General features: G+C 41.8%; 3 protein-coding genes across 3 annotated transcripts; all 3 read left to right on the top strand.

Annotated features, from left to right (window-relative positions):
• Window positions 1-2985: 2985 nt before the first annotated feature.
• Window positions 2986-22017, top strand: vps35 (VPS35 retromer complex component). Its single transcript, XM_076732675.1, has 17 exons — window positions 2986-3121; window positions 6487-6585; window positions 8453-8549; window positions 9344-9467; window positions 11542-11724; window positions 12564-12783; window positions 13666-13749; window positions 14256-14365; window positions 15088-15184; window positions 15922-16070; window positions 16555-16762; window positions 17201-17356; window positions 17608-17730; window positions 17825-18004; window positions 18824-19063; window positions 19217-19360; window positions 20425-22017. Exons 1-17 carry the CDS (start codon window positions 3119-3121, stop codon window positions 20602-20604), a joined length of 2397 nt encoding a protein of 798 aa, XP_076588790.1. The 5' UTR covers window positions 2986-3118; the 3' UTR covers window positions 20605-22017.
• Window positions 22018-24507: 2490 nt separating this feature from the next.
• c1h16orf87 (chromosome 1 C16orf87 homolog) lies at window positions 24508-30167 on the top strand. The gene is made up of 5 exons (XM_076732548.1): window positions 24508-24574; window positions 24667-24792; window positions 27487-27586; window positions 28300-28479; window positions 29043-30167. Exons 1-5 carry the CDS (start codon window positions 24554-24556, stop codon window positions 29159-29161), a joined length of 546 nt encoding a protein of 181 aa, XP_076588663.1. The 5' UTR covers window positions 24508-24553; the 3' UTR covers window positions 29162-30167.
• A 9122-nt stretch (window positions 30168-39289) lies between these two features.
• gpt2 (glutamic pyruvate transaminase (alanine aminotransferase) 2) lies at window positions 39290-55013 on the top strand. Its single transcript, XM_076732428.1, has 11 exons — window positions 39290-39812; window positions 40995-41084; window positions 43968-44076; window positions 48338-48471; window positions 48709-48952; window positions 50620-50699; window positions 51402-51538; window positions 52275-52449; window positions 52715-52870; window positions 53370-53482; window positions 53905-55013. The coding sequence occupies exons 1-11, from the start codon at window positions 39513-39515 to the stop codon at window positions 54059-54061; spliced, it is 1695 nt and encodes a 564-aa protein (XP_076588543.1). The 5' UTR covers window positions 39290-39512; the 3' UTR covers window positions 54062-55013.
• The last annotated feature ends 435 nt before the right edge of the window (window positions 55014-55448 follow it).

Below are 55448 nucleotides of genomic sequence, written 5' to 3'. Positions count from 1 at the left end.
TCTTGTGGCAGTAATACTGACCCCACAGTCCAGGCTGTTTAATAAGGTAGTCTCGGGGGTTTGCTGTTGACTTCCTACAGCTTCAATAAAATGTTGGAGGAAGCTTGACAGTTTGTAAAAATGTTTTTCTAACTCTGAAACTACTTTCAAAATAGTTACATCAACTTCTTACCCTGGTAACATTGAGATACACTAGAGTTAATGTAGCAAAAGGATCAACAATTCCCCCTGTCTTCATCTTCTAAACTCTCTTTTTCTGCAGTTTATGATTTGGGAAAATGGTTTGACTCAACTGTGCCCTGAAGTATTATTTCTTTTTTCAGACCTATACAAACACATTATACCAGTTTTGATCAGTGATCAAATATTGCTGACAACAGCGGGTGCAGTCAGGGAAGGATAATCATCCCAATCCCATCAGCTCCTCTCATCAAAAAACAGACAAGTTAATGAGCCACGAGAAGAAGACACTGTCAGTGTGTGCATGTCAGCTACAAAATGTTTACCTTTTTGTAGATTTACATGCTGTGCACGAGAGTGCCACTACTATGTGGACTGCTTGCTTACATGATCTATAAACTGAGAAGTTCCCAGAATAATCCCATTGACAGAATAGAATTGATTTGGATTAGCCAGAGGATGAGTGCTGAAAATGTATTTACATGTCCTGATCTCTTTGACAAAGTTCAGGACACATCCTATAAGTATAGCCTCTTCTCTGACCTGACTGGATGAACATGGAATCTGTATTTAACATATCAAAAAAAAAAAAAGTGTATAAATGCACAAAAGAGCAAAGAGCGTTAAAATCTGAAGTAGTTTGAAATATTTGATCAGTCCTGTAGACAGAAGACAAAAACGAATACTGCAGCACACTTAGCTGCTCATTTATGGTTGACCGATGTGTGGATATAAATGACTGCCATTCTTTACAAACCCTTATGAATCATAATATTTTTTAGACTTAACCATAAGAGTTTGTCTTAAAAGTGATATGAGAAAGGATGTCATTCCCCTTGTTAGCAAAATGACCAAAATGCATCCCCCATTGTTGACCTGCCGTCCCCCCTCTCCATCCTTTAGCAGAAAGAGTGCAGGGGCAGAGAGCTTGGTGTGGAAAAATGGTGTGGTTGATGGTGTCAAAGACAGCAGTACGTTCGAGGAGGATGAGAATGCTGAGATGACCAGAGTCAGTGGAGAGGAGCAGGTCGTTGGTGACTGTGAGCATGGCTGTTTCTACGCTGTAATGTGTGCAGAATCCAGGTGGCATTGGTTCAACCAGATGACTGCAGATGAGATGGGCTTTAAGTTGAGAGACAATGACCTGATGGAGCATGCTGCTTCTGAGCAAGCAGGTAAACAGAGTCAGTTCTCCTCCTGAAATGTTTGACTGACAGACAGAGTACTGCTTGCCAAGATGTCAGCCTAAAGTTTCACATGGTCCCACACGTGCAGTAAAAGGATAGGGTGAGGGGGATCATGTGATGTGAACTCAAAGATTTTCAAGAACAGTAACTGCTGTGACACAATCGTTGGTAGGTGCACTGTATAGCCTACCATCAAAACAAGTGTAGAGAGGCAGTAAAATTGGACCATGTAACAACACCATCAGAAGTGTTTGTATATATGGAAATAGACTTTATGCATCATCATAATCATAGACATGATCACAAGTAGGTTGAAGCTTTCCCTACAAGAAATAAAAGATGCTGTGACATTGATGAGATGTCTGATGAAAGAAATACTTCCACATCTGGGTAGTGATGGTGACACTCCTTTCTCTTCAAAAACACCCAGCAGCTGAGCAAAGAATTAGAGATAGTTTGGAAGGTGGATCTTTCTCATCACCCACAGAGCTCAGGACAGGTAGAAAGAATGAATGACACAATTCAAGAAAAGCTAACAAAATAACAGTTGTTTTCACAGTGTTGCAGGTAAACCAGTATTACTGACTTCCAGGTATCAGCATCTTTGGTGTACATAAGGTGCTGAGTTTCATACAGAGGTTCCTTTGGACATATGATCAAATTAAAGCTTGACCAAAGTAACTGCTCACCTGTGACAGGACTAGATAATTGTGAAGTGACAAGTGTAGCTCCTGCTAAAAGTAAACACTTCAGAGTCCACAGGGTATGACTTTCGCTTAATTGAGATGTTTGCTGCTAAGGAGTAATTTAGAATAAATTCAGCTTAAAGAGAGTGTATTACCTCTAAATTCACACATTTGAAAGTTAGAACATTTGACTTGATTTGGAGCTGAGGGGGGTGTAATGGGATCACAGTAAGTGTGATGCCTATACACATTCTCTTTCTGTAAAAACCTTTGACTCGCAGATGTCAGCTAAATGACACAAGCATTTTGAACTTGGCCTTAGCCAATGTTCAGATTTCTGTTGTGGAAATATATGCAAATTGGTGTATGTTTAATCATATCGTTCCTCTGTGTCATATTTAAACAGAAAATTTCACAAGACTTGTAATATTGAAAAAATGTCTTCATGTCAATAATCAGTCGGGAAGTGTCATAGTGATACCTCTTAATTACATTTTGTACTCTTTGTCTTACCTTAATAACCTTCTGACTACCATGAACTGTGCCGGATTCACGGGCCTCTTCAGAGACGGTTCACATAAGGATACTAGTTTGCAACCTTACGCGGGCTGCTCCAAATGTTTGGCAAAGTTTCTGACTTAACTATCTGACGCCGTTTTGTGTTCGATACTGGACATTTATTTAGTCTCTCTAAAACCAAGTTAAGACTAATTAACGTGTCAGTGCTTGTGTCGAAGTATCGGTGATAAAATATGGCAACACGTCGACAAACGTCAGCACCTTGTTAAATGAAGTGTGATAACTGATGATTTATTTCTTAGCATTTTTTGTAGGCCATTCACATTTAGGACTATCTGTCACATAAATTCTGCGGCTCATATGATCACATGTGACTTTCGGCGCAGCATCAGCGTAGTCCTTGTAGACGTACCCTCCTGGTGGTGAACACTGACCACGCCTGTCCGATGATGTGCGAACTGACTGCAGACCGTGAAGGCAGCATTAATGTGAGTCACATGACAGGTTAGCCTCTCCGACGGATCTGATACACATCTAATAATAATCATGGTAAGCACTTTTCCAAATAAGTAATTGTTCTGTGCATTTGCATCTTTCCTTCGGATACGTGCATGTGTCCAGTCTCTGTAAATAGCAAGTGTCTACTTGGAACTGATCTAAAATCAGACCTGTACGTGAGTGGTGCTATGGCCTAACGCTTCTGAGGCAACGTCAGACAGCGGCTAGCTAGGCTAACAAGCTACCAACTGATTACAGGCGAGTAGTTAGGTGTCTTTCTTCATTTATTTGATTCAGGCTATCTATAAGACACTCGTCATGTCCTGATATTCCACATTATGTGTTGAGCCAGTAGGTACAATTTCTGACATTTCTGCCACAAAACAGGTGACGGTGTGAGAACTAACGCTAGCTGTTGTTAGCATGCTCTTCCGCTTTGCTGTGTCATATTTCACCGAAGCTAAATGTTATGGCCTGAACTCGTCCAGTGTAAACAAGCAGGAAATGTGTCTGCTGTGTTATGCCCAGACTGTCAAATGGTCGGAACATATGTATTTCATACATATTTGTGGATATATTTCGAGCGAACATGCCTGCGCCACACGCCAACAATTAGCTAAGTTCCAAGGGGTTGATAGCGCTCTCCTGGAAGTGTACCTGGGTAGAGAACTTGGGGGACTCAGTGTGGAACAATCAGGGTTCAGGTGTCTCAGTGGAACCAGTGACCCTCTTTACTGGGGGCTTCGGCTGAATGTGTCTGTGGTTGTCGTAACGTTAACTACGACAGCTGCTGAAAAGGGGAAGATAGTATTTAGCTGTGGTCGTGAATGCCTCTTTGTGTCGTTTTGCAATTCAGTATCCAAACAAACCAGATTTGTCTTTGGAGTCTTGTTTGAGGAAACGTGTCACGGATTTACACTCATTCAGTTTGAACGTTGCTTGTTTTTACGGAATATGTTGATCACGTGAAGAGAGCAAGTTGCTCCATGCAGTGTGTGTTTTCCAGAGCTGATCCTCTGTCATGTTGTGTTGCAAATGAAGATTTAATAGCTGTATAATCTGTGTCATATTTAAATTTTCTAAGTAGCCTGCATAGCTTTAAGGCTACCGTCAGGAATATTAGATAGATTTTAGAAACAAGTCTGTTAAGCAGCTGTTTTGTGTTGGAAAACAGTGAAATACTGAAATGGTTGCAGGTGCTTGGACAGTGAGGGCAGACGTTGATCTGGATGCCTTCTGCATGTAAGAGGTGGTCAACTATATGCTGGGGGTTGTTTTATGCTAAGCCTGCAGCACAATAATGTGGTGATAATGGTGCACAGTCTCCTGACTTTTGCCCATTTTCCCACAACAGCATGAGTTTGAATACCGCAACAAAGGTTTTCCCTTTTTCTTAATCTCTAATAGGGCTGAATAGTTCCTCCACGTGACACGTTTCCTCAAAGAATAGGTGTGTTAAGACACTTAATCACAGATAGACATTTATGGAAAGAGCAACTCGGTCTCTTCCTGTTTTCATCCATTCCAATACAACAAGCACTGATCAAAACACCGCTGACCCCTCTTCTCACTCCTCAGTCTGATTCCTTTCTTCACCTCCTCTCCTTGAGTCCTAATTCCTAGGATCATTTTAAAGCAGCATCAGATAAATATGGCGTTTGGCACAGTTGCGTCATTGGCCCATTGTTTTATTCCAGCCTAACACTGTCTGTAGAGACTTGGTCCCAGCATGGTTTGTATATTCCAGCTGTGTGTCACGGTTCTTTTATATGTCATGGGTGCCAAAAGGATGTCCTCAAAGGATCCACCTGTGCATCCTCCCTCATAGCTTCTGCAGCAAGCCTCCTCTCTCCTTGCTACTCTTTCCTTGAGATGCATGTCAGAAATAGAAACATTCTCCAAATGGCTCGCTGAGATAGTTTCCCAGGTTACAGCCAGGAGGGCGGAGGAGAGAAGAGAGAGGAGAGGAGGAGACACAAAACAGAGAAAGGAGAAGTGCTCTGAGTGTCAGTATTTGACCCGTTTCCTCAAACCAAACACCAAAGACAGATTAAGTATGTATTGGCATTGGAATGAAAAACTAAACAAAGAGGCATTCATGAGGACAGTTACGTATCCTCCTCCTGTTCTCAACAGCATTCAGCTAAAAGTCGCCAGCCACCAGGGTCACTCGTTATACCCAAACACCTGACGCCTGTTTTACATGGGGCATGGTCACCAGCAATTTTAAACCCAGTAAGTTTGTATCAGGTGGAATGTGAACCATATTCTATTGCTCCTTGAAGAAGAACCAGATAAGTTGATGTTGTCGAGGTCCTGCCCCCATTCTCTTTTTGTAATTCAGTCCATTGGAGCAAAGTCAGCTTTTAAGAAACTTAAATACATGAACACAATTTTCCATTTCAGAAGTGATAATTGCATTGCATTATAGTGCAATGCTGTTTAATAGGGGTATAACAATACAAAAAACTCAGTACAATAATACCTTGATAAAAAGTCCACAATCCGATGTTTATTGGGATATGAAAGAGAGAGAAATTACTTAAAAAATGCCCTTTATTAATAAATGAGCTCAGCTGTGATGGTGTGACCTGTGTTCAAACCTGCTGGTGAAGTGAGGTCTTAAGTGTGTATAAAACAGTTCGTGTGTGTGGACAGTCTGGCCTCTCTCACCGCTGTACCCATATATCATGCTTTGTCTGTAACAACAGCAACGCCATAATGATTGTTGTTATACTTCATGTCACTCCAAAACAGCAGATTTAAAAGCCTCAGATATGTCAAGTGTGTGATTGGACAAGAGTTTGTCATACAAAACTTTTCATTTCCCATTATCTGGTCATAACATGAGCAGTGACTGTAATGTAGCTCTGAGGTGCTCATGAAGTTCACTCATCTGTGGCTATTCAGATTCATACAGAGCTGCTATCACTGCGTGACTAAAGTGTGGTGTTGATAGAACTCTACACTTTGGCTCCAATGTGTTTATTAACCTCTGAAATCCATCTTTATCAACCACAGAAATGGCCTTTTGTCTAAGGCGTTATATTCACAGATGCCTCTTGTTAGTTCTTCATGGCCCGGACAGGAGCTCCTAATGCTTCTTTTAGGCTCCTTTTGCCTACCTGAAGCTTTTTGTTCACAGTGTGTTGTTGTGATTTGAGCTTTTCCAGGCTGTTCAAGCAAAAACAATGCAATTTTTGACAAGGAGAGATGGTAAATAACCATGTAACATCACAGTCACAGTCCCACAATGGTATCGAGCCATCTTTCTATTACACGATTCAGTTGAACATTACATCCCTACTGTTGAATGACTTGAATGATTGATTTATTCTGCAGAACTATGTGAATATTTGCTAATAGATCAAGCAAAGATTGAAATATGTTGTGTTGCCATTGTCCTGTCTTTACAGCCTACCACACAACAGTCTCCCCAGGATGAACAGGAGAAGCTTCTCGATGAAGCTGTGCAGGCTGTCAAGGTCCAGTCGTTCCAGATGAAGCGATGCTTGGTAGGATGACTTCACTTTGTTCTAAATATCATTATGGTTGTAGTAATAGTTTAAATCACTTGTTCACTGCACTGTTCTCGTGTACTGCACCCCTTGTGATGAGCTGACCAATCTAAATGAGCCCTTTTTCCCCCTGGAAATGAACATGATCCAGTATACGTTTTCAATTCCACATACCGCTTTTCTTTAGCGAAGCGGATTCCTCATCATACATTAAATTGCTCAGGGAGAAAATGTCTTCTTTTAGTTCACATTTAATTTAATTCCCCTTTGAGATAGCTGGTTGCAGACCACTGAATCACTGCCCACATCTCAGTGATCAAATAGTGATTCAAATACCTTGATGAAGTGAAACAAAATTCTGATTCAGTCTGATACCCAGGATGCCTTTGAGAAGCAGCATTTGGTCATATTACTGATGTACTAGCAACTGTTGCTACTCACCACCAGCTCCTGGACCTCTTACCACACCAAATCTCTCCGTCAAAACATTTTTTAGTATTGGGCTCAGACTTTAGGAAGGCCATTCACATACACAGCCTCAATAGCTTGGGGAGTGATAGGCTGCTATTCATTGTGAATGAGACCTGGCATTGCTGCCTGGTGCTGCTTGGTGAGCTAAAAGATTGAAAAGGCGCTCAGAGGCACTACAGGGAAAAGCTGAGAAAGGCTTAACTTTATGCAAATGTTCTTGGATGCAATGAAAGCCACAAGCTGCAATACTCCAATGTCAGGGTTGTCAGACTCCCTAATACCCAAGCCAGACGCTGCTGAATATCCAATCCTAAACCACCATGCTGTCATAATTTGAAAAAATCTATTGACCACCTACCATAAGACTTACTTACATGACCAGGGAGAATTAATATGTATTAGTGAATGAGCAAGATATGAACAATGGATTGCATGGTTCACTGCAATCAAAATTCAGAGACCCAAAAAGAAAAATGCAATGACTGTAGTGTTTCATGATTAAAAAAAACATACAGTCTTTGTTTTTATAAATCTGAATACACAGTGGAAACACAGTGAATGCAGCAGCTTTCACATAGGGCATGTGGCTGACTGGATGGTTTTTGAAAGGATGAGGAACATATGAGGAAAAGTTTATTAAGAATGCTGTTCATCCCTTCAGTAGACGTCCACAGACTTAGATGCCAAAGAGCTTTGAGGCTGTTCTGGAGGCTCATGGTGGAACAGTGCCTTGGTTGGGGCTCCAGGCAAGCTGAGGTTATACTGAACAGTGGAGTGAAAACATGGCTTACTACTGATTGCTCAGAGAGAATTGCGGCTAGAATCGTCTATTGCGCAACATGGAAATCCTGCGCACTGACAGCGAACATCGTGTTTATATTCACTTGACCCAGATTTTAAAAAGGGGCAGACCCCAAAACAATGTCATGGTCAATTGACAAAATGCTGACATTCCTCTGTATGGTTGCCAGTGAAAGGATCTAAAAAAAAGGGGTTTTCTCCATTGTTATGGCTGGTTTGTGCCATGTTGAAGATGATGTCACAGTGATTTCACCGTGCCTTGCTATGATCAGCTGAAGAATACAGCCTGCCTACATTGCCAGCTGCAAGCGAAAATGAAATCAAGAGGAGTACCTGGTATCAAAAGGGTGTTGAGGCGAGTTGAGCTATACGATACAGTGGAAACATGACATAAGATACTTTCTGTGTGTTTTTAGATTTCAGTTGAACTTTCATAGATTAAGGGTTGCCTTACATTTAAACCGGTGTGTAACTTATGCACAGTACATGTGATCTAACTGGTATTAAGTTTTCTAATTGCTTGACATGTTGAAATGTTTTGGTTGTGATTATTTTACATGTTCATAGCTTGATTATGTTGTGTGGTCTGCAGGACAAGAACAAGCTGATGGATGCTCTGAAGCATGCGTCTAACATGCTGGGTGAGCTGAGGACCTCCATGCTTTCTCCAAAGAGCTACTATGAACTCTGTATCCTTTCCAGATGTAGGCTAGATGTTGAGTATTGGATGGAAATGGCACTAAGACACAAACAAGGCTATGTCATGGTATATTGTTTACTTCACATGGCTTTACCATATTGACATTTGTAACTATGGACTGTTAAATGTTGTTATTGACTGTCTAATATCTAATCCTGTCAATAAGAACATCTGACAAAAAAGGAGTTTTTGTTGACAGTGAGCTCACTTTAAGCCAGTTTAGGTGAGATTTATGCACTTGCTGATCATGGAGTAAGAACCATCAGGTATGACAGACACATGACTTTGGATAACTGAATGTTTCTCTGTTAACCTTCCATCCCAACCCCTGTCAACCCATCAGCACCAACCTGGATTCTAGCACCATTTGCCAGTAAAGTGCACAGTGTCAAGCAGTCTTGACTGTCCTTCATAACTCCTGGATTTCCTTTAGAAACTACTGGAAAACTACAACCCTGATTCAAAAAATGTTGGAACACTTTGTAAAAACTGAATAGAAACAGAATACTATCATTTATACACCAGCTGTGTTTACCAACAATGGTTTTACTAAGTGTTCCTGTGCCCATGTACTAACATCCTGTATACAGTCATGTGTTCACAAAGTGGTGAACATCTCTCCATCCTCGCTTGTGAACGACCCTATGCACTAATGTGCCTGAACACATCCTTGGTAGACACTTGATGGAGGACTGAAGCTGCTGCGCTGTTGACAAGCTGCAAGCACTTATCTTAATGGATGAGTCATCGTGGGTTTGCACTGGTCCCTAACACTCTCTTCAGATATGGCCATCTCTGACGAACTCCACTACCTAGAAGTGTATCTGACTGATGAGTTTGCCAAGGGACGCAAGGTGGCAGATCTCTATGAGCTGGTCCAGTATGCAGGCAACATCATCCCCAGACTGTGAGTATCACCTTCACTCAACTTTTATCAAACATGAAGGAGCTTCAAAAAGCATTCAGACCCTTATTTTCCTTTTACTTTCAACTGTCTGCAAGTCATTCATTTAAAAATATTGTTGTAAATCAGCTTTTAAATGCCAACATTACTGTTCTGTAAGTGTTCTAATGGTGACATTTAAGTGCTGACTCAGTGGCAGTTAGTTAACTTTTACCAAGATGGGTTATAGTCACTGTCATTGTTTAGCTTGGTGCTCTAAGCTTTGACTATAGGAGGCTGTTACATTTAAAACAAATTAAATCAGACAAATTAAAATTTAAACAGTGAAACCAGAGAAGGAGAAAAACAATATCCAACAGGTCAGCTTGTCTGATTTCTCCCCAAGCAAAGGATCCTCTAGAAAACACAACAAAGATTCTGAAAGAAAAAAAAAAAATCCATGTACTTTTTTTTCCACTTGGTTGTCATTAGTGATATACACACACAAACATGACTCTTAGAGTACTGGCCTGCTCCTCCAGGTGTGTGTGTGCATGGTGTATTAGGACTATGATCTCCTCCTCAGTACTGTTTAGCCTCGTCTTATCCTCCATCCTCCCCCTGGACCTGTTCTTGGCCTCCCTCAATTTCCTCTTTAGCTCCCTGTGGACTGCCTGGAGCTCCTCTCTTTCTCTTGGCATGGACACTCTCGTCCTCCTGTGGGGATGTCTTTGTTTGTCCATGATTTGTTGAAAACAACTGACCTTTTTGGTTTGTTGTCACAACACTGTATGTTGTACCAGGTGCATTAGCTTGTTGTCCAATCCACTGAGTGGAGAGGAGCTGTATGCCCCCCTTCATGATGGCATTCATGAGCTGCATACCAGACTCTTTTACTCCCTTGTTGCACAATCCACATGCAGTTGTAGCACTTCTCCACAGCGGATCGACTGCAGCTCCCCCCCGGGGTCACTGTAGTAAGCACACAGTGTCCTCCCACTCTGCTTCAACCTCATAAAATCCAGTGTGCTGCTCTCTTCTCTGCCTTCAGGACTCACAGAGACTCCCCATCACTCTATATGTGTGCAGTGAGGAGTGAATTCTCCTACTGTATTTTCTACATAGAGGGGCTGGGCTGGAAAGATAATCACAATCTCTTATACAGGATTTCTAATAGTTAATAGTGATCTATTACAACATGCACCCAGTGCCAGATGTCGTGGAAATGTTAAATATGACTTACAGTTAAGAAGACAACTTCTTTGTGATCCATCTTTTCACATGTTTCTGTCACTCAGCTGCTGTCAGTGACCTGCATTTACGCTGACTTTATTAGATCATCATAAAGTTTAGGATAGATTTGATCAGCAGTGCCTGCTGGTTAACATATGGTGAAAATGAGCTGTGGCCGAATCCACTTCTTTTTCCCTCCATTTTCTGACAATAGAAACAGAAAAACATGGAAATGAGAAAAACTGTATCCTGAATTCTGTTGTATTGAATTCTGTTGTATATGTCACAGAGAGCAGGACTTAATGGAAGTTTAATAGGCAATCTTCTGTTTTTAACTTCCTCTAGAACCACTCATTTAAGTCTTGACACAGCTGCTCACACAGCTCATTAACTGCATTTGTGTTCATTTGTTAGACAAGATCATGATTATAATAAAATATTTTGATATCCACATCCGCGACTTGCATGATTTTTGAGTTGCAGTTAAATCACTGGGCAGTTCCTCCTTTGTGCAGTTATGGACAACACAAACGGAATCATTTTTGAATGAGAACAACTACATTGTGAGTTTGGCTGCATTATAACACAGCAAAGATCATCACAGACAGCAGGAGGGACAGAACGGAGGTTGACAAGCTAATTCTCTTTAGAGTAGCAAGGTCCTGCTGCTGTTGGATTATCATCTGATATAGAGTCAACTTCAAACCTGTCTCACATACTGTATGCCGCCTGCACTCCAGTTAAGTTCAGCATGCTGCCAAGATGTCACACACTGATTTTTGTTTGGGGTTTGTACTTTCAAAGTGTTGGCAAACATGACCTTGTCATCAGACCAAGCCTCTCTGCTTTGCCCCTCTCTCCACAGCTACCTGCTAATCACAGTGGGTGTGGTGTACGTTCGCTCCTTCCCCCAGTCTCGAAAGGACATTCTGAAGGACCTGGTCGAGATGTGTCGTGGCGTCCAGCACCCGCTCAGAGGCCTCTTCCTCAGAAACTACCTGTTGCAGTGCACCCGCAACATACTGCCAGATGATGGAGAGCAGTCAGAGTAAGCCAGTCAAACGTTTTCTCTTTGTGTCTGTCATCCACTGAACGTCCCCATAGCACACCACTCTGCAACATAAACACATTGTTAAGGAATTCTAATGGACCAGGCTGAGATACTACCACCAGGATTCACGTTGTACTGGCATGTTCCATGACACATTTTATAAGTATAAGAATCTAAACAGTCTGTGAATCAGCTTTGGTAGCATTTATTCTTTACTTGGATCCCCATTAGCTACCTGCGGCAGACTTGCAACCAAAACCTTTGGATTTGAAAGAATCCGTTTGGCACGATGGGTCAGTTTGAGTAATAGGTACAGAAGGTCATGGAATTGGTCCTGTAGATCTCCTCAGCCGGCAGCCGTAAAATGGCCTGCAATGTTGTCCTTGTAGTTCAAAGAACATCCACTAAAAGTGTTTGTTTTTGCCACTGACAGGCTCAGATTATTCAAAACGTCTAACAACATAATGAAAGGATCCCTGCAGAAACAGATCTATGTGTTTAAACAGAATCAGCTGTTATATCGCTCTGCTCTGCTCTGTTCTGCCGTCAGCAGAACATAGGAGCTGCTGATCTACCTGCCATGTCTGTTTGTGCTGTTGTTGTGAGACTCTGGTCGAGTGAGGATAGAAATTGAGATCGATACCAAGCTTCTCATTTCACTTTTGTAGAGAAAAGAAATATTCTTTAAAGATACGAAGAAGAAACGTCTTCTGCTACAGTTTGGATTTCCTTGTTTGACAGACGTACATGTCACAGTGTGAAATTGTGTTTTTAACTCAGGCTTTGGATATTTTGGCATGCATCCCTGTTCTAAACTCGTAGCTTTTACTCCACAGGGGATCAGAGGAAATGACCGGTGACATCAACGACTCCATCGACTTTGTCCTTCTCAACTTTGCGGAAATGAACAAGTTATGGGTTCGAATGCAGCATCAGGGTCACAGCCGAGACCGAGAGAAGAGAGAAAAGGAACGACAAGAACTTCGCATTCTGGTGGGCACCAACCTGGTTCGCCTCAGCCAGCTGGAGGGAGTCAATGTGGACAAGTACAAACAGGTGTGTGTTTGTGTCTCTCTGTTGTGTCCAGTTCGATTCATTTTTGTCTGCAGTGATTTCATTTGGGTTAACTGATTTCCTCTAATGGTTAAGTAAAATTAGAATTTAACTTTATCGTGATTTATTTCAGGTTAAGGCTACTTGTAATTCATATTAAAATCAATGTTAGGAGAAAGCCTGAAGTTAAGAAGTATAGCCTACACACGCCTTATGTGTCACAGCATCAGCACACTGTAATGTTTGGGTGTTTCCTTCATCCGTTCTATTGCAAAATCTTTTGTTGCTGACATGAAAAAACTGCTTGAAAAAAACAAGCATGTGATCATCAGGGCAGCAGTAAGTCTGTTGGACTGAGTGTGCTCAGCTTTACTCTGCAGAGAGGCTGCTGAGCTGAATGGGCTGGCAGGAGGTGCATTCCAGTCACCACCTCTGCACAGACCGCTCACTGAGAATCACCGATCTGACGCCAAATCCAACACAATGACTACAAACAAGTGTACAAAGCAAAGCAGCCCAAGAGCCACAATACATAAAAATACCCTGCACATGCAGCTTCAATCAAGTTTTTACATTATTGAGTGAAGCACACACATTTAACATCACAAATGACAGTTTGATTCATTCTTTACCACATCAGAAATACTGATATGTGTTTATTCAAGGCCTCTCCAAATGAGAATTTTTGTTGCTTCCGGTGGAGCTGAGGTGTCTTTTAGGAGAGTGCCTTTGCAGTGCGTCTTGTCTTATTCAAACCTGCATAACCTGTTGAATCATTCACATTATGCTGCATTAGAGTGCATCTTTCTGTTTGTGCTTTTGTTAGCCGTTTGAGTAATTTGGCATCGGTCTGGTGAAAGTTTTCCTCTTTCTTCCTCTCCACAGATCGTTCTTGCTGGAGTGCTGGAGCAGGTTGTGAACTGCAGAGACTCGTTGGCTCAGGAGTATCTAATGGAGTGCATCATTCAGGTAGAAAGCTGGGATGCATCCATTCAGTGTGTTCAGTAGCTACCATATTATCCGTCATTGGCCATTACCTGACCAGTCCACATTAAACACAGTTTCTTTGTCAAAGTTACAATAAAATTGACAATTTGTTGCTGTCACTTATATTCAGTCAGTCACAGCAGCCCGCTGACTCACATCTCAGTGCCACATCAGTCTCTGGCTGTATTTTACATAGAAATAATCCCAAATGATTCCTTGGAAGATTGTATTCAGATTTTACATTTTGGAATAATACGGCACTGGTACCTGATCAATAATCAATACAAAAAGTGTTTGTTTTTTTTAATTTGAGAGATAATATTAAAATATTCACTTGAAGGCACCTTCTCTGTGCCTATAAAATAATATGCTGGCCAGCCCTTGAATCCAGAATAGTGCCAGATGAATGAGGTCCATTGTTTGAATCTTCAACCTTCACGCCTGCTTCACAGACACACTCCTGACCTCAGTGTGTCTTGTCCGTTAAGGTTTTCCCAGATGAGTTCCACCTTCAGACCCTGAACCCTTTCCTACGTTCCTGTGCTGAGCTCCATCAACACGTAAATGTCAAGAACATCATCATTGCCCTCATTGACAGGTACAGTTTGATTCACTGTCAGTTAATACAGCTAATGGAAATATAATCTCAGTTGCTTGGAAATAATGTTTTGGTTTGACATTTTACTGTTTTAGCAATGTCATTATTTGCATATGTGATAAAGCCAGATTAACCAATGTAGGTCAGCAAGTGTTAATGTGAATTGTTGGAGTCCTAAATTTACCCAGAAAATTATTTTCCTTGTAATACAATCCAGTACAATGGCAATGTAATATGCAGTAATTTGCGGAAACATGAACTTGAAACTGCTCCCCTCCCAAAAAAGAAAAAAAAAAAAAAAAACACACACACACACACACACACACACACACACACACACACACATTCATTCCCCCCTGCAACTACTGATACTGTTACTTGCAAGGTCACTATCTTTCATACTCCAAACTGTCCACCTGCCAGCAGTTGACTGCCGTCTCAAGGTAAGTCATAGGTTTTTGGGGTTTCGAAGGGACAGAATGATCTCCCTGTTCGATATTATCACGATGCCAATTTGCAATTTATTGTGATTTCTGTTAGCTTTTTTAACACAAGGTCATGGGAACAAGTTGAATCTTAAACTTGTAGAGATTGTAAATCATAGTCATATTTCGTGTGTGGGTGTGTGTGAGTGAGTGAGTGAGTGAGTGACAGAATAACTGGATCTTCTCTCGTTACATCTTTATGAAATGTCAAGTGACACTTTGTGCTTTGTTTTTCAGACTTGCACTGTTTGCTCATCGAGAAGACGGCCCGGGCATTCCAGCTGAGATCAAACTGTTCGACATCTTCTCTCAGCAAGTGGCCACTGTCATTCAGGTAAGTTACACTGGCTTCACACGGTCTGTAAGTCTGCACACAGTCAGAATGCTGATTAAAGTCCCATCCAGGCTGGATTTATTTCTAAAGAACAGATGCAGTAACTTTAATGCCATGAGCTGATCAGTCATTTTAATCCCATCAAGAGTTCATATAGAATTTTCTGTGATTCAGTTTTTCTGTAAGTCACTGACGACTCTACTGGACCTCGTATGATTGCCATAAAACTTCCTTCTTGTTTAATGTATGAATTGAACGCAGTCATTTAATTTTGAATCAGCTGTACTCACCAAGTATTGCACTGCATTGTAACTTCCTTCTATAAATATATGCAAAGCCAATGTGGATAAAAAGGCAGTAAGAATTCTTTTTCAAACGCCTTTTTAACAAGCATAAACTTACAGAGGCGTCTGGTTAAAGTAAAGTGAAGAGAAACAGACTTCAGACTTGCCTTATTCCACATCACCAAAACACTGCAATAGCATGTTTTTGATCTCCCTGAAATTTCGATCACTGATTAACCTCTTGAATAGTGTTAGTTAGCCAATTTATTGGAGTTGGGGAGCTTTCATGAGATCTCACGTCACAGAAATGTTCTGTGGTGCAGGTCAAAGGTCATCTGAAAATGAGGTTCATCATCCCGTCTGAACAGGCTGTCCCTTCCAAATGTGTGATGTGATGACTTGAAGCCTCAAACACACGTTGCTCGTGTTTTCACTCTATGATTCCTCCTTCAGTCTCGACAGGACATGCCATCAGAGGACGTGGTATCTCTTCAAGTCTCTCTCATCAATTTGGCCATGAAATGCTACCCTGATCGTGTGGACTATGTAGATAAGGTCCTGGAGGGCACCGTGGAGATATTCAACAAGCTCAACTTGGAACAGTAAGTCCTCTGAGTCTTGACACGCTGCAGTGTAAGGAATACAGTGGATTTGGTCTGTGCTGAGCTGTCATGGGAAGCCTGCAGCATTTATCGTTGTGTATCGTTGAGTGAGTCTAAGCGGTTACTGGAGATTTGACCATTATTCAACATTTTTCAGTAATCCCTCCAAGCTGTCAGGCCTAAGAAACGTCAGACAGTAGGGTTGCAGTTTGTAATCTAGCGGTTACTTTAAAACATGAAAGTAACCCTCAGCTTTAAGGACCTGACATTTTCAAAACAACACTAGAAAGGAGGCAAGATACAGATTCAGTCTTCAATGGAAAAGTCAGCTTGTCTTGGGTACCCAAGAGTACAAAGAGATGTATGTGTTCACAGATGTGATCACAGACCGGATAGACCAGGAACAGTGATCGACTTCTAAATTTACTCTTTTCCTCCCTTACTTTCACTTACGTGTCACACTTTAACCCTTTCCCTCCTGTAGCATAGCGACCAGCAGCGCGGTGTCAAAGGAACTTACCCGGCTTTTGAAGATCCCAGTGGATACCTACAACAACATCCTGACGGTGCTGCAGCTCAAGCACTTCCCACCGCTCTTTGAGTACTTTGACTACGAGTCACGCAAGAGCATGAGCTGCTATGTGCTGAGCAACACGCTGGACTACAACACCACCATTGTGGCACAGGAGCAGGTCAGATCCTCAGCTTCCACTGAAGCACGCAGACTTTTTTTAACGAAAATAATGGTGCATGTGCTACCGACTCGATCACCAGACAATGTTGATTTTGAACAATTCTGCAAAATCCTGATTGCTCTCAGTGCTAACACTTTTAAACATTCAGTGTTCATTTACAGTATATGTGCCAAACAATTACAGAACTGCCAAGGTGACTAAGGTTAGGCCAGGAAAACACTTGGTAGAGGTTCGGGAAAGATCATAGTTACAGCTGGGAACAAAAGCAACATTAATTATGGGTTTGTGACAGTCATGTAAGACAGCCATGCACCACCCGCCCAGATGGCTGCTGGTCGTTATTCACCTTTCTTCACTCACTCAGCCAGAAGCAGCAAGAAATTTTGTAACAAAGTAGATCAAGTCAAAACTGCTCCCTCTCTCTGGTTTCTCTAGGTGGACGCCATCTTGAATTTGGTATCCACGCTGATACAGGACCAGCCAGACCAACCAGCTGATGATCCTGACCCTGAAGACTTTGCTGAGGAGCAGAGCCTCGTCGGTCGTTTCATCCATTTGCTCCACTCTGAAGATCCTGATCAGCAGTACCTTGTGGGTCCCGTCCTCAACATTTTGCACATTTATCTCATGTACTCGATATACAACATATTGTCATACTGCTGCTAGACTTTATATTACTGCTCACTTGTTTGGAAAATGTGCTTCATCATTTTTTTTTGTAGTATTTGTCCGTCAAAAATGTCAACAGATTTAAAGCGCTCATGTTTTTCAGGTAGTTGGCCTCAGTGTTGTTGCTGTTATTGCTGTTGTTCGTTGCAGTTAACATTGTGATTTGTGTTCAGATTCTAAACACAGCCCGGAAACACTTTGGTGCAGGGGGAAACCAAAGGATCCGCTACACACTCCCTCCTCTGGTGTTTGCTGCCTACCAGCTGGCATTCAGATACAAGGAAAACTCCTCACTGGTGTGCAGACTTCCTTTTTCAACACTGTTCACATGCTGCATTTGTAGTTTTGTCCAGCCTGTTATTAAATTATGCCAAATTTGTCTTTCAACAGGATGACAAGTGGGAAAAGAAGTGCCAGAAGATCTTTTCCTTCGCTCACCAGACTATCAGTGCACTTATCAAGGCTGAGCTTGCTGAGCTGCCTCTTCGACTCTTCCTGCAGGGGGCACTGGCTGCAGGCGAGATCGGCTTTGAGAACCACGAGACCGTTGCTTATGAGTTCATGTCGCAGGTAGAATCTTTTATAAAGCATTTGCTTCTTTGAATGTCTCAAGCATTCAGGCTTACACCGTGTCTACACAGGCTGTGTAGTGAAAGCAGTACATCTTAGGTCCAGAACAAACTGACGTACAGGTGTGAAAGTGATCTGAGTTAAGGTAATGAACCCTCTGGGAACGTGTCCTTAAGAATGACATCTTGAGGGTCTGTCGTTATTTTTTTTCCTGCTGGCCTCATAGATTCATATCAGGAGTTACATTTTTGTGAACAAGGGGAAAGCTACTGGTGCTGTTGCTCTAGAAGAGCCCCAGAACCACATTACTACTTACAGCGGATGATACCAATATGTGGAACTTCAATATTGTTGTTGTTGTTGTTGATCCATTTATTGTACAAACATAAAAGACAGAGACAGTCAAGCTGGCTAACTGAAGATGTATAAGGGAAACATCTTGAAATATACATTTGTGCTCTTGGTATCTTGGAAATAACATGTCAGCACCAGCTCGTAGTATGGAGGACTCTACATAATGTAAGGCAGTGAATTGCCCTTCCTGCACCTACAGAGAGAGTGACAGTGAGTCAGCTGAGTTTCTCTTACATGAAAAAGAGACATATATTATGAAAAATATTAATTATTATTATTATTAATTTGCTGTTATTACTTATTGTGATTGCAGAGGAGAAAGGGATTTGATTTTCAAATACTGTAAACCTCGAGCTCTCTCCTGTTCACATCCTTTCTTCCATTTGTATTCTTCTCTCCCTTCTTGCCCACCTACCGCACCTTTCCCATTTCTCCTCCTGCTTCTCTCTACATCCCCCTCACCAGGCCTTCTCCCTGTACGAGGACGAGATCAGCGACTCCAAAGCCCAGTTGGCAGCCATCACACTGATCATTGGTACCTTTGAGCGAATGCGATGTTTCAGCGAGGAAAACCACGAGCCGCTGAGGACTCAATGTGCACTGGCTGCCTCCAAGCTGCTGAAAAAGCCCGACCAGTGCCGAGCCGTCAGTATCTGCGCCCATCTCTTTTGGTCAGGTCGCAGCACTGACAAAAATGGTGAAGAGGTGTGTTTCAGTCGTTCTGTTTTGGGGGGTTTTCCGCACTTTTTCAAAACCAGTTCAAATTCCAGTACATGTATTGTTTTTATGAAGCATTTTTGGAGCGCCTGAATCTGTTTCCACAGCTGTCATTGCTAACTACTGATGTTACATCTTTAGATCCGTGATGGTAAGCGGGTGATGGAGTGTCTAAAGAAAGCTCTGAAGATTGCCAACCAGTGCATGGACCCATCGCTGCAAGTCCAGCTTTTCATTGAAATCCTCAACAGATACGTCTGCTTCTATGAGAGGGAAAACGATGCGGTAGGCCACCAAAAATCTCAGATTTCAAACTGCTTAAGACGCTTGTTCCAGCCAGTGCTATGAGTATCTGTCAGACTGGCAGACATTAGACAGGGAAAGCATAGCTGTGGCAGTGACCATAACATGTAGAGATGCATCCCTGTATTCAAATTGAATCAGCTGAGGCTAGATTACACTGAAACTGACAAGTGGAGGATTTAGGGGGATCTGTTGGCAGAAATGGAATATAATATTCATAGTTGTGCTTTTTATAAGTGTAAAACGCTGTGTTTTCATTACCTTAAAATGAGCTCTTCATATCTGCAAAGAGAGGAAGTCTTCAGAGTCTGCCAAGTTTCTATAGTAGCCCAGAACAGACAAACCAAACACTGGCTTTAGAGAGCGTGTTTCACATTTTTATTGAAGAGAATTCAGTTAAGCTAAATCTGCATCCTCACCACCTGATGCCCCTAAATCCTACACACTGGACCTTTAATAGTGCCAGTGTGTTTTTTATGTGCTCACCAACGCATCATGTGTATTCTTGACTGTTTCAAATGCATTTCCTTCCTCATAGACCATAGTAAAGACAGTTTTTATATATATATATATATATATATATATGTCTATATGTTTAAAAATCAAGCATTGTTTACATCCATGTTTGCTAGCTTGCCGTCTTCTTCACTGTCTGTTGTTGGTGCGTTGCAACATTACTGCCACCATCCATCAATCAGCAGAACAGTGTGGCACTGGCAGCATCAACCTGTGCTCGTGTGCATGCATGTGCGTCTTCCATGATACAAACAAATTGAGGACCCACTTGTAAAAACATTGCTCTGTAGCATCTCTAGTGGATGACAACTTTGTGTAGCCTCTCTAAGTCTAAATATGTTCATTTTTAGAGTTAACTTTGTCATTTCAGTCTTCTTATGTGTTGTGTTCATTTGAAACATCATTGTTCTTAAACTTCGAAGCACACAGACAGTTGCTTCCATATGGTGTGAATCCAGTCCATAAAAGCCATGTAAATATCACACTACTAAGAGGAACTTTAACTCTTCATCTCCTCCTCCACCCTGCAGGTGACGGTCCAAGTATTAAACCAGCTGATCCAAAAGATCAGGGAAGATCTTCCCAATCTGGAGGCGAGTGAGGAAACGGAGCAGATCAACAAACACTTCCACAACACACTGGAGCATCTTCGCCTGCAGAGAGAATCCCCCGAGTCTGAGGGCCCCGCCTATGAGGGCCTGGTCCTTTAAAACTATTGCAGGTTGGAAGGATATGAAGCCCACCTATAGATATTTCACAATATTATGAATATAGCCGCACACACAAACACAAACACACACAATCCCATTCTGTAGGCCAGGAATAAAAGTTAATGTCAAGAAGAGCTAAAGGAACTCATTCTTTCATTTTATTATTCATTTTTCTGCATCATGTCCTCCTCATCGTCCCTCACTAGCAGAACTGTTTTCTGCAGCAGGTTGGAGGTGTTCCACACAAGTGTGTGCCAGCAACGCTGCACAGCTCTTAGGCACCATTCCTTTATGAAGTCCGACTTGACCAATTTGTCTTTAACCTGTATCATTTTATCGTCAGGAGTAGACTGTTGTAGGTGTATCCACTGAGCCATCAACCCCTCTCTTGTTCACGTCTTTCCATATTGAGAAGTGAATGTATTAGCTGAGTGTACAAAGGCAGCAGAATCTAGTAGTGGTGTTAAAGCTATTACATGCGAGCTTGTTTCCAGCCCTGAATAATCAATAGCTCTGCTGTTCTTCAGGATGGCCTAGGATGGGACCACCCAAACTGAAGACCAGACAAATGGAAGCACATGCAAACTTTGGCCTCACAGGAAGTTGTTCCCGTTAAAAAGTGCTGAATGTTTTAGAACAGAGCATCTTTTCATCTTGTCCGACGTTGACTGAGGGAACTTTAGTTAATTCAGTTAGAAGTTAATTGTGCAGCATCTTGCATGATCCTCAATCCTTCAGCCATCAGCCAAATTACAAATAACCTCTTAAATCTAGTCATTTGTAGGTGTGAACATTGTCCTATTTCTCAACAGACCCTATTCTCTCATACTTAAGCTGTGCTTCTTTTTAATAACACTGGGTTTGTCTGTCGATGGACTCAGTTTCATGAATTAGTTTCTTTCTGGACTTCTCACTAATGGATTGACCTGTTCAGAACCGCAGCATGTGTTTGCATGCTTCAGTGTGCTTGTACCATAAGGCCTGGTTTTCAGTTTACTCTATATGGATCCCACCAACTATAATGTCTTTTGCTTGGTGACACTGTCCTTTGCGATGAATCTGTTGTGGAGGGGGTACAGCAGTCCTCAGGTTTGTATGCTAGTTGACAAGTTGCCATACTGAGTACGTAGTGATGGGCAGGTTTGCGTGTAAGATTTGGGAATTGTTTGCTGCAGTATCTGACACTGTCTTTCTGAGCTACTATTGTTGATTTGTTGGAGGCAGTATTGACCAATTTCTTTCCCTTTTTCAATCTGTATGTAAACTCACTTGTAAATCAGATAAAGAAAAAAGCAGATTAAATAGCAATTATCATTGTCATTTGCTGAAATAAAATTGAAATTAACAGTACATACTTGCATTTGTTAATTTTACACACGGCATATGAATATAATAAAATCGTATCATTATTAATACATTGAGTGACTGTCATATATTATGGACTAATGTTATTATCTCATCACTCTTCATGAGTTTCCTGAATTATAGGGACATGAAACACATGGAGCATCAGATTTCAAAAGCACAACCACAATGTTGCTGATTTTTTTTTTTTTTTTTTTGGCATTGTGGCCACAGTTGGCATTGCAGAATCATATGACACACACTGGTCCAAAAATATTTTGGTAAATTCTGGTCCAGTTCACTTCATCCGTACATGTTAGAAGAGATATGTGGCATCCCTGGCCTTTTTACTTTTTGCACTCTTGGGCCAGTGCTTGTAAACAGTTCTGCAGTTCATGCTAAAAGACACAGCTCAGACCACAAGGAGCCTATCTGAGGTCAGTACGTCAGAGCTAACACCCATTTAACACCATACACTGTGTATCAAGCTTAAAAATATAGGAATCAACACTTGAAGCTCTCGCTTATGAAAAGTGTGTGTTTCATTGACAGGTTTGTCACCACTAAAAATTAAGGGTACTGTGTTCTAGTTAAGACTTACCACAACCCCAACAAGACTCAAATTACTAATATGTTTTCTGATGTGAAATGCAGAGTGCCTCAGAGCGCCGTCCTCTTTTGTTCTCTGTATTTCACCTCTTGACCAAATTATACAAAGTTACATGATAAATTTCCATTATTACCCTGATGATGATCGACCGTATGTCCCTGTAAGGGCTAACGTTCACGCTTTCTTGTGGAATAAACTCCCTGCTGATGTCAGCCCGACTATGTTGAGGCCTTTAAATATAAGCTAAAATCTCATCTTTTCACCATAACTTTCAATTAGTGTTCATCCTTGACACCTCAGACCTTGTCTCTGTCAACATTATCCTCCTGGTGTGTCAGCTTGTGTCTCGATTAACCAGTTTCTCTCAGACTCTTCTCTGCTGGACCATCAGCTGTCTATGAACCTCTCTCTCTCTGCTGGCTGTCGGTGCCTCATACAGAGGTTTGCATTCAGCTTCTCCCTCTCCTCCTAGTTTACATGCTATTATCTCTCTCTCCCTCTGTGTGTCTGCCCATCTTTCCTCTCTGTGTGAATACTGTGCTGCCTCCTCTTTGTTTTTTGTAGTCTGTCCTCCTTCCAGGTCTCTTCAGTGGAGAGGAGGTCATGTGGCTCAGGTCCTACCTGTCTGGTGACACCCGAAACTGCTCAACGTCCTTCTTGATCCATACTCTTCACTTATGTTTTACAATTTACATGTGTGTTTATTTTTCTGTTCTGCGCACATGATAATCATTGCATGTCTGGCTGTCCTGGGGAAATAAACTTTTGGTGTTTCGGAAGAATTTCTTTTAACACATGCTGCCCTCTGCAGGTGAGGCCGAGTAATACCACGATGAAGCCTCTAGGGGGCAGCATCCGGGGACTGAGAGGCAGGATGAGCTCGTGAGACCGCAGCACCATTCACTGAAAACAAGTTTTAAAACATTTGACATCATCACATTATATTTTATTTATTTAACCACGAATCGTATGACAAAATTAAAATATTGGCGGTATTTATGGAAAGCATATAATCATGATTTATTATTTGAGAAACAGGATTTTCGGATACAGAACTTTCTAGAAATAACACTGTATCATCTAGTAGAGAAACTAAACAGCTGACACCCCACCCGAGCTAGAACAAAGCTTTTGTTCCATAACTGTAATAGATGTAGTTTTTAATGGATGATTGGATCAAAATATGTTACTGCAAAATGAGTTTATTTGTTCGATATTTGGATCCTCCTGAAAACCGATAATAGTGAATATCCAGACCTCTCCGAAAGGGACAGCGTCTGCCTCTGCCTCATCACATGTATCTCTGGAAATATTGATCAGAATGACATCAAAGATTTCAATACCAGTGTTCACCTTTGAAATGTATTCAATTAAACACTCATAATTACAGACGGAAATTGATTGGGAAATTAAAAATCCAAAAGGTGTGTGCATATACTGCACGTCAGTCATTGTTAAAGTAAGGAGACCAATCGAAAAAAAATGTCATTTGTATGTTCCAAAGACTGTCTTCCTGTCATAAAAAAAAGGTGGTTTGACTCTGATCTAATCAAATAACGAAGTCACGTAACTTGTAAACGAAGCACAAAACCGAAAATGAGAGAAATATTGACCTTGAGGTTCCAGAAAATCTTTAAACGCCACTTTTTTGTCACTGCAAAGTACCCAGCAAACAGCAACCTTCATGAAACGTTCGCTGACGACGAAAAAAACTTACAGAATTCACCCCGAAGGTTCTCAGACGGTTATTCTTGAAAAACCTTCAGAGAATTTACAGTAAACATTCCCTGAAGCTGCATTATGCACGGTGTGCTCAAGATTCAAATACTGAAAATATAATTTCATAGTATAGTACAGTGTACAGTTTCATTACTACAGTATAAATATATTTAAATCTATAGCACTATACCATTTTCCCAATGAACCGGAATGCACCACGCCAGCAGAAGGAGTCTCGGTGCGCATGCTCGCAAATTTAGCATTTAGTATACTGGGATGTGTATGTGCTTCATGAAGGTGTGTTGTCATCTCGCTATATCGGTGTGTGTTTCTTGAATACATGTGTTAGTGTTCGTCGGAGCAAATCACTTTCCGTCCATGTATTGCAGACAAAAGTTGTAACGCTAGCTACCGCAGAGCTATCGGTGCGCCGCTGGAGGAAACGGACTATGTCGGCAAATAAAACAAAGAAAGTCAAAATGGCTACTAAATCTTGTCCTGAATGCGACCAACAGGTGAGAAAACACATTTTAATCCAATGTTGAACGTTATTAGTCGTTGCCCTGCTCATGTACTCGTCGAAACGTTGACACCAGCCACGGCTCGTTCCCGGGCGGCTCTGGAGACGGAAGCGGGCTTCAGAGGCAGCTTAAGTGGACACGTGGAAACAGCAGAGCCGCCTCTCAAGTTAGCTGCTGGTCCTCTGAGAGCACAGCGTTCATGTTCCCTGAACTATCCCGATATTTACATACATTCACGGCTATTTCAGCAGTTATCGTTTAGTCTCAACCTTGTCTTCAACACAAGTAATGTACATATCTTATTTTTGTAAATCTAACACATAGCTTTATTAGTGTTTTTAAGAATAGACACGACCGAGAAACGTAAGCTGTGAACTAGTTTAAACAAGTGGCGTTTACGTCCCGAATGTAATCTGGGACATTTATTATTCTACAGTTAGTTAACGTTCCCATGAGTAAAGTCATTACATTTCAGACTTGGTGGATGGGATTTACTTCCCCTTGGCTTACACTGGAATGTCGGGGCTGTGGTGGTGTTTATTCTAAGATGAATTCCAGCTCATACTCACAAACACCAGAAAATATTCTTCAGTGTCACTGATCAGCTGTTTTTGGCTCTGCTGTTAATGCTGCAGTGCTTTCTCATTCACCGATTGTCCCCATCATAGTCTGTTTGCAGGTCTTGACGAGTACAACTTCAGATGTGAAAATAGTTCTATAAAGCCTTTGTGTTTCCAGAGGTAAATTGAGGTGAACTTCCTCAGGTGATGTCACTTGAGGAAACACTGGTTGGGGCTGAAGCCAACAAGTTTGAAAATGACAACAGCCCGGTTTGTGAGCTGGCAGATCTGTGCAGCTCACTCCTTGTCTCTACATTAGCTACTGCCAGTGTACTCTGTCATTCTGATCATTTCTGCTCTGACAGCCACGCTCCAGCATGCACACACTTCATGATTGACCAGCTGTGTGATGGCAGAAGGGAGCCAGGGTCTGGTTAATTCTGACACATGTGAGCAGCAGCTGCAGCTCTTTGAACACCTTGCAGGAGAGACTGTCTGAAAATGTGCTCGCTCATCCTCATATTTGTACGATATAGCGTCCCCCTCACTGAATGCAGGGAATTAAAAGGACAATGTCTCTGCTTCTGCTGCATTGACTTTGAGCTTTGCTTTAGTGCAGTAAATTTATGGGAGAGCAAATCCATGGGTAATATTTATGTTTGACTCCCCCTGCAACATTTCTTAAAGGCAAATTTTATGTTGTCACTGTGACAAGTTTTTCAAAGTGCACAGTATTAATGGGCATGAGACGTTAACATTAGTGAGTGACGGTGGCACGTGGCTCCGAACAGAAGTCCAGTGTGTAAGTTTGATGTGGCCTTGAATTAAAGACCTGACAGGAAGTACCAGTGTGCACATCCACTGTTAGCAAAAGCTGCTTCTTTTTTAAGTAATGCTCACGTTGGTCAGGGTGGAACTGGATGCCTCCTGAAGCAGCTACAAAAGACTGGAATAAATGGAAATAACCTTTGGTCAAATAAAGAGAAAAAGAGAAAAGAGAACTTGTTCTACTTCTATTTTAATTATCTCTTCAGCCCCCTGCTCTCTTTCATTACTTCCTACCTGCGAATGCTTCTTGTTTTTCGAGGACTGTTTTGTCAGACTGATTGTTATTTGGTTACTTGAACTGTGCCCTCTCCCTCATGCCTCTCACTGCATGAAGAGCTTTCTCTTACTCTGCTCTTGGTTGGACTGTCGGTGTGTGTCCATCAGCTTGCAGCAGGTTTTAGGTTGTTTTCTCTTTCATTCCTTCATGGTGAATATCAGGTTATGGGTACCATGGGAACCCCACAGATGAGTGCCTTCATTGTTTGACTGAAACTGAACTTTTCTTTTGAGATGAAAGCCATTGAACTCAGTCTCCCAGACCCCTTCACATTTCCCACAGTCCTTCAGGTGTTCGCGTCTATGTGTGCACTCCGCCTATGGACACCGCCTGCAGCTACCATTGGTCAAGTGTGATTCCCTTTTGTCTTAATCTACTTCTAACACAACTTGCCTGACTACCCCATGATTACCCCCTACAACTCTACTCTCATGAGAGTATCAGAAGACAAGCAAAATAGTGCACTTACTAGAAAAACAGCCATAGTCACCTACTCCCAAATATTACAAATACAATATAAATGAGATTTTCTATATTTGAAATTATCCACACATTTTAAGTGCAAGGAATCGAACAGTGAATTCACTGCATTACTGTGAATATGAACTGTATATAAATCTTGCTTTGTCTGATGGCTAACACTTTTCTATTTCTATCCTTTTTCTAAAGATCTGATGTCAGGCTAACAGAGTGTGAGTTACTCTGCTGAGCTTTCCAAAAACTGAATGCAGGATGCTTTCCGAGATAGCTTTTCAGTCTAAACACAGGAGTTTCTCTAAGACATGATCACACAGTGTGAGAGTCACCTGGACTACAGTGAAACGAGCCCTTTCTTTGAATATCACATGACTCCAGCTCCATTTGTGTGAGAGATATTTGAGAGAACACATTAATGCTCCAAGAGGAAGAATCCTTCTCTGAGCTGATGCTTCAAAGTTAACCTTTTCACCCTCCCCTCCCCCAAGTGGCAAAGCTTGAACAGTAATCAGATCTTCTGTATGTTTCCTGTTTGTTTCTCTCTAGATTCCTGTTGCGTGCAAGTCCTGCCCATGTGGTTATGTGTTCATTAGCAGAAAACTCCTAAATGCCAAATTAAATGAGCGGTCTTCTCCAGCCATAGCAGGTAAGGTTCAGCTTGCATAAAGCGAATGAATTCTGCCTGAAGCTGTGGGCCGACCTTGTGCTGAATGCTTGAATGATTCTTCTAAATGTGTGTCGAGCAAAGTAATATCAACCCTGACCTGGTGAACAGTATTTCTCTAATATTATTTAACTGTTATTTATTATGGAACACTCATTCCTGTTTTATTATTAGTCTGTGACTGATTGTGTATGTATGTTTATCTATTTAAAATTCCCTGTTGAATTTTTCTGTTTCCTCCTCACGTTAAAAACATCTTCATGTTCATGTGGTGTTGATTTTGTGAATGTAGTTAATGTTCATTCTCTCTTTAAAAGTCACCCTGTGTCTATTTGAGCACGTCAGTGTCGTATATCACAGTTAAACCCTCTGTGCACAAGGACTATCTGTTGTGATCGTCAGCCCAAACACTTTATTTTCAGTCCACACAGGAACTGTCGTAGCAGTTGCTTGGAGCAGGTGGCAGTTTGATTTTATGTTACTTGAACTTTTTATTTGTCTAAGTCAACTTACAAGAAGCTGCAAAGACGTATCCATGTCATCCCCACTGGTCACCAGTTCTGTTGCTCTGGCACTCGAAGATGACTTCATTCATTTATTTGATTCACTGAACAAATCAGAGACATCGGCCTGGAACCAATCTAACACACAAATGATGGCACTATGTTTTTCATGATCCACATTTTCTTCTTCAGACAAGCTGGACTTTAAGCGGAGGAGGACAGAGCGCATCCGCAGAGAGAGGATTGACTCTTCTTTAACCAGTGACATGGAAAACAGGAGAAGATCCCGAGCCAACAGCCAATCAGATCCCATCCGGAGGGGACGTGGCAGACCAAAAACAGTGGGGCTGAAGAAACAGGAAGAGGAAAAAGGTAAGGGAAGTAACTATTTACAGTTTCATGTTACAGGTCTCTTTTCATGTCTGGCCTGAATTGAATGAAACAACAAAACAGTAATCGTTGTGTGTGTGTTTCTTTGACGCAGAAGACACCAGTCCATTGATTCAAATGTAGTAGTTTGTCTCTGTCTTGTTCATTTGACTCTCATGTCAGTGAACATCTGATTATGAAAATTAAAGCAATTAATATTTTACTAAATGGTGCAGTTCTGTTGGAGTAGTAGTAATATGGAGACTTGAATTTGATCACAGACGCAAATTTCTGATATTGTTTCAGGATCATTTATAAGCCAATCAAGTTTTCTTTTGGATCTTACTCTTATCTCAAGAGCTATTTCAGCCAAATAAAGATCAGTGCAGTGAGAGAAATAAAGAACATTTGAAGGTCTTAAATTAGTATGTAGAAGTATGAGAGGATGGTCAAAATCTCGTATTGATGTCAAGAAGAAAGAGGCTGGACAAAGAAGAGATCCTATTCTGAATTTTCCTTTCCTCTGGGTCTTTTCTATGTGTGATTGTGTTTTACTGTGTTCACAGAGAAACAAGAGAAGGAAGTGGATATTTATGCAAGTCTTTCTGATGAGAAGGCCTTTGTGTTTTCTGTGGCCTTGGCTGAGATCAACCGCAAGATCCTGGGGCAAAGACTCATCTTATAGATCAAAGCCTGAATAACAAGCACAAGCATCATGAAAAACTTGAATCAGACAGCGAGACGATGACCAAAGAGGGCAGAACTGGCTGGAGCTGAACTTTGACCTGGATGATGGGGCGAGATTCTGAGAACTGCTGAAGCTTCAGGCTGACGTCGAGGGCGCTCACTGAAGCAAATGACAGCTCTTCAGCAGCTTGAATTAGGCACCCACCACTCAGATGCAAACACGTGTTTCTGGACTAAAAGTCTGGGTATGCTTTGAGTGTTGTAAGGACGTACATTGTTATTGATAGAACCAGGGAACAGAGGTATTGATGACATTTCCCACCTGTTCTTCAGATACATGCTTCTGTGTATAAATCCACACCCACCCGCACTATGCCATGAGAGACTAAAGAAATACTCCTTTGAGATACATCAACTGAGTTATGAAGGGCAGATCTTCAGTTGACTTTAGCTTCATGTTAATGGAAGGGACCACTGAAGATGATGCCTTTGTCATTGAGACCAGGGCCTATCAAAAACGAATAGTCTATAATGGAATAAAATGTTATTTTTTTGTTTTGATCACCAGTTTTAAACGATCTAGTAATGCTGAGCACGCAGAGCATCCTTGTTCAAGCTTTCCTAGAGTCACACAGGAAGCAGACAAAGATTTTTCTGGCATTGTGAGGTACGGCTGATGTAGCAAATAAGTGTTCTTTTAAATCATATTTTAACAATCTGTCCATTTTATTCAGTCAGCAATTGTTGGTTAATTGATGTTCTGTTTGACGGGCTTAGCAGAATCCAATGTATCATTGTATATTGTGATAATACATATATATATATTATTACAGCATTTATTCATCTTTATTATTTTACATAGAAATTTTATGTAAAGACACTATCCAGCCAAAATATGGCAGACTGTGAGGAGTGAAACGTTCTTCTAGATGTGAAAAATGATCACATACCACTTGTCAGAGGGTTTCTGTTACCTCACAATAATAAAAACCAGTTCAGTAAGGCTCTGTTATTGAACACTTTACACCAACTGTTAATACTCTCCAGGTTGAAAGAAGTTCTCATCAACCAAACCTTTCCTTGTTATGGTTTGTAGAACATGACGCTGATCAAACATGTGATCCAATCAGCTCTTTAAAAGAACACTGCAAGCGTTGTAGCTGCTGATGTACTGTATTCAGCCTACATGTGGCTCATCTCAAACAAACTTATTAAAGTGGACCTGAAGGGACCTGACAGGTTTGTACTTTACATATTTCTTAAGAGATAACCAATGACTGCTCTAAATTTAGCTCCGAAAATTTTGTTGTGCAAAGCCGTTTTAAATGTTCTTGAGCTACATTACAATGAAATCTGCATTCAGGCTAACTTTAAGGCTTAACTTCAACTCCTTACAATCAAAGACAAACATCACATACTGTGCAACTCTGTGGGTGAAATCCAGCTCAGGACAGGCAGAGGATGAAAAAGTAATGGAACAGGCCCATCTTCAATGAAAGCAAGCTTTGGATGCATTTTGGATTTTCAAATCTCTCAGTTAAGAAGGAGCCTGACATGACTCATAAAATGATTTAAAAATACAAATAAACATCAAATATTTTGGGAACGCTGCAATCGTGAGGACCAGTACAGTGTTACCCAGACAGGAAAAGAAGTGGAATGCAGATGTCCAGTACCAGCAAACCCACCACATCAATGTACAAGGCCTCCAGCCAACTCTGCACGTGAACAAAGCCCACAGCATACAGCTAATCCTTTCAGAGGAGCTGTAATAAACAGTTTAGTCCAGGTATACAACGCTTGGCGAGCTGGGAGAATGAATAAAGACATAGCTGCGTGTCTCATAGTTTCATCAACTAATGACAAAAGAAGACTTTGTCCTCGGTGGTGTGAAGCCTCTGCAGCAGGAAATATGTTAACATGTAAGCCCTACATATTTCACACAGGTCAGAAGTCTGACTTTAATCCTGTCGTTTTAACCCTCCTGTTGTTGTCACGGCCAAATCTGACCGATTGACAATTTCTCTCTCTAAATTATATGGTTAATTTCAGCTGTTTGTCATAAGATTCCTTGACTTTGTGCACACATGGCATCTGAACACGCAAAATGAATTTTGGGAATTTTTATTTTTTATTTTTTATTTTTTTTACACTGTTGGTCTTCCCGGTCAGAAATGACCAGTCATGAAAAATGAATGGGTAATATTAGAATTAGTGTATAAAATAGAGGTGTGTGTGTGTGTGTGTGTGTATCTCTAAATTCATTTCTGTGGCAGCACGATGGCTGAGGCTGCAGATTATTTCTTCGACCATGACACTGATGAGGAGGGGAGGGGGCAGGAAAATGACATTGAAGATGCTTTTGAAGAAGAGGTGTCAGAGATGAGGATGACACAGAATATGATCCAGACGAAGAGACCACTGATGGGGAACAATCCAGTGATGAAGAGGATGCTCCTGCTGTGGTTACATTCCAGTCAAAGAATGGGACTTTGTCCTGGTGTTCATCCCCACCTGAGAGGAGAGGTCGGCTGTCAGCAGAAAATGTCATCAAGAAGACTCAAGGGTCAAGGTATGCCATATCCTGGGTGGATGATGTAAAGTCCTGCTTTGAACTGTTCCTGACAGAGGAAATCCAAACAATAGTCATGAATGTGACCAACTGGGAGGAGAGATGGGTGTACAAAGACACCTGGGAGGAGGTAGACCGAATGGACATTTAAGCCTTCGTGGGTATCTCGATTCTGTCTGGTGTCTACAGATCCAAGAATGAATCCACCGTCAGCCTATGGCATAAAGAGTCTGTAAGCAAGTAGGAGTCTGCAATCTTTCGAACCACAATGCTCCTGAAGACTTTTTACTGTCCTGGTTGTTGCATTTAGATGACCGGAACACGAGAGAGTAAGAGTTGTTCAAGCATCAGAAGCAAGAGCCACCAGGAAGAGGAAGAGGTGCAAACTGTGTGTCAAAACCATCCTTGTTTTGTGCATCTAAATGTAAATGTAATGCATCTATTTGCATGGCACATTCCAAAATCACAACACGCTGCCCAACGTACATGAAAACATGTGATGTGATAGATTGTGAAGATTTTTTGTAATTATCTTTTTTTGCTTTTCATTTTTTCAAAAAGACCCAGAGAAACAGAGAATAAGATTTGTTTTTTGCTTGGGCTTGATTTTGTTCATATGCTTTTGTTCTCTACCACATTAATCATACGAGTCAGTTTTGATTGGGAACATGGTATTTTGTGGTACCATCTAATCATTTTCAATGGTTTCAAAACAAAAGTCCTTGTTAGACATTGAAAGTGGGTAATCTGTGAAAAATAGCACAATATGTCTAATCTAATCTAATATACTGTATATAATGAGAAATAATCTGACAGCTGTTCATTTCTTTGCTTTTTGTTCATATAATTAAGTACATTGAATACATTTGCATGATCAACGTGGTTTCTTGTGCTCCTAAATCGATAAAGTGGCCCCGACTGACTGTCATGTAGTGTTATCATGACCATCGTACGCAGCCTGACCAGCCGTCTGTCCCAGCTGCGTGGGTGCACACAACCACCCGGCCTCGAACGCATCATGATGGCACAAGAACGGACCACAGCCGCCAGCGTGTTGTGTATGTAGAGACTGACAGTGTGTGAAGGAAGCTGAATCCTTCAACCAGCTTTGTGCTCTTTTCTCTCTCCTGTGACACCAATGAAGCCGCTTGGCCTTAAACTCTTAAACCACCTTTATATCTCGATCAAACAAAGCTTTGAACATTACACCAACGTTTTACAATTAAAAATTCTTCAACTGACCTACAAACAAACAAACAAACATTATTTCTGCTTATTTTGATTTGGTTTTTGTTCTTTTTTTTAATCCTTTTTTTTTTTTTTTGTATTTTTTGGTTATTTTTATCTTTTTTGGTCTGATTTATTTTAGTAATTAGTGCAGCTGATTGTGTTGCTGCAGAAAGTGAAGACATTTCAGTCTCACTCCTTCTGAACTTCCGGAGCCAGCCGTTTGAAGATTCTCCACCACTTCTTCTTCTTCTTCTTGTTCTTGTTCTTCTTCTTGGCAACATGACTCTCGAGCTCTTCCACTCGCGACCTCATGGTTCTCTCCATTGACTCCCACTGCTGTCCTTTCTCTTGCATCATCTGCTGGAGGCCAGTGATGGTCTGAAAGAGGAATTCCTTCTCCTTCTGCCACCCCTGTTGCACAGTCTGTAGAGCAGCCATGAGCTTATTATTCTCATGTTTCTGCGCGTCCACTTGAGCCAGACAGGAAGCGTTCTCCTGCTCTAAGCGGTGGCGCTCAGCCTTCAGCAGACTCTTTGTGTCTTCCAGAGCTGCTCTGATCTTTTGGGCCTCTGTCCTGTGTTTGTCCAGCTCTGCTTGATGGGAAGCCTGACATCTTACCATGCTCTCCATTGCCTTTTCAGTCTCTTTTTGTACAGCTCTCTCCAAGTTGATCACTTTCCTCTCGAGCTTGTGAGCTTCAGCACTCTCAAACATCAGCTCTTTCTGCAGCTGTTCTACTCTTATGAGAGCCTCAAGCTGAGCAGCGTCTTTGTCTAAAAGCTGTGCCTTCAGACTCCGAGTGCTCATCTCAAGTTTGTCTTCAGCTGCTGCACGGAACTGCTTTTCAGTAAGGAGCTCCACCTTCAACACCTCGATCTGCTTTTCAAGGGTGGCGTTTGCTTCCTTTGCGTGCTTTTCCGCAAGGAGCTCCGCCTTCAACACCTCGATCTGCTTTTCAAGGGTGGCGTTTGCTTCCTTTGCGTGCTTTTCCACAAGGAGCTCCGCCTTCAACGCCTCGACTTGCTTTTCAAGGTTGGCGTTTGCTTCTTTCGTGTGCTTTTCTGAAAGGAGCTTCACCTTCGCTGCCTTCAGTTCGTTTTCAAGGCTGTCCTTCACTTCCCTCATTTGCTCCAGTTTGATTGAAATGGTCTTGGTCAGTTGATCGAGACCATCAGCCTCAAGCTGTGCGCTGTCTTTGTCTGAGAGCTGTGCCTTCAGATTCCAAGTGCTCGTCTCAAGTTTGTCTTCAGCCGCTGCACGGGACTGCTTTTCGGCAAAGAGCTCCAACTTCAATGCCTTGATCTGCTTTTCAAGGCTGTTGTTGGCTTCCCTTGTGTTCTTCAGTTTGAATGAAAGGTCCCTGGCCTCGCGAGTCAGCCGATCCATACTTTCTTGATTTTTCATTCCAGTACTTCTCTGGCTCTCCATTTCCTGCTGTGCACGGTGGCCACGTGGAAGCGTGGCCTCGTGCAGCTGGACTTTCAGGCAGCTGATCTCCCACTGCATGAGCTCTCTCTCCCGGCTCCAGTTGCCCGCTCTTGGATCTGGGAGGTCATGGAGGAAAGTATCCAGCAAGTCCTCCCGAACGTCTATCAGAACTCTCTGTTCATGAGGACTTTGGATGAGGGTCACCTCGCTGTCCTTCAGGTGGACCCTCACCTGTTCCTCCAGGTAGCTGAGGTGGAAATCAAGAGGTTGTTGAGGCTCCATTGCTAAGAATTTTGCGTCTTCCATGTGTATCATTTCTCTTGTGTTTCCTCTGAACAGTATTCTCCTAACAGTATTCTCCGACAAGTGTTTTCTCCGAACAGTATTCTCCGACAAGTGTTTTCTCCTAACAGTATTCTCCGACAAGTGTTTTCTCCGAACAGTATTCTCCGACAAGTGTTTTCTCCGAACAGTATTCTCCGACAAGTGTTTTCTCCGAACAGTATTCTCCGACAAGTGTTTTCTCCTAACAGTATTCTCCGACAAGTGTTTTCTCCGAACAGTATTCTCCGACAAGTGTTTTCTCTGAACAATATTCTCCGACAAGAGTTTTCTCTAGTGGTCTGTCTTCAGTGGTCACTTGTGGTCTTAAATATACCACTGTTGTCTTTGATGATGATGTCACCACAGATTCCTTTGATCTTTGCTCAAAGGAATCAACGGAATCAATCTTGATTCATTCCCCTCCATTCTGTGCTTTGATCTTGTTGCTATGGGTACCATTTTGTTTACATTTGAACATAGGAATGGAATGACTTGTAAAATGAGTGACAGTTATACATAGAATTTGAAAATAAACATATATGTATTGTGAATATGTATGTGTTAGGCCGGTTCTTTGTTGGAAGCCCAAGAACAGTCTGAAGCAATCTTCAGTTCACAGTCAAAGTATTTATTGAGGTCACATATAAAGTAATGCAGCGCTGGTCTCAAAAAGTCAGAGTTCCCTGAGGATCTCAGCCAGAATGAGCCCAGTTGTCATACAAAAGTTCACATTTATCATGTTGGGTTTGACCAACCCAGTACAATAATCAGATATACGTTACAGAATATAATTGGTCAAGGCGTGACTGACGGATCTAAATGCAATAGACATCACAAAAAGAGAAGAGGAGACGAGACTGTCAACAACCAGTGTGCCACCTGCCTTTTTGTTATGAGAAGTGGCTCTCACCAGCCATGTTATCCTTACGGCTCTAGGCTATGAAGGACATCCACGTAGGCTAAAGATCAGAGCATGAGAACACATGAAATGACCAAAAAGGGCCTGATCATTACATATGTATATTTGTATAGCTGTATAGTTGTTTTTTATTTTCTATTTCTTTACTCTCATCTGCATCTCTTTTTAACTCCTGCTACTATCGCTGCTGTCTGTAATACCCTAATTTAATAAAGTTAAACTTATTTACTGAGGCCAAACAGGACATGAAGAGATGTCATCCCTCCTCTCATCACTCACTGGTCGGATCATTTCTGTAAAAATAACTTTTTGCCAGGGCTGATTTTTTGTCCCAGTCCACCCCTGCTTATTCCCTTTTCTTGTTGAGAGTTGAATGAGAAAATTCTCTCATATCTGTGTGGTAGCTTAGTGTCCTAACTGATGGCAGGGGAAAACCAGTGGAATGGCTGTGTCCAAAAGTACCAAAATATGCTTTCCAACACGTCTAAAGCTGATGAACACATTTTATCTGAAATGTCAAAACATCAGGTTGTGCTTGTTTCAGGGAGTTGTTTGCAGTACTCTTTCTTGGCCTGTCTGACTGTGTCCCTTTTTTCCACTTTTTATGAGTGCAAGCTCAGCTAACTGGCTGCTGGGTATTGATCTCATCACCTGACTCTCAGGGACAAAGTGAATATATTTATTCCTCAGAACGTCGAACCATTCCTTTATGGCAGGGTTTCTCAACGGGGCCGGTACCGCCCCCCAGTGGGCGTTCAGAGAATGTCGGGGGGCGCTACGAGCAAGATAGCTGAGGGGCCGTTTTGCTGCAAATGGGGGCGTTTCTATATCAGTGACAGTCATTCACCACCACAGTATTTTTAATGGTCTTCCATGCCTTGTCTCACAGTGTCACGCAGTGTTTACGAATTTACAGCAGGAGTAGGCCCGGAACACGGCAGACGCGTCTGCAGCGTGTGTGCGTGGCGGAACCTGTCGCTTTTTATTTCGGCGCCCGTGTTAACAGGTTAGAGCTGCCACACTGCCCGCCTGAGCAGCGCGGCTCAGCTGCTTCTCACTCAGAGCCGCATGCCTTTTCACTTTCTGGTCTCTTTTTCCCGCACACATATTATTTTCAACTGTGGTTGGTTCTTCAAGTTAGATCAGCGAAGGAGCCTAATTAATGTTGGAATTTGATAATATGCTCAACCAATAAAAAAGCGTAACCTTCATTCATTTTACATTTAACCATACATTTACAGTATTATTTGATTGAATTATAATAATTATCAAACTGTGTTTAATGACAGGGATACAGTGGCTATGAATACAGACACATCTCAAATAGGCCAGTGAAATATCAATGTACAGGGGTTCCAGCTGCTTTCTCGTTGATGGGGGGCGGCAAGAGGTGTAGGCTTTGAGTACAGGCGCGTTTATCCAAAAAAGGTTGAGAACCACTGATTTAAACCATTGATTTTTTTAGACGTCTTCATCTGTATTAGTAGTATTAATATTTTGCTTGCTTGAAAAATATGTGGTAAGTGTCCCCATAAAGCCCACCTTTCTGTTTACAGGGAATTTTCACGGTAAAGTGGCTGGATCAATCCAGAAAGAAGCAGGGTAAAACGGAAACATTAATCTCTTGTTAGAAGCTTTATTGTCACATATTGTGTCTTCAGTTGGTCATCATGTACAGATTAAGTCCAAATCAGACTTCTCACCTTTCATAATTGCTTATGTATTTTTCCTCAGAACTTTTGTAAATGTAACTAAGACTAAATCAGCATATAAACTAAGTTAAAATACTTCATTTCCATTTCAGAACTTCTGCCTTTAAGACTACCTGTTAAAAGCCCTCATGAAAAAATCCCACATCAATCTGAATCTTGCTCATGTGTTTTGCACAGATTTCATTTCCTGTATGTGAGTTCTAAAGTTGGATTTTGTTAATATTCTGTATGTCACACTCTTTAACTTCGTAAAATGGTGCTCTACATGTGTATTTTGCATTCAGAGCTGACTGATGAGCTCATTTTCAAGGCTGTCCTTCACTTCCCTCATTTGCTCCAGTTTGATTGAAATGGTCTTGGTCAGTTGATCGAGACCATCAGCCTCAAGCTGTGCGCCTTCAGACTCCGAGTGCTCGTCTCAAGTTTGTCTTCAGCCGCTGCACGGGACTGCTTTTCGGCAAAGAGCTCCAACTTCAATGCCTTGATCTGCTTTTCAAGGCTGTCGTTGGCTTCCCTTGTGTTCTTCAGTTGGAATGAAAGGTCCCTGGCCTCGGCAGTCAGCCGATCGATATTTGCTCGATTTTGCATTCTACTGTCTCTCAGCAGGTTTCTCAGCCTCATGATCTCCTGGTGTGCAGCGTTGTCATCTGGAACCGTGGCCTCTTCCAGTTGGGCTTTCAGGCTGCTGATCTCCCTCTGCATGAGCTCTCTCTCATGGCTCCAGTTGCTCATTCTCTATTCTGGGAGGTCATGGAGGAAAGTATCCAGCAAGTCCTCCCAAACGTCTATCAGGACTCTGTATGTATCGGGACTTTGGATGAGGGTCGCCTCGCTGTCCTTCAGCTTGACCCTCACCTGTTCCTCCAGGTAGCTGAAATAGAAATTGAGTGGTCATGAGGCTCCATTGCCCAGAGTTCTGTGTCTTCCATGTGTGAATCGGTTGCCATTTCATTTCATTTCTATTCTATGCACATCATCATCATTGCCAGGTCTGACAGCAAACAGGACAAGAACACGTCGCAACAGATTATGAGGACTGCAGAGAAAATCATTGGTGCCACCCTGCCCTCCATTCAGGACTTACACAACAGGCAGGAAGCTGCAGACCCCTCACATCCTGGAGACCACCTGTTCCAGCTCCTCCTCTCTAAGAGGCACTACAGATCACTGAGCGCCAAAACAGTTTGTCTCCACAGTGTCACATCGGTCTTTGTATATATTATTTATTGTTTGTTTTATAGTTTTGCATTACTTAACTTATTGTTCAGTCTTCTTGTCCTTGTTGAGCTGTATGTTTTTGTAAGCAAGTACACTGATTTCAATGTTTAATCTGGAGTCAAATTCCTTGCACACACATAGTTGCCAGTGAAGCTGATTCTACACACACACACACACACACACACACACACAGAGAGAGAGAGAGAGAGAGAAATGAAAATGAAAGTATTCTGAACCATCATCAGACATCATGAGATCTGTGGAGAAAAGTCTTCACCTTCATTTTCAGTTGTTATTGATCACTGATCTTTGTTGGTCTCTGTATGTAGTGGGCTTATAACATACATTCTGATCTTCATCATTTATTTAGGCTAAATATAATTCCAAGTGGTTATTGCATCAATTTCAGAATCTTATTAAAATACCACATTTTCTGAAGTCCCAAAAGTGCGTTATGGTGTATGTTATGGCATCTATAATTATTCTATATTTCCTTTCACATAATGTATTCTTGTCATCTATATATGTGTGTATATAAACAGGTTTTGAAGCTGTCTTCATCGAGTTTCTCAGTCATCATCAACGACGCAGATTTATCTGATTTATCTGATGTTTTATTTATTTGTCGGGTTCTTGTCATGTATGTAACATATACACCACAATGATAACGCTTTTATTGAACACACTACTGTATGTATATTGGATATACCTTGATCAATTAAGTTTTCTTGAGATTAAAAAAATGGCAGTAAAATGTTAAGTGATACGAGTGAGTGTGATTTGTCGTCGAGTGTCGCGGAGGACGGACGCGGTGAGTCAGCGTCAGACACCGGCGCGCTTCATGTGGGGCTCACTCACCGGAGCTGTACCGTCTGTTCAGAGGAAATACTGCAAATACAGAGCAGCTGTCTCCATTGATGAACCACCGAGCTGAAGCGGAGGAAACATGCATCGTCTCAGACACTTAGCAACGGTACATCGATGTCCGCATGTTCCGCTCCGGACGAGGTCGCTTCCCTCGGATTTGTGGCAGCATGCTCGCTTTCAAACGCAGGGGCCTTCAGAGCAATACGGACTGAAGCGGTTCAGCACGGCCGAGGCCACTGTGGAGGCAGGAGACCCAGCCAGGATGCGAGAGAAAACCCTGACCATGGCGACCTTAAACCCGCAGGTGAAAGCGGTGGAGTATGCTGTGAGAGGACCCATCGTTATCAAGGCGGGAGACATCGAGAGGAGGCTGCAGCAGGTCAGTGTGAGCGGCTGCTAACACACGAACACAGAGTATAATGAGTTGTAGCTAACAGTGAACTAGCTTAAACAGCTAACGGTGAACTAGCTTAAACAGCTAACGGTGAACTAGCTTAAACAGCTAACGGTGAACTAGCTTAAACAGCTAACAGTGAACTAGCTTAAACGGCTAACAGCCTCAGCTCCCGTACGGCGCTGCTGTCAGATGATGGAGAGAGTTCATGGGAATAACAGGCGAGTCATGGTGAAAGTCGATATTTTATTTAACGCTACATTACGTGTTTAAGGAAACATTACTACCAGGCTCTATTAAGTGTATTAAATTTCACATAAAGCGTCCACATGACGGAGGTACACGGAGCGCAGCCTCCCTCCCTGTCCGCGGAGCCGCAGGTGAGTTGCATCATCCTCCGGCTCTGACCGTCGCGCCGCAGCAGTCTGCTCTCCGCTTGGCAGCAGTATGGACCTCTTGCACAATGATCACCATTAGAGCTGTTTTACTGTTTATTCCTACATTTTTTCTTGTGTGTAATGTTTTTCACAGAACTGTTTATCTGATTTGCAGTAACATCTATTGTTCACAAAAGTCCATCATTCTTCTATTTTTGTGCCAATGAAAAGTTTTCTCATATGCAGTGTTGCATGAACTGCATTCAAGGCAACTTTATTTACATACATTTTCATGCATAGGGTAAACTCAAAGTTGTAACTTTGCTGACAAAGCAGAGGGATCTGCTGTGTATTGTTTACAGTACAGATATTGGCATTATGTCTGGCAATACGATTATGTTGGAGCTGCACACACGAGACACGAAATGATTGATTATTGAATCTTATCCAAATCACACTTTGTCATTTTACATTGCAGATAGTCCTATTTAATAAAAAACAACAAAAGAAAAGACAGCTGAGCCTCAGAAAAGAACAGAGCCATAAGATCGGACTCCCTTCAAAGAGCTGTAACTCCCATCATTCACTGCAGCCTGGTCAGGAAGCAGCAGCTCACTCTTAATCCCTCCTGGGTTCTGTTCACATAGTTAGAAACAGGAGTTTGGACAGCCCTGTCCTCTATCACACACTGTGCACTTTTCAGAGTATTTTTTCATTTTGTATTCATCATGATAAAGCCTCAGACTGCTTGATGATGTGATCTGATGATCTTTTTTTCTTGTCTCTCCAGGGAGTCAAACAGCCTTTCACTGAGGTCATCAAAGCCAACATTGGTGATGCCCATGCCATGGGCCAGCAGCCAATCACTTTTGTCCGTCAGGTGAGGTTTGGACAGGCACTGACTCGAGAAGCAGCACACCTCCTGCCATCACTGACCTGTACATTGAGTCATTGACAGTATGAGCTCATGTTTTGGTTGTTAAATCGTAAAGTCATTAAGATGGCTTAATTGTTGTTATTCAAGCAGGCACACACTGCAGATTCAGATCGTGCCAAAGCAATAACTAATGCTATGGGAGTGTTATCGCTGCAGATGTGTGATCATGCTTCAGTGTTAGAGAACACAGAATTTAAGCCTAGGGTCAAAGTGCTATAGCCTCACTACAGTGTGCATTTTAGCCAGTCCACTGCACCCTCCCTGTAGAAACACAGCAAGCTGCAGTCATTCATGAATAACCAATTCTTACAGGAGAGCATTACTAACATTTGTGTTATTTTGTTTTTTCTTATTGACAATATACCAGTGTTTGAGTGCCTTAACAGTAAGAATTATAGCTAATGAGCCACTGTTGAATCTTTCAAAATAAATGACAAAAATGTTCTGCATGCTTGGTGTCTTGCAGCATTACATTTTTGGAGGTGGGCACAAGAAATTGGTACTTTCAATTGTGCAGTCAAATGTAGGTCTCCTATATCAGGAGGAGGAGGAGAGGTGGTTTTATACATCACCTCTGCATGTGAGGAGTAGCTGATAGCTTTCAGCCTGAAGGACTTCTTTCTTATTAGTCTCCCATACACATTACATCAGGCATAACTTTACTGCAGCTGGCTGAATTTCTTGCTTTCAACTTGACTGAGCCTGATCACTGCAGTCGAGGTGTCTGAGCTGTTCCTTCGGTCACCACAGTCCCATTTAATGAAACTTTCAGGAGAAAACTGCTTATGCTAGTGTTTGAAAAATCTTACTCTTTTATCTTCTTTGTAGCAAATTAATATCAAAGTAGTGATACTTACTTCAATAATGTCTTTGTTACTTAACCTTTACAGCTTGGTTATTCTGATGTTGCTTTTTCATTTGTAATAAGATGGACATACCATCATGCCAGAGCTATGGAGAACTTGTTTTTTCATAATGCGTATAAGCTGTTCTAAAGTCTGTTTGACAGAGTAGTTGAACTGGTTTTAAATTGGACTTTCACTACATAGAGAGCTGGTGTAAACTGAATGGCACTTGGAGATCCTTAGCTGCACTTTGCTAACTATTGTGCAGTTGGCAAGTACACACTGTTATGTTGATAGAATTAACAGGTAATTCGCTTTAGCATACTGGCTAGAAGCCTGAAGTTCCCACAAAAATTGTGAGAGCGCTCACTGAAGGCCCTGCCTTCAAACAGAAAATGAATTACATTAAAGATTTGCTTTCGTAATATCCTTACAGAAGAAGACAACACAAATAACTTAAAGAAATGTACAAGAAAATAAATAACGAAAACAAAGGGATGCTGTGTTAGCATAAGCATCAGTGCAATAATAAGTACAGCCTTTGTGCTGTGTCTGTCTTCAGTGTTTTCTGGTATTTCATATTTAACTTGAACTCATTTAGAAATGCCCCAAAACTAGGAGAAATCATCAGAACTGTAGCTTTATGTATAAAAGGTTTAGCTAAGCATAAAGCTACATGGCAGCAAGGTCTTCCATTTTATTTGCAAGAATAACACTTAATGTAACATCATCTCCTGAAATAGGAAAGTTAAAGAAGTAGACTGGAACAAACAAAACCACTGTAAACTGTTGAGTGAGGAGAAGATACGGTCAGTGGTTTGACTGTCATTACTACAGGATACACAGGCCTCGTCTCAAGAGGGACTAAACATTACAGGACAGTCCTTCATGTGCATGTGTTACAACCCAGCTCACTAGGGGGTAGGGAAGTAACAAAAAGAATCAACCGATGGAAGGGGTTGAAAAGTAATTATTTATTTAAATCAAAGTGCTCCAAACTGTTTTAATACAAAAAGGCCAGGACAACGAAAAGAGCAGTTTGGGTGCTTTTCAAATTAACGAAACAATCAAAACCAAAAGAGAACTCTCCAAAACTGAGAGCTTGAGTAAAGCTAACTAAAGGCGAACTCTTCAAAAGGAAGAGCTTAAATAATGCTTAACCAAAAGAGAACTCTTCAAAAGGAAGAGCTTACCTAAACCACACTCAAAACAAAACGGAAATAAAACCCTCCTAAATGAGGCCTACAGGTTCTGATGAAAAAGAACAAGAACCAAAATACAAAACGAAATAGCACCCCTAATCCTGGTGTAACTAACAAAGATATGCCTATGTGAAAGTGTGAATCAGTCCCCGTCTAACCCTAGCTCAGTTCGAGTCTGGCAGCCAAACAATACCAAAAATCAACTCTGACAACTCTGTCACAACAAATGAGGGGTCTCTCCTGTGCCGAGGACTGGTCTCAAAAGATTCCAGCCACAGACTGCCAGGCTGGGATGATTCTTGTAGCCGGCAGGTAATGGCAGCTTGCAGGCGATTGGGCAGCGGTTGGTGAGGAGGAGGAGTCCAGTTCCCACACCCCTTTACCTGCAACCAGTCACACACATACAACACACAAGCACACATACAAACACACACCAAGAACGGTGGCAGCCGTAACAGCATGGAAGATAACTCCACTGCGTATAGATGAATATTTACCATTCATAATCTTAAAATGTGACTTTAGTCTTGAGGGCCAAAAGTAGTTTGTTCTTATCCTGCGAAAAGTCCTTATCAAACAGGAAGAGCATTTATTAATTTTCCTGCCTAGAAAATCTCAAATTAATTTTACATTAAGTTTTCAATATGAAAAGCGTTGGCGTGCACTTGTCTTTATATGAAGTGATTGATCCAGTAGATAAAACAGTATCAGCAAATATGTGAATGTGTGCCTCTGCCATCATTTCCTGTTGTTTGAGTGGAATCTTTCTCGTTGTGCAGGTGGTGGCTCTGTGTTGTTTCCCTGAACTGCTGGACAGCCCGGCTTTCCCTGATGATGCCAAACAACGAGCCAAGCGCATCCTCCAGGACTGTGGAGGGCAGAGCCTAGGTGGGTGTGCTGTTCCTGTCGCTGTGAGCGAGACCACTAGGGGTCCCAAACAGAAGAGTCATGCCCATTCAATCCAAAGTATAGCTAGCTGGGTTTTTGTTTTTTTTTAGATTTTTATTTTATTTTCCACCTTATTTTTTTACAATTATTTTTGGGAGTTTTATTCTTCTATTCAAATGTGTTCTTTAAACGATATGATAGATCATATCTCAAAAAGTCACCTCTTTTCTTATGGTATTGGTGTAAAAACTTATTGAAAGCTGTTTAACTGGAAAGGGTGTCTGATTAGAGTTTGAGATGTCTGACTTTTTGATCCACGAATGTTTATTATGATACCAGCAGCATGAAAAGCTGAATATCAAGAAGTATGTGGTTCTAGGCATCAGTATACTTACAGTTTCACAGCCTACAGTATACTGACATTACTATACGCAAAGACAGGCGTGTAACTGTCAGCGTTACCACTAACCTTATTTACAAACTGTGTGATGTAGCCGCCAACATATAGGTCGATATAAAAAGGGTTGTATTAAATCCTGGCTAATAAAAGCTGAGGTGGGATTGGTATCAACAACATAGCAACAAAATATGCATTAACACAACTGAGAATTAGCAACACCAAAAACAAGTCATCTGCATCTTTAATAGCTAAATCCCATAACGCCAGTCTGTCTCTAAAGGACAGCCGTTGCTAGTAAGTACAAGTATGATACAAGCCAAATATGACATTGAGTTGCACAACCTAAACTACTGTATATATCATTCACACATTCATCAGAGATGGATTAAAAACATGGCAACAGAAATATTATCAAAGCGACTGGTAACAAGTCTCTGTCACTCAAGCAAAAAGTACATTGTTCTGCAGTCCAGAACTTTCTGTGCACAGTACCATCGCAAAGGCCAATAAACAATGAGCCATCTACAGATAAGAAGGCAATAAGACACATAACAGCTACAGAATGATTATGACTTATGTTTTAGGATACACACATAGTCTGAAAAAGTCCAAAATGTGAAAACAGAACAGCAGCAGTCCATTTGTGGTGGTTTCGGTCATCCTCTTCAGCTGCCTGAGTGCAGGTGATGAGAGAGAGAGAGAAAGAGCAAAAGAGAAAGTCAAAGAGAGCGAGAGAGGAAGAGAAAGCCCTGGACATTCCTACAGTTAGTTTCTTCCAAAAGGATGAAGTGCCTACGCACCCACACACAGCACTCAGGCCTGTGCAGTAATGCTGGAGCAGGTGTAGATACAGCATGAGTCCCTTTTTTAAACGCTGATGGTTTTTAACACCACTTTCACAAGTTAGAATTAGCACAACACTGAATTCAATCTGATACCTCCAGGTCACGATGCAGAGGAAAATCTCATCATGTTTTAAAAGCAGAAAGCCTCAGCCCTGTCCTCAGTCAGGAGGTTGATAGTGAGAGGATGCTTATCTGGGGACATTTATTGTGATAGGCTATTTTTCCTTGATGGAAATGTGTATGGATTGAATTGAAAGATTTGTTTCCTCTTTCAGCTGACCCTTTCCTTCAAGAAGTCAGTCAGACAGAAATTTAGTAATCTATCATAGGTGTCACTGGTATTATAGCGGTTTTGGTACCTTTTTGTTTGTTTTTTGGCGCTACATGTTTTTGATCATTTTGTTTTTCCTTATATTGGGAGTTACTGTTGGTTTTTTTATGTGAGTAATTTCATATGATTTCTGATCATCATGCTTGGCTTATACTGCATTTCTTAGTCTTTCTTGATATCTGTACTCATTCTGCTTCCTATGCGTTGTGTTTGAAAATGCAGCTTTTAGCAGGGGTGTACTCCGAAGATACGCAGGCAAAAAGAAACGTAATGTCCAGTTGTTTCAAAATGCATTTTTGTGTGTCAGGCAGCAACTGAGCTGGGTCTTTGTTATAGAAAGGACAGTGTTGTGCATGGATCACTCTGGGTGGACACAGTGAATAGTTTGTACTGTGAAACTGTTACAATGCGTTTCTCATCAACACGTTTGACCCAGTGAAGTCACCTACTGTGAGAGATGTCCAAAATTCAACATGAGTTGGTCAACACACGAGTGTTCCACCACGTCCTGAGAAATGCAGCAGAAGAAAAGGCTTTTCTTTGAAAAGTGGCTCAAAGATGTGCCATGGCTTGAAACTACTGATGAGCTCATGGAAATGTGGTCCAAGATGTTATTTGCATCCACATCAAGCAAAAACAACACGTGTGCTTTCTACAGACTGAAAGACTTTCACTCAACCATCATTTGATAAACCCCAAATGAGTAAGGAGCTCATGAATGTGGCACAAGCTATTGCTAACAAACAAGCTACTCAAGCTGAATAGTATTTTTTAGACTAATAGAAGATTGGAGATTACTGAGCCACAGAAACTGATTCAGTGACGTTTTAAAGTCTCTTTGAACATATGTGCTGCATGTCAGGAAATAGCATGATTAGTTTCTCTTTCTTCTGGGGATAGACCCCCATGCTCCCTGCCTAATTGTGTCCTCTGACTTCCAGAATTTTGGCTTGCATGATGAAGCAGAAATTGTTGTAATAAGCCACACCCACTTTAATCAGTCATTACCAAATGATTTGCATCAAATGAGTCATGACCCTGACTGTGCCAAACGAATTTCGTACAAACCCCATGTAGCTGATTACGAGATCCTAACTTTCTAAACGGTTTCTGAGGAGTTGTATAAAATTGAGAAAAAGTTGGGAAAGTTTGATACTTTTAGAGCAAGAGACCATTGGAGCAATGATGCAGAGGAGTTCTGACAAACTGATGAACTTTGGCTCAAGGCCAAGCTGCTTTGTGTTGTTCATTACAGCGCCACCTTGAGGCCACTTAGTGTCATTTTTTGTGCCTGAGCAGTGAGTGGAATTTGCAACCCACCTACCCATTTTGGTGAGTTTTTGTCAAATGGTTTGTGTGAAGAAAACATCATAATAACAAATAATAATGTGACTAAACATAACGAGGCTCCAACAGTGACTGTCGCTGCTTGAACCCCTAGAAATATACAGTTGGCTTATTTCTCAGCATTTCATTCATTTCTGTGGTGAAAACTAAATTGAGGGCACAGACATGGTGAAGATGTGAATTCAAGTCATGACAGCTTTCACTCTCTGCTCAGCGGCCCTGTGTTAGAAAAATACACAGTTAAAACAAGCAAAGAGCTGATAGAACAATGGTTCAGTGTCAGGGATTTGGTCAGAAAAGAAGCCTGTGAAGTGTGCACGGGTATCTTTAGAAAATAACACAATCCTAGAAAAACCTCCTGAAAGTATCAGGAACACTCATGAGAGAGTCTTCTCAGATTATATCTCACAGGAAATAACTTGCCCAAAATTCACCCAAATTTCCACTTCCTGTAGTTACTGTGTTGATTACTTGGGTTAACTGTACAGTTTTCACTTGTTCTGCAGTTACTCTGATGCATTGAGGTAGCGTGACAGTTGCATAGAGGCACATTTATTAAAAGACATTAAACACGTGCAGTGAAATAGATGTGATGTGACTGGCTGAAAAGTTTTACTAAAGAAGACTCATCACCAACAACTCCACCTGTCATGAGTTGTTGGACTGTATAAACAGCATTTGGGATTGTAGAAGTTAGATTGGATCAAGTTTCTTCCCTCACAGATGATCTTTGGCTGAGAGCAGGTACACAACGCCAACAAGGCCCAAGTTTAAATTTGGCCTGTCATTGGCCAAGGTCACAGGATCAGATAATCAGCTAGCCTATCCTCGTACAGATCACATGTTGGTGCCTGGTGGAAATGGCCTGAGGCACATGATTACCTAGATTAGATGGTCTGTAATGCAGAAGGTGGAATAGATAGTGGCTTAGGTACAGAACAGTGATGTGGAGTAGGGGTTAAGAGCACTGCTGAGCAATGTGATGGCCAGGTATGAGCAGTCAGACCATTCTTTGAAATCACTAGGATCTGTGCATAAACTCTAGTCTGTGAAATGGTTCTGTCAGTGAGGGGGATAAGATCAAAGTTATTGTGTTTCTCATATTTCATTTAGATTTTTATTTCATCATGTCAGCACAGAGGCAGTGATATTTGGGCAGTGTGCAGACACTGAACATTTGATTTACACTAATTTGTAGAGGAAACCAGTGATGGGAAAGATGCAGTCAGATGTTAAATATGATGTTGATGATATCTACATTGAAGTAAACAGTATTATTATCTTTATTGTTGTTTCTTATTAAAACTAAAAGGTGTATGTTTTGTGTTTTTGATTCAGGCTCGTACAGTGCCAGTCAGGGGGTGGAGTGTGTCCGTCAGGACATTGCTGACTACATCACTCAAAGAGACCAGGGTGTACCTTCTGACTGGAACAACATCTACCTCACCACAGGGGCCAGTGATGGCATCATGGTATGGACAGTGCTTTGGGGTTGATGGGAGGGAGGAGGCAGGAAAGGAGCAAGGGGAAAGCAGTATGACTGATGAATGGTCATATTTTCACCTTGTGTCCTCAGTAGGACTTTCAAGGTCTCACATGTGTGTTTGAAGAAGGCTCTAACATCCTTCTGATTGGGTCAGCAGTATCTGATAGTGGGGAGGCAGCTTTTGCAAACAAATGAATCACAGAGTCATATCTTGTGTTTCTAGAGCATCCTGAAGCTGCTGGTGTCGGGTCAGGGCAGCTCCAGGACAGGAGTGATGATTCCCATCCCGCAGTACCCTCTGTACTCTGCAACCATCTCCGAGTTAGAGGCAGTGCACATTAACTACTACCTGGATGAGGCCAATTGCTGGGCACTGGATATTGAAGAGCTGCAGCGAGCATACCTGACAGCCAAGCAGCACTGCCAGCCCAGAGTCCTCTGCATCATCAACCCTGGAAACCCCACCGGTAGGATGTTGTTGATATTCATTTATTGAGACAGTGAGCAGCTTGGCCACACTTCATCTGTTTAAACTTGTTATGAAAGTTAAGGTAGCAGAAAATTCTGTGCTACCTGGTTAAAATAAGGAGGGGAATAAGTAAGGGATGATGTCCTTATTCTTGTTTTACCCATCGCCTTATTTTAGGGAGGGTGGGATTTCCAGCTTCCCAATTAGACTTAGACTGCTTCTTTATTGATCCCAATTTGGGAAATTATTTAATTCTCTTATTTGATCACTTCTCACGTAACCTGACAATCGTTATGGTCTCTGTCTCATTCACTGTCTAGTTAAAATGATAGAGACTGCAGGTGGATCAGAACACTACTGCCAGGCATTTAACACTTTCCAAGAGAAGTGACCACATCACAGCAATCCCTGCTGTCCTTCACTGGTCACCTGTCAGTTGTAGCATTGATTTTGAGATGTTACTGCTTAGTGAACCCTCAAGTGCTCGGCCTCCTGTCTGTCTCTGACCTCACTCCCTGTAAGCCTGATCACTGTTGGATCCTCTGGCAAGGCTCTTCCTATGATTCCCAAGTCTCAACTTGTCACTAAAGGTGACGAGGCCTTTGCTGTCCGGCCCCTCTACTTCTTGGATTTGCAAGCTGTAAAATCTATTTCATGAAATGAATTTTATAACCCACAGGTGTTTGTGGTAAAGACTGCACACTCAACTCCTAAAGAAATCATTAAGGATGTTGTGTTGACACTGGCAGCATGTTACATTCTCAGCAAAAATAATAGATAAAAGCTGAACTATGGGGGCACTCCAAGACCAAGTGCTGCTCCAGTGAACGTTCAGGTCCAATTTGCCTGGAGTTTTGAACCCATTATACTTCCTTTCAGGTCTACGTCATATTCAGATGTCACCTCATGTGATCCTGAGCTGCACTGGTGGACAGGCATTGAAGAAAGAGAGAAGAGAAGTTGTGGTGCAGACTAATCAGGCCTTGTGGTCTAAACCTGGATCACAATTAGTATTCTGGAAAACCTGTAGCTGCTAGAAGTTGCCAGAGTCAAATATAGAGCCAACTGTGTGTGTGTGTGTGTGTGTGGCTTGCTATTACCAGTTGGTTACTACCTGTAATACAACCCCTATCCCAAAAATGTTGGCTGTGAGGCATGTAAGACAGAAATTAAACAGAACAGTATAAGGACAATATATTTAGTGTTTGACCTCAAAACAAACACCTGTTTGGAACATTCCACAGGTAAACAGGTTCATTGGTAGCAGGTAATAGTATCATGATAGGGTTAGGTAGGGTAGGGCCAGGTTCACCTGCATACCTGAGCTGTTATTCTGCTTCAGTGGTTTGCAAACCTTCTTCAATTGTGCCAGCCTTCATAGTGTTTTGTTTCTCAGCACTGCTTCCACACATGCACACACTTCCCCTATCCACAAGAAGCTCCCAGTAGCTCTCATAGGATTCTGGTATTGGGGTGTTTTGGAATGGATCTTGGTCTCTCATTGACATGTATCAGCATTTGTTTTTGTCTTTTAACTGACAAACATTTCCACCTCCTCCTCTGATATGTCCTGCATATGGACATCCAGCTTGATATTTCCTTTCAGTGTTTATAACAGTTCTGTGTGTCTGTCAAACACCCTGAACCCCCGACTCTGTCCTCCAGGTCAGGTGCAGAGTAAGAAGTGTATAGAGGAGGTGCTCCATTTCGCCTACGAGGAGAATCTGTTTGTCATGGCTGATGAGGTAACTTCCACCGCCAGCACGTAGTCTGCAGTACCACATGTCCTCAGAAATACACTTTTTATGATATTTAAAGGACATTGAGACAGTCTGTCCGTCTCCCAGCAGGGAAATAATAGCCTTATTTATATGACCTTTTCCATGCAATGTTACTATAAACCTGTGTGAGTGAAACAATGCAGTATGCTGAGATAATGATACAAGAAGACAGGACGTAACAAGATTAGAGCAAGGAAATAAACAAAAAAACAGTTTCTTGAAATAAACCTGTTTGTTTACAAGAATCCACGCAGCGTACCTTCAAGTACTGATGAGTACTTGTGATGGCTGTTGAGTACTTTATATAAAAATGAAAATCACTGTCACTTCCCTCTGTGTGAGAGCCACAGTGAGGAGAACAAACTCTGACATGTTTTCAGAGAAAACCCTGTAATGATAAGAGAATATAGTGGTTAATGTGGTTGTAAAATGCAATGTCCAGAGACATTAAATTTATTCTCAGAAAAAAATTCTCAGATTATTCGGACATTATTCTGTTTTTCTCCAATTCTCAGATTTTTTTGTCCAACGTCTAAAAACACTATGATTGTTCGTGCTGAATTGCAGCTTTATGTGGCTGCAGCTGCAACAGACTGAACATGTTTCTGATTGGAGAGCAGAGGTTTTGTTGGACCAGTGTGTGACCAGCCTGGCTTTGTTTAACAGGTTTACCAGGACAACGTGTACTCGCCAGACTGCCAGTTCCACTCCTTCAAGAAGGTCCTCTATGAGATGGGCCCTGAGTACTTCAACAATGTGGAGCTGGCCTCCTTCCACTCCACCTCCAAAGGTTACACTGGAGAGTGAGTATCGTCTGTACTCTGTACTAAACACACACACACACACACACACACACACACACACACACACACACACACACACAGAGCTCTTATCTCATTCCACAGGAAAAGACTGAGTTGTGTAAAACTATGCTTTTACTTTTTCTTTTTACTCTGTAGTAAATTCTCCAAAGTGTATGAGGTCAATTTATGTTCACTGAAAAGAGAATCTGAGTTATATTAATATAAAGTTATTTACATATTGACCAGTTTTGTTTTTTTTTATAGTTTTCTGATGTTCTCAGCTCTGTTCAACCTTCATTTCTGCGGCAGTTTCTTCAGACTTTTTTGAGGAAGTTAGGATATACTAATATACTATACTTCAGTGTATTTCTCTGCTCTCCTCTCAGTCAACTTTGCCTGGAACAGATGCACAGTTTATAGACGTTCCCCAGGTGAAGCTGAGCAGCGAGAGGGACATTGTAGTACACTAATTCAGCCTGCTAACGTTAACATCCTAGCATTGCTCCAGGACTCCAACCTGCAAGTAAAGTAACAGAAAATATTAGAGGAATAGTTCCATATGTGCGCTTTGTTGGTGAGTTGAATGAGAATATTCATGCCACTCTCATACCTGCACAATAAATGTGTAGTTACAGCTAGCAGCCAGTTAGCTTAGCACAAACTTACATGTATCAGCACACCATTCATGTAGAGCCTGTTTCTCAACCCAGAACTTTTCATATTGTCTCCCACTCAGGTGTGGTTTCCGTGGAGGCTACATGGAGGTGTTGAACATGGATCCACAGGTGAAGGCCCAACTGGTCAAGCTGCTGTCTGTTCGCCTCTGCCCTCCCGTCTCTGGACAGGCAGCGATGGACGTCATTGTGAATCCACCCAAAGAGCATGAGCCCTCGTACACTCAGTTCATCAAGGTGTGTGTCTGTGGCTTCTGCCTGTTTTAAAGTAAACATAAATGCACATGTTGTGTGCACTCAAAAGACAGTCAAATCATTTTGTTTTGTGACCAGAGGCATTGGCACTGCAACTCACCTCTGCACTACTGTGAAAGAGATTGGATGTGGAGGAATGAATGAGCAGTAGGTGCAGAGGCTGCCATCCTCGAGGGTACATGACCCGCTTATAGTTTCCTTGATTATTTCCTAACCCTTGTGTCTTATGTGTTATGTTGGTTCCCAGGAGAAGAGCTCAGTCCTGGATGCTCTGGCTCACAAGTCCAGGCTGACAGAACAAATCCTAAACTCTGTGCCTGGGATCAAGTGCAACCCAGTCCAAGGAGCAATGTACGCCTTTCCTCAGATCTTCATCCCACCACGAGCAGTTCAGGAAGCACAGGTCTGTTTGTGCATGCACTACCCTGTTCACTGTAGATCCTCTGTAGAGCCGGTGATCCTGTGGTTGGACAGTGTCTGTTGGCCAGAGGCCTGTCACACAGAAATACAGTCAAAACAAATCAAAAGAGAAAAAAAGGATCTGCAGCACTGCCTGACAGCTGCAGGGGCACAAACACATGTTCAGTTCATATTTTGGTTCAGTTTAACAGAAGATTCTGTTCTGTTGTTTCAATTTTTCATTCAGGTCCATGTTTAAGACACACAGAGTAGCACGTGAGAGATGACAATAGTCAAAATGTCTGTGCATGTCTCTGCCAGCTTGTGTCAGAAACCAAACTCTCTCCTTATGTCACACAAACACTTCAGAATAAATCCTGAGAGTCTGTCCAGTTTCCCTGAACATGTCTCCAGCCTGTGGCTGAATAGAACAGAAGCATTATTTGGGCACTGAAGTTGCAGCGGGTCACCTCAATGTATTATTCCTGTGTGTGCGTCTGCAGTCCCTGTCTATGGCTCCTGACATGCTGTACTGCCTCAAACTGCTGGAGGAAACTGGTATCTGTGTGGTTCCAGGAAGCGGATTCGGCCAGAAGGAGGGAACTTATCACTTCAGGTTAGACGTGAACATCAGGACTGTTCATTTCATATGTTTAATAAGATGTTAGATGACAAAATTTAGACTGATTCTTTTCAAAGTGTCAAACAATTTATCTGTCTGGATTACAAACTTTGCTGCATGTGAGGTGTCGTAGTCAGACCCCAATTTCAACATTGCACACAAAACATCTCAATATTCAATATGCAGATTACCATGAATTGTTTTGAGCACAGTCAGGCTTCCAGAGGAATAAACCTGTTTGATTTGAACAGCCTCATGGCCTTTACTGTAGCACCACCCTGAGGACAAAGTGGCAAAGCAAAATTCATATGTACATCTTCATCATACATACATCTGCATGTTAGTAAGGAGAGTGATGCCATGGTAAATGCAGACATACTGTGTGTTTGTATTCACTGTGTATATGCATGTTTTAGAATGACCATCCTGCCGAGCCCAGAGAAGCTTCAAGTCCTCCTGGAGAAGCTGAAGGAGTTCCACCTTCGATTCCTCGAGGAGTATTCACAACAGGAACCTCAGATCACCAGAAGCCCCCAAGAGCAGCACAGAGAAATGCCAAAGCATCCAGACTGATGCACACACGCTCGTTCAGAATGTGCTGTTTCAGCTGACAGCGTACAGTGTACTGTTAATATTGCTTTGAGTTTACTCTTGTATTTAAGGACTTGTGTTACAGAAATGTGTGCCTTACACTCAGATGATATTTAAAGAGGCAAAGGATCCTCTACCTGTCCACGTGGCCCAAAGCCCTGTAAGAGAAAAGACAGAATAGCGACATAAGAAGTACATGTTGTACTGCCCTCTAAGTAGTTCCTTCATGCTCCCATTGCTCACTTCTCTGTGGTGAACTTCCACTGAGAAACTTTCATTCAACCATCTGCTCGTTTCCTTCCACACACACCTCTTTCATGCTTGGCCAAGGACTTTAGACATCAGCTTGTTGCACACCTCTTAGGCTCATGAGGAGGAGTATGCCTCTATAAATGCCCTTAACAGTGCAGCCACAAAACACTTTTTGTTGGTTTGTGCTGTCAGAAACATATCCTGGCAGTGTGGAGAAGCCTTTGAAACAGTTTTTAAAGTGTTATGTGTTGTACGTTTCTTTACCACAGATATGTTTATGTTTCTGCACGGTTCATTGTTATGTTGAGGCAGCTCTGTGGTTAAGACCTGCTTAAGTTCAGGCACAGAAACCTCTTGGTTAGGATTTGGAAAAGATGATGTTTTGGCTAAAATGACCCACGTTCGTCACCACAAACACGGCTGGAAAATGTCCCAATTAAAGCAACTGGTTTTGTATAGCAGTTGCTGTCATGCCACCACCATGCCCTCCCCCTCATGAGGAGGAAAATCTCAGAGTGATACATGTAGCAGTCATCTGAACCACGACACTCTGACACCTATTACAGAAGCATCAATGTGATGTGTGTGAAGCGTATAGATTTAATGTACCTGTGGTTTGCAGAAACGTACAGTACCAGCATTTTATTCTGGCGACTGGACTGTGATGATAAGTTGATCAGTTAAACAAACAAACAAATAAATAAATTCAAAAACCAACCGTGTGTGTGGGTGTGTGTGGTTTCTAATACATTATGTGTATTAGTAAACCTATGCAGTGTTTCTTTCTGTAAAACAGGGATCAGACTGGTGTTTCCTGGTAGCAAACGTACACAAGACAAATAAAATATCCATGGCAACATGAGAAACTGAAATACGAGCCATAGCAAAGAAAAAGTAATGACTGTCTGAAATCACTATGTCACTAATCCCCACATAATCAACAGCCAATACTGAACCCCACAGTGAATACTGAAGTGAGACAGAGGTTAACATATTGCACCACTAACAGTTGTAGTGTTCACTTAACTGTAACTTACATCTAGTAACAGTACTGTGCTGTGTTGCACTCACGTTTGGCCCACACAACACGTTTACCACTGAGATTCCTGGCACAGTG

This window comes from Chaetodon auriga, chromosome 1, assembly GCF_051107435.1.
Source record: "Chaetodon auriga isolate fChaAug3 chromosome 1, fChaAug3.hap1, whole genome shotgun sequence".
Classification (NCBI taxonomy): domain Eukaryota; kingdom Metazoa; phylum Chordata; class Actinopteri; order Chaetodontiformes; family Chaetodontidae; genus Chaetodon; species Chaetodon auriga.
Note: the sequence above shows the minus strand (reverse complement) of the source record. Positions and strands in the feature narration are given on the sequence as shown.

Bases quoted from the DNA above. Each gene is read 5' to 3' on its own strand.
- vps35 (XM_076732675.1), top strand. The intron at 13,750-14,255 runs GTAGAAAGCTGG...TTGTCCGTTAAG, and splicing joins TAATGGAGTGCATCATTCAG to GTTTTCCCAGATGAGTTCCA. The intron at 18,005-18,823 runs GTAGAATCTTTT...CCCCCTCACCAG, and splicing joins CTTATGAGTTCATGTCGCAG to GCCTTCTCCCTGTACGAGGA.
- c1h16orf87 (XM_076732548.1), top strand. From the start codon at position 24,554: ATGTGTATGTGCTTCATGAAG. The intron at 24,793-27,486 runs GTGAGAAAACAC...GTTTCTCTCTAG, and splicing joins GTCCTGAATGCGACCAACAG to ATTCCTGTTGCGTGCAAGTC. The intron at 28,480-29,042 runs GTAAGGGAAGTA...CTGTGTTCACAG, and splicing joins GAAACAGGAAGAGGAAAAAG to AGAAACAAGAGAAGGAAGTG.
- gpt2 (XM_076732428.1), top strand. From the start codon at position 39,513: ATGCATCGTCTCAGACACTTAGCAACGGTACATCGATGTCCGCATGTT. The intron at 44,077-48,337 runs GTGGGTGTGCTG...TTTTTGATTCAG, and splicing joins CTGTGGAGGGCAGAGCCTAG to GCTCGTACAGTGCCAGTCAG. The intron at 48,472-48,708 runs GTATGGACAGTG...TTGTGTTTCTAG, and splicing joins GGGCCAGTGATGGCATCATG to AGCATCCTGAAGCTGCTGGT.